Here is a 72,089-nt window from a genome sequence, read left to right on the forward strand (position 1 = left end):
TGTTTTTTTTTTAATTTCTATTTTCTTTGTTACACAACAATTAATATTGGGAGATTTAGAGAGATAGTTAATTGAATATAAACACCTTAACTAATATTAATAAATGTTATAAGTTAATTTGACTTAATTCCTATAAATATATATATATATATATATATATATATATTAAATATGATTTTTAAAAAAAAAACAATGAGTCTTGTATTACTTATATAACCATTGAGCCACATTTTGAGAAGAAAAAAAAATAATGTATTTTTTTTTGTTAAACAAAATAAGGTCATTTTCCGCCCTATTCAGAAGGTCGGCCCGACCCGGCTTTTTCGGCCCTAGCAGATCGGGCTTTTCGAGCTGGTAAGAATTAGCATATTTAAGTCCCGGCCCGACCATAAATTTTATTGACTTTGACTAGACCCGGCCCGACCCTACCCTAAGCCCTAAAATTTAGGGTAGGGCCAGCCCTAACCTGAGATGACCCCTACATACTATCATTATTATGTATTGGATAGACCCAAAAATTACTCTGGCAAGATATCATAAACTGCAAATCAAAGTTCAGTGTAACTAGGAGTGACCCCAACAAAAAGAATGGATAACTCTAGTAAGCTTTTAAAGCTTGGGGATCGAAAAGCAAAGCAAGGTGTAAGAAGGGTCGGGGTGGGAGATCACAGCTAGGAAGGAAGAAAGCTAGGTGCCCAACTCTCATTCTCTGAACCCGAGAAAGGGAGAGAGAGAGGATCCGGCCAAGTCCTGCTTGCTAGTTGTGGGCGTTTAATGGAAGAGTGTTGTTGTTGATGCTGTTTGCCTCGGAAAGGAGCTTCTTCAGAGCAATGCACGTGTAAACCAGTACCCAAATATATTCATGTCTCCCTATCCCAATATATTTCTGATCAAATCTCTCTCTCTAGAACTAAAACTAAAAGAAGGAAAGAAACACACATGGAAACTCTAATAAGCCCATACCTCTTTGCTTCCATCTCTCGCACATACTTAGCTAAGAGACTTTCAAACCCTCGATATCCTTCCAAACCTTGGTCAGCTTATAGACAAAGTAATAATTACTCTATCAGTATTCAGTATATATAGTTATTATTATACCATAATATGATACATATTTATAATAGGTAACAATTAATATCATATGGGATCTCAGAGAATCACATAAATGTAGGTTAACTAGTAGCTAGTTGTGAGAGCTAGCTAGAAACTCAAAATTAGCAGAAAGGAGAAGAAATTGATCAACTCAATCCTCTTGATACAAAATTAAGTACGAAAATGTATAAGAACAAGGGCTTGATCAGCCTTTTTCTTATTCATGGATAGGGAAGACTGGAATGATAAGAAAGAGTCATGTTCCTTCTTCTTGGCTACTGTCCTTTCAGTAAATAACAAACACACAAAATGAAACTCTCACCAAGAATAATAATCCATGAATATACACAGTAGTCTTCAATCAAAGATGTAAAACATATAAATGGTACGTACCTAAATCATCGATCGAATGCTAGCTAAATCAAACTCAAAAAAAAAAAAAATGAAAGAGAAGGAAACACATTAAAACCTGAAAATGCTCGACAACCCAAATTCTGCTAGCTACATAGCTACTAGCTAGCTACATAGTCTTGTGACATCTTGGTAAGATGCAGGTGTGATGAGGAGTGAATGATCATCTTGAACTGGAAAAGCTTCTTCTTCTTCTTGTTCTCCTTCAAGGACATCAATATGGTTAGAATGGAGGGCGGCCAGTAGCCCAGTATGCCGCTTCAGCCGGCAATTGCATGGAGTTTAGGAGATTGGGAGGTAACCCATGAAAAAGAGGCGCATTCGTATTAGCAGCTTCGGCCAAAAGCTGCTGTTGCTGCTGTTGCTGCTGGTGCTGCTGTTGACCAACCGCAGTTGGAGACCCCATACTCCCTCCCGGCATTGGCATCGCACCCTCGTCCTCCTCCAGTGGAAGCCGCTCGTAGGCGGCGTTGCTAAACGAGGCAGCCATGATCACCACCGGACCCGAAGCCAAAAGAGTCCCAACAACACTCCCTCCTACCACCTGCCCTTGCCCGCCTGCCAGATAAATGGTCAACCCAGTCGCGGCAGGTGGGGCTGGAGGTGGTAGGAAGGACCCTGCTAGTGACAAGATCTCAAATCGGCCGTGTAAAGTCACGACCGAGCCCGGGGACGCCGGTTGTCTGAGGGTTACGTTGGTAACCGTCCCCGTGCCGCTCATAATGCAGACTCCTCTCTGGCGCCTGCGAGCAAAGGTGGCAACACTCTCCACTATATCGCACCCATCGGCGATTTCCATGACATGAGTGCGGAGAGCATTAGCACTATCTCGAGTAATGATGATGGGCGGCTTCGGCTTGTTTTTGGATCCGGCGGGCCTGCCTCTAGGTCTTCTTGTCATTTCCGATCCATCCCCGGAAACAGTGATGTTCAGCTCTTTGCTGCCTTCACCACCATTTCCACTGTCGTTGTTGTTGTCGATATCTCGCTCTCTTTTGGTTCCCTTGTTCAGGCCGCTGCTTCCGGTTTGCTCGTCTTCGGAGTTCTGCTGCTGGTGGTGGAACTGGTGGTGCTGGTGCTGATGCTGCTGCTGCTGCTGGTGATGGAGTTGGAAATCTCTAGTGTGGAAAGGAGGGGGAAGAGAATGGGTGTCCATAATTCTATGCTTTTAATTGATTACTCAAATACAAAGAACCTAGCTGTGAGAGAAGTGATCAGAACCCAAGAAATTGAGAATAGAAAATTGAGGGGGAGGTACTACTGCAAACTAGAATACTAGATATATAGCTCAAAAGGTTGTACAGATTTCAAAAGGAAACGAAAGTGGAAGCAAAAGGGAATAAAGATTAAAACAAAGAGGATGAGTAACTAGTACTTCTGGGACTCTGTCTCTTTTTTTGGGCTTTGCTTTCCTGCTTTCCTCACCTTGATTACTGCAACTAGCTTCACCAGAAAGATGGAGAGAATGAGCAGATTTCTGGTGTCACCCACCGGATTGGAGCTGAATTGCCATGTTTCTTCACTCTCAATTTGGTTGGCGAAGCTTTTGTGTGTGTTTGTGGGGGTGTTGTTGAAGATTTAGGGGAGAAGAAGAAGAGATGAGGAGCTAGAAAACAGGTATGGTGTTCATCTTGGGGGGATCATCTTGGTCAGTTGGGGTGTGTAGAAAAGAGGGGGTCAGAGTTGGGTTAGGGTTAGATCGACGGGAGAGAGAGAGAGAGAGAGAGAGAGAGAGAGAGAGAGAGAGAGAGAGAGGTGAGGATGGATATGGGTTTGGTTTGGGTGTGACTACTACTGCGTGCTTATGGGCGGTGGAGTGGTCCCCACCTCTCTCTCTCTCTCTCATTAACACGGGTTTGAATTAAAATGGTCTGATTACGATTTGTTGTTACTATAGCCCTTTTGTAGTCCTTTCAAGTTTTAATTTTACTCGTTTCTCTTTCAATTTCAACGCATTCCAATCTATTACAAAGCTAGAAAAGAAAAAAGTTATACTTCTGTTACTTCGACATAGCGAAATAACAATAAAGATAAAGATAAGTATGAGTATGATAAGTGGCAACTGTATATCTGGTGCAAATCAAAGAAAATGTGATTATTAGTTCACTAAAGTGTACGACGTAGCATGCATTGTATGAACTTGTTCTTACTAAATTATGAATATAGAGCTTAATAATATTTGAATAAACTAGAGAGTTTTTGAGCACGTTGTCAATTAGTGCGATATTTGAGAGGATATTATGTGTCGAAATATGATCTGTTTCTTCATTTCCTATATCAATATTACTCAACCAATTAACCAAATCGAATTTGGCATTAGATGGTAAAGCTTCATCATAAAACAAAAAGGGGACGAACATTAATTGAAAAGTCGAATAGAGTTGGCCAACTTCAACTTTAGGTAAAACATCGGAGAGTCTTGGGTGGACCAAGATCCATATGCACCATGAGTTAATTCCTGGTACTGTTCATTAGATGGTAAAGCTTCATCATAAAACGAAAAGGGGACGAACGTTAATTGAAAAGTCGAATAGAGTTGGCCAACTTCAACTTTAGGTAAAACATCTGAGAGTTTTGGGTGGACCTTGGTTCATACTAAAATTTTCGATAAAATATAACTAGTCACTTTGATGAAAAAATTAAAAATAAATTAATAATAATAATAATAAAATATGGAGCTGGCACATTAAAATTGGGGCGGGCGTGGCTTCAAATTTCCATGACCCACATCCAAATTCTATCTTTATCTCTCAGACGTATAAACCTTAATGTTGGGTCTATTGTCCACTTGCTTTTGTAACCTGCCACGTGTCTACGCCCCCGCTGTTTTTGCGTCCATTTCCTTCAATTTTATTAATGTTCATTTACTAAAATAAGTATAACCATAATGGTTGCCTTTATCAAAATTATTTACCTAGTGATCCTTTAGCTCAAACCCTAGTTTCATAATAAATGAAGTCCATAAAAATTAGAAAATCTCACTTATAATTTATAGAGAGATTATTCAGAGCATAATTTCCAATAATTTATAATGCTTATGTTTTTAAATTAAATGATTGTGGATCAAATGTCAAAATGTTATTTAATTATTTTTTACGATAAACTTTAAATATTAAACTCTAAATTGTAAATACTTGAAGAATAAAGAGAGAATTCTACCAAAAAGAAAAAATATAAAGAGAAAATTAGCTTTCTAGAATTAACTAATTAAAATAAGATCAGCGCAAAAAAAAAAGTTAGTAATAGATTTTTTTTTTTTTGAAAAGTGAATTCATTGAAACTTTAACGATTATAATTGTTTAAAATGGCATCCCGAAAAATCTTGGGAGCAGACACAAGCCATAAATGACTTGAAGCTAGAGCTAAGCTAGAACAAACCAGAAGGTGTACTACACCAATAGGTTGTTCATGTACAATACAATACTGCTCTGAATCACTTATAGAGAAACTAGCAAACAATTGAAGGTAAATTCCCATCCTTCTCAAGATAATTACCAACAATGAGACCATTGCCATGACCTTGAGATTTGGAGACAAAACCATCAGAATTTGCGATCCGGGTATGCAAGAGATCGATAGACCAATAAAAACTATATTCGTCCAAGCACAAGTATCACTGTTCGCCAGGCACGCAATTGTAGTACTCACAGTAATATTATATTGAGAATTCTTATAGAATGTAGAGATGAGCAACCTATCTGCACATAAACACGGTACACCAGAAATAAAATGGATAACCCCATTGAGCAAACAGATACCCAAAAAACCTCTTGAGTCCCAAATCCTTGTAGAACTCAAGCCCAAATGGAGTCCACCATAGGCCCAAAGGGAGCCTAGCCATACCGCCCAGTTTTCTGATCTAGACACCCAAACGCTTGGCACCCAGACATGAGTTACCGCCACCATCACCTCTGCCATCGACCATGGCTACACCTTCGCCATCTCGCCTTCCTGAATCATGGTGCCTAAGAGTGCAGTCCTCCTAACTCGCGCCGTAACCAGCAACCTCTTATCCAAAAGTCGACAACCAAGGCCAAAAAATCTCCCCAGGACGGACATCTAAACCTTCATCGTCAACCTCGCCGTGCCGACTTCTGGTGGCCTACCCTACCACCACAACATATGATCAGCATCAAAACCCATCGAACCCATTCTGTTGGACCAAGTGCAGCAACGGAAACCTAAGGTCGGATATGAACACCAACTCAAATATGCTCCACACCCGCCAATGCAGAACAAGAACACGACCAAAGACGCAAGCAACGTCTTCATCACCACATCTCTGGTACTCTACAAGTCCATGCCCCACGCTGAGGAGTCTCGCCACTTCTAGACCACCGGCGGATTCCCAGAAGAAATCTGCCGCCACTCTCTGCTCAAACCCTAGGGTTTGCACTCTTCACACTTTTGTTGGTCGTTAGTAATTTCGATTTGAAATGTTACCCTTTTTAGTATTATTGTATGAAATGTTAACTTGAAAAAAATTGATGTCAAATTATAGATGTGATCTGTTTTGATTTGGTCATAGTCCTCTTCAACATGTCTTGTATTAATATTAGTGTGTGTACTTCTAAACCCTTGGCTTACTTCTAATGAACAAAATGTATTCTAATATTATCATAAAAAAAAATTATCAGAAACACTTTTGATGCCTTTAAGTTATCCTCAATTTGGTACTTGATGAGCACCTTTCGTGGTTACCTTTTGGTAAGATCCTAATGATTTTAATTGGACCGGGTGTGTAGTTCCATTTGGCTTAGGGTAATATTAACTATATCAAAAGTTTACTAAACTATAAAACAATCAAATCCAAAGAGTTCTTACTTGGATACGTGTTACTCTATAACTTTGAGGTTTGTTGGTGAATCTGTTTTATAAGAAAAGAATAATTGATTGAGATGGTTAGTCGTTATAGTCGAACTTCTCTGTAAATGCAAAGGTTAGGGGCACTAGCAGTAGTCTAACTAATGAGGATCGAAGAAGTTGTAAAAGAATGATGTATAACTCGCACCCGGGCGCATCTAAGAAAAAAGAAATGGCCAGACAAGTTTGATTAACAAGATCGATGGGTCCCCAACTTTCATTTTGTGCATTCACAGATGTTTAATTTCATTGGTGTAGAAGAGGAGTTCAGCAAAACACAATCATAGTCATAAAGAAACAAAGCCTAAAACTGAAAAAGCAACTTTACAGGCACGTACTCGGTACTTCATCATAACATTGTATTTGCTGAGAAGTGACAGAAGAAAGCTAACTAGAATGACCATGCCCGGACAAACATATGATTAGTCATCGTCAAAGACCTAAACCATACACATTCATAGTCTAATTGGAATTTTATTACAATTTGATTAAGCTATTTACTAGTTAGTTAATACTCATATTAAACACGTATAAAACTTCAGTACGCGTATAATTGAAAAAAACTTCAGTACGGTGTATTGAAATTGTAGACTCGGTTTTTTCCGTGTATTATTGAGTTCGACCTTTTAAAACACGTTTTATACACGTATCCATTTTATACTGAGTAAAAATACTTGGAATTTGAAAAAAAATTAAAGCGCTAGTTAATTAAAATGCGTATAAAATATCAGTATGCGTATAATTGAAGAAAAACTTATGTACATTGTATTGTAATTCAAGCCCCTGATTATATTTTACTTGGGTGCCATATCCTTTTTTTCATGTTTTATCACATATCATAAATGATATAAAATAAAAAAAAGAGTTTAGAATAGATTATTAGTTATTTTCTTACAAAAATAGTGTTTTATATATCCGTATTTTTGAACCCGTTTTTTCAACTATTTGCCGAATTATACAAGTATAATTCAAACTTATAAATTTGCCGTATCACGTTTTTTTGACTGAATATTTGACCGTATCGTTAGACTAAATAAACCGAATAATACATGTACGTTTCTTTGCCGAATTATACGCGTCCGTTTTTTACTAATATTTAGGTTAAGCTATCCATTCTTCATATATTAACATACATATCCCTATAATATTATGAGTCTTAGTGATTATGCAATAGATGTAAGATTTCCATTTAGAAAGACGTATTTTAACAATAAATACAATATCAACATAAAGATGCCGACAAATCTTGTTCGACGAGCCAATAAATCTTGATTACAAGCTACTAAGAGAGTGAGCAATGGATTGGGGAGAGTCTTGGGACACACACAGTACACACTCAATCAAATCATTTGATTAGTGTTTTATTACATGACATAAAATATACATAATTCACTAACATGTTTTCCTTGTGGTTTGTCTAGAGAAGTACGCGCGCAATATGTGTGTATAAACAACGTAATCAAAAAAATTCCTGAAGTACATATCTAAGTCCCGCATGATACACTATCTGTTTTGGGAAAAACAGATCCAGAAGTACCAACAAGCATTTGAGAGCTAGCTAGCTACAGTAGCTATAGCTAGAGATCGAGGGAGCACACAAATGATGATGGTGATCGATGAGAGGCATGTATATGCATGTGTAAGTGAATAGTAGCACTAAAAAAGGCCAGCAAAGACAAATTAGTGGGAGAGCGACAGGGTGTGCGTGTATGGTAAGGGTTGGCGGGGAGAAGCTAGCAGGCATGGTTTGACCGCATAATAGATATTCCAGCTAACCCTAGCGTGGGAGTGAGAGCTAAAGACGCGTGGGTGGCGCTGACAATCTCTCTCTACAGACAACGAAAGCGCCACTGCACGAGCGCCGGAGAGTTTGCTGCAAACAAAACAAACTAACCAGTAACCAAACTCGATCTTCTCAAAATTTACTAGCTCTCTCTCTCTCTCTCTCTCTCTCTCTCTCTCTCTCTCTGCAGCATGCAGTAGTCGGCACAAACCTAGCTAGCTAGCTCCCAACATACAAATCGAAAAGACTGTGTACGTACCTTTCTGCTTTCAATCTGATTCAATTCAATTTTCAGTGCAAGTGCTAGCTATTGTGATCTGCTCCTTCCTTCCTTCCTTCTTCGATCTGCTCTTTCGCATGCACCCGTGGGACGCAAACCCATGAACCAAAAGATGCTCTTTGTCGGTCTCTCCTCCCCTATGTGGTCCCCATCCGTTCCCCTTAATTTTCTCTAGCTCAAGCTCACTTCTTCAACGCTCAACCTCTACCCCATTTCAAAGTCCAAAACACCATAGAACTCCCGTAAACCCTAGAGAATATAGACCCTAATGAATTGAATGACAATCAAAAACAAGAAAACAAGAAAACAAAAAAATTGAAATACCCTCCAACACCCTCTGCTCTCTCTCTCCCTTCCCGCACCACACAAACTTAATTCAGGGGCCAAACTTTTTTAAATTTGTCGATTAAATGTCTACTTTAGCTTGTTTGCTACTCACAGAATCATGAGTAATAAAGTACTGATTACATAGAATTAATACTAAAAGGATACTCTCAATTTATACAAGACAATGACAACATATGCAACTGTTGACGATAGGACTAGACATGGCTTAATATATCAAACAACGATGATTTTGGTTAAGTATTTCGGATTATCTCAAGTATTTCATTGAACTTAATCTCTAATTAGATTCATACGATTTAAAAAACAATAGGGTAATTTGGGTCAATACCCTATTTCAGTCATGTTTTTCTTTAATTTGAATTATTTCAGCAACAAAACAGAAACCTATATTTTTATATTCATGACAAACCTATATGTTTGAGTTTTTATAAAGATTAATGAGGTGGTTATCAGGGGACCAATAAAGGATAATACGACAAGCAGATTGGCTGGTTGCTAACTATTTGGGTTTGTTGGTTAGAATTATATGTCATATTGTCTATGAATCTTTTGCAAATTTAGCGCGTTACAACGTATTTTCCTTCACGAGTTGGTAAACTATTCAGTATCCTTTTGTAGCCGTTTTAAGGTTGCTTTGCTTAGACACTTAACATAATTTGTGCGTCAATGCCTCAATGGCCATCGCATCACATCACATCAATCTAACTAACACTCTAACAGCTTCAAGCTGCTGCCAAATTATCACATACAAATTTCATACATAATTAAAGACATAAACGAATCTTCTTCGCCTATTTTATCAAGTTGACCATTCAGATTAATTTCAGTATTAATAAATCAATTGGACAAAGGATAAGGATCGAGCTAGGAGGGCAACCAACGGTCATGTATATAGGACGTCATGTGGATCACATGTGTGATGACAGAAATGGCATGATCAATGGTATGAACATCGTCCTTTGATTTCGACATTCAGAGTTTAGGCAATTATTGAAACCGAATAAGAGTATAAACACGCTGATTAATATAATTAGGAATTCTAACAAAGTCGTCCTATACGCGTATATTGTTGGTGACTACTAATCATTGATATATCTGGATTTTTAGGTCTGGCCATAAAAATGAAAGAGTATAATGTACACATAAAAATGTATAGAGATGGTTTTAAAAGAAAACAAAATCTGTATCATGATGTTATGAGAGTGTTAGTTTAAGGGTTTCGATGAAGCCAAGGAAACCCTAAATAGTGTTGCGGTATTGTATGATAACATGGATGAGGAATTCAAATACAGTAGTCCTCCGTTCTAGTCCATAATCACTTTATCAAGAGCAACGCTGAATCTCCATTAAAGAATAAGAAGAAATTACAGAAGGTTTTGATTCACTAAAGAAGTTTACACAGAGAATCTTGGACGATTAAGATGGAAACTAGAGATCGCAGCTTTATGAATCTTAAATAGCTCAAATTAGGTGAAAGGTAACTATTAATTTTTTATGCTCATTTTACTCGGTCCGGCAAGTAGATTTGGATGAAAATAGACAAACAATTACAACAGTAATCTCCTCCTTGGTTAGCTAAGAGGACCATCAATTCGTTGATCAGTCTTCTGGATTAATTCTACATGCTCCCACAGTGTTATCAACGTACCTTATTCAAATGAAGATTCTGTCTTAGTTTGGACATCAGAAGCTTCCTAGCTATCTACGACCATCACATTTACACTCTAAATCAGGCTTAATTAAATTTTTATTTATTGCTAAAAGGAAATTTTCATGTCTTAATGTCAAGGCTTTCATGCATTGTCATTATGTCTCCTTTCGATGTGATATATTTTAAAAGTTTCGCTTTCATGCAACTATTCATGGTTGTCCTAAATAGAAACGTTAAGTTCACGGGATTTAAATTAAGATAACTGAAAATGATGATGAGATTATTCCTAATTAGACCCTTGTAATATAAAATGACTTTGATCAAATGATCATTGTTTTCTTTCCTTATTCTCTTTGAAGTTTGAATGTGATTTTGCCCAAACCTTTTGTGGTTTCCTAAATCAATGCTAGTATCTATATTAATTTCGGACTCCAGAAGTAAAAAACAGTAGCCTTATCATGTAACATGATGAATGACAGCGCTAATTAATTATAATTCAGTATCTATGTTTTAAGTTCATTTTGTAAAGGTCATTAATCTAATTTTTTTACAATACTTACTATTTAGAAGTCATAAGAAGATTTGTATATTGACTTTAAAAAAAATAAGTTTAACCGTCAGTTGATAATATGATATCAATGACACCACAAAATCATAGCACATGACTACATTTTGACACCGATAAAATCTTTTTACAGCATTCAACATTTCACCACGTGTTGTGGCAACTCTTCCAATTACACCAACACGTACATTGGTACAAACTTTATGATTATAATTCGAGATCCGGGTTTACAGAAGTTGTGTTGTGTCATCATTAAACAGTTAGACTAAAAGACCAAAGTAAAGTACGAAATTGTTACAATTATGAAATAATATATAAAGAGTGCAATGTATATGTTAAGTGTATGGAACATATGGTAGTAAAATTTAACTGATTTAAATGATAAGTCCGGATGAAGGTTGAAGTCTTAGTTTTACCATATTACAGAACCAAATCAACCAATAATAACCTCAAAGGCTTATCAAACAAACAATTAAACTGATAGTTTAAAAAATATAAAAATAAACCTAGCTGTAGAGTGAGCCAAACTTAGAAGCTACCCCTACGTACTATACCATCTATGCTAGTCTTGATCGAGATGGAATTAAGTTGTGGTCTTCAAGAAAGCAGGCTCTTACCTTGAGGGAGAAGTAGTGGATGATGGAGATGTTCAATGAGATAGATGTAAAAAAGTTTAATTAACAACCTAATAATAAATTAAACACTGTAGCAGCCTTGATGCTAGTGACCTAATTATATTTTAAGCTAAATCCCAAGTGTTTTTCAATAGACAAAACCAAAACCCATCACCAGCTTCCTGCAAAAAAAAAAAAAAAAAAATCATATCTAAGAACCAAGTCCATGAAATTGGTGAGAAATAAAGTATTGATTAAAAACCCAAGTCCCATGTGAAAGGCATCAATGAATGCCTCGAATCTGGCTATACTTGGTTTCTGCATGTTTCTGCTAGCTTTCTCTCTCAGAAAGCAAACCCTAAATTTCCGGTTCGAGCTCGCGCGAGGCTGGCTGAGACCCATCTTCTTATTCTCCAGGGAAGACCAACAGAGCTTCACATGTGGATGCGGATTTGTTTAAGTGCTAAAAGGGCGCAGATAGAGATAGAGTTGTTGAAGATGATGATGAACACAACTAATTAATTAATTATCTATTTTTTAATTAGAGAGACTAATTAAGCTTTGCAAACGACAAATTAAGGCAGCCACGTGATGGACGGAAATTTGCTGTAAGGTATCTTTCTGGTCACGCATCGCGTCAACAATGAATTAAGCAGGTTAATTAACCACCATAGTTAAGCATATGGTCAACATATACAGTACACACACTCCTAATTTCAGGCTAAAACCCTAATTTCAAGCTTAATTATATTTATTAGGTATAGGTATGTAATCTTGCATTGATAAATGGGTAGTGATTGAAATCCAAATTCAACCAATGGCATATTCATGTATAAATTACGATATCTTTCGAAATCTACATCGAATTCAAGCTTCATATCTTAGTTACAAAGGTTCAATTGAATATGCAATTAAGTTACTATTCTCTTCAGCTATTGGCAGTTGAAACTACACTGTTGATTCTTACAAACATTGTTTAACAGGATAGATGTTGAAATCATAAACTAATTAGTAAATTGAGCAAATTAAGCTAGAAATAGATTGGACAGTTAATTATCTACAACATCAGATCGATTCAGCGTGCAACGGATTAGTATTTTGGGTTTAAGATTCATTAATGCATGGATAAATTTTTAGTTTTGAGACTCATGTGAAAAGAAAAGAAATTAATTAAAAGGAAGTATCCAAAACAAGAATATTATTTGACATTTTAACTTTAAAGAGACCGAATCCTCATCAACTTACATATTTGTTTGATAACGTTTAAAAGTAGGCAGAGTTAATTAATTGATTGTTGCTGAAAATTAACATTACTGAAAGAACGTGGAAATGTAAAAGCAAATGCATGCAATGACCTAAGTCTTATTGCATGCTTGAAATTAGTCAAGATTCGCCAATAAACCTTTCAAATACGTCTAATTCTTTTAGAATCTTATTAGTATATAAATCCTCCTAGAATTCAGTTCCTAAACAGCTAAACTAGGCTGATATAGGTGATATATTGCTTTCTACAGAATTCTGATAAAGCCACATTTCATAGACAAATAAGGGTGCACGATTTTAGAACAAGAAGTAACTTGGAAATTGAACTATTTATATTTTAGTATTTGGAAGTAAACAGCATATTTAAAAATTCTAAAGCTAAAGTGTGTTTCATTTAACTTGATTGAATAGAGATAGACAGATTTGTCTTCATCAATGTACGGATTGATGATTACTGATCAAATAATGAAAACAAAACTTCTTATAGATAATTTTGTATAGATAATTTTGAGACAATCCTTGTGTATATGGTTCTTAACTCTTAAATTTATATAGTTTTGTAACCTAAAAGTGCTTTACTTTGTTTATTTTTGACTATATATTATTAGCCAGTTGACAATCCAAAAAGATTTACTAGTTTAGCTAGGACACGTATATCAAATCTAGTGTCTAATATAAATATACCTAATGCTATATTTGTATCTTTTTATGATTTCTTCCGGTGTCATCTATGTTGGTATAGAATTTTTAGCATGGATCATTAAAATTATGCAATGGTTTTTGAATTGGAGTTTTTAAATGCGAAACACAAATAAGAATGTACAGATTTAAGTGGTAAACAATATTATCCATATGATCTAAATCAGAACCAATATGATTTTTCAAGTATGTCTTATTTCTTAAGCAACAATTGTTTACAGATTGCTGTTTTGGGAATTAGAAGGATTTAACATATCTAACTGGTCGAACCCACATAAATGTGTAAATAAAATTATATAATCATCTATATATTTGTACGGATAAGTTAATTTAATTTATTTGATTTTCCCAACCATGAAACTCCATGCCTGTAACTATTTTAATTTATAGGAACCAGTTCACATTGATTAGTTGTAGATATATAGTGCATGATCAAGATCATGAAACAGCTGATTGAAGAGAAAATCAATATATGTATTTAAATAGATTGAAAAATTTACCTAATACCGTCAATCTAGTAAGTATATTTCTTATGTATATGAAAACGACTATTTCAAGAAACTTTTTATAAAAACCATTTTACAGTGTGGACTACCGGCAACTGAGATGACATCAATGTAATGCATAATTGCATATGACTTCTTAATGATAATTGACTGATGTAAAATGCTTACATTGTGCTTTTAGGGCAAACACTGAAGAATTGTGCTTTCAGGGCCCATGCGCAAAAGTACAAAAGCCGGGCCTATACTCAGTTTGGCTGTTCTAAGAAGCCCATGCAACTGTTCACTTGCGGTGTTTAATCTGCTGATTTTGCACCTTTATAGGTTTATTTGTTCACTTGTATGCGGTTTGGGATCGATTTGTTCTTCTGAACAGTGTAACTTCAACCAGTTTTGTAGTTTTGTTAGTTGTTTACTTATTGAGAAGTTCATGTTCGTACAATTTGCTCATTAGGGTATACTAGTAACTTGACTCTGAATTTATGATGACTCCAGTTGAAGCTGAATGCAATTTGGTTTCATGCATTGCACCAAGTTTTCGGTAGAATTGACTTGTTCGAAAGTTGACTATGCGAACATATCTTTGCATGTTGCTGGTAGCTAAGAAACCGACCTTAGCCTTAACCTGAAAGAAGATTCATGTACTGTTTCTTTGAAAGGAGAAGCCCTCTGATCTCCTTGAAATGAGGAGGAGTCGGTTGGCTGAAGAGTCCCTTCTCCATCTACTAATTGATAAAGAGAAAGAGAAAATACATAAAAGAATGAGAACATGCATTATCTAACTCAGCTGGAAAGAAGATGGGAGAATCACATATATCCACCCAACTGACCCAAGGTTTAGACAAGCATAGTACTACGAAGTAACACAAAAATTTGAAAAGCTAAATGAAAGCAAAAGGATGAAGTTAATTAATAGCTAAATCCGGAAATAATTTACCTAAAGGTGATTCAATAAAGTTATTCAAAGTCAAGCATGACATATTTTATGCAAGAATCATTAATTACACACTGATCCAAGTCTAATCCCACTCAAGAGCACGTATCAGGGAGGAACTTAATTTTTTTTTTCCTTATCTTACTCAAGCTTGAATCGGGTTAATTATTATAGTTATGAGCCATGAAAGAGTCTTATTTTTCAATTTTTGTGATCGACAAAGCTTGTGTTACAAGCTCGCTCATATTTAAAGTTAGGTCTAGTCCTATTTATTTTTTAAATCATTAAATTAAAGAAAATTGGATAATCAAATTTAGGACCTCTGTCAACACTTTATTTGAGCGAAATGTTTTGACACTAGACTAAACTCACTAAGGGCTAGTTGGCAGCTTGACAATACTAGCTTAAATGAAAGAATTTTTTTTCAATATTAATTAAATTGACTAGTTGGTGGAGCAAATTAACTAAATACTAATAAAATTTCATACATGTATAATTGTGTAACTAATGATGGAAGTAAAACGTTGGCCAAGGGCCCAAGGCTAAGCTATGTGAGCCGAGGTCAAAAAATCACTTGTGCAGAGTCATAATAAAATGATTAAAATCCGAGTCGTGTCAATCAAACCGAAACACGATCATAATTGACTCGTAGTTTATAAGCTGCTCAAGCTTGGACAAATCAAACTTAATATGAACTCAACTTTACAACTCTATCTTTCAATTATATAGATGGGCAGAATGCTGTACTGCAACTAATATATAAGGTCTTGTGATTAGTGTTAATTGAGGAATTACTGTAGCTGTCATATCGCAACCATTGAGTGGGTAACAAGACCCTACAGACATACACCATTCGGTTCCTACTCCAGTCTCAACAAGATCTGGTGAATATAATTTCATATCTCCAAGAGAATCGTATGTTTGGCTGAAAAAAAAACAGAATATTCATGGATTTCTCCTTTCCGAATCATTAGATCGAGCTGTGTGGTAGAGGCCAAAGTGCAATATCTTCTGTTATTTCGATAATGTATAGCTTCTCAAATTAGATGGTGTTCTTTTTCCGCCTGTTATATATTTTTCAAAGCTTGCTGCGGGACGTGTAAGAACTTGGAAAGATAAAACGAACTCATTGCCACCAAGTGAGAAGCTTAGATATTGATTCGCAGTATCTTGAAGACCAACTGCAGTCTTTGGGCTCCCTACATTTTGTAGAATGAAGGGGAGAGAGATTAGACTTCTAGCTTAAAAAAGACACTACATAGCCGATTGTTACCAACAATCAAAATCTTCAGCTGATTAATTTGAGTACAGGAGACCAATTTATATGAGGTCCGGTTATATTGTTAATCAGCTAAAAATTTGGGGAGACCGATCCAAACACCACTTGGGGAGTATCCTTCGTCTCTTGACGTACTGATCTTTCACGTACCCCAACTTTATCACTGTCAGATGATCAGTGCTACTTTGTCAAAAACAGAGTGATGGAATACAAATCATCTAGTACCGTACTGGGAAAATAGTGGAGTATCTGATTAATTAACTCCAAGTGCCTCTCTACGACTCTACCTAGCTAAACCCTAAACCAAATTATTACCCGAAGTCCCTAACCCCCCTTTTTTATTTTTTATTTCTTGTCAAGCATCAGTATCTAATTTTGCAATTATAGAGAGGTTCTATTCATACATCTAAATTTGGTATTTAGACCTCCTCACTTAATAGACCGCTAACATACTTTTAGTAAAAATCAATATGATATCTACACCTTCCAAATTTTTCCATAATGCCAATCCCTAATTTTCTCAGTTGATTTTTGAGATATGTACCCGAATGCTCTTCTTCTCGTGATTTCCCTAAGTTACCATCCATGACCTTACACTTGTGCAAATGGTATATAAATTTTAGGGTATATGTTAGGTGTTGGGTTATGACTGTGTGCGTTGCAATTTTGGTGTTGTAAAACTCAAAGGTATGAGTTTGGAGAGTGTTGTTCAGCTTATTTAGATTGTGGCTTATTTGGAGTTTTGGGGTTAGAATTGTGTCTTGGAATTGAGAGAGACAATTCAAAGCATAAAGCTCTGTAATTTTAAATTCTCGGGGATAGATACATAAACATATATATATATATATATATATATATATATATATATATATTCAGCTCAGCCAAAAGTATAAGAAACCCTCCAAGAAGGAGATTCACGTCATACTTGCAGTGGTCGATGTGGTTTAGGATTGACTTTGTCCATCCAATTTGACCAAGATCTCCTACCACAACAAAAATAATTGAAAATTGAGCTGGGTTCTTAATCTGAAACTCAGATGCTTGTCCTCACAAAGTAATCTGTATCATGTTCAACAGGGTTTTGAGGCCGGATATACTCGGTTGCGATGAGTATGAAGGTTATTGAGATTAATTAAGAACAAAAATGGTAAAATGAGTTTGAATTCCATTATCTTTCCTAAATATTGGAGATTTTTTTTCCTCTCTTTTGTGTTCTATTGATAATTTGACAAGAGTTGACAAAATCAACTATTATTTGGAAAAAAGAAGAGATCCAAATACTAGTTTTGGAGATACGAATAGAAACTCCCATTACAGATATCTCATTCTAGATACCTTCAATATTAATTAAATTCCTGTGCTAGGTTTTACAGAAATTAATATTTACGTAGCATCTACTTTGATTTTAAATATTTATGGTTCTGTTAAAGTTGCATTTTGTCGGATATATTCCTTATCTATTTATTTTTCCTTTGATCCACCAGTACATTCCATTAATTATTCCAAAGAATGTTCGTGAAAATACGGTTATAATATCTATCATCGATCTAGATTTGTTCTAAATTCTTGGTTTCCTCAAAGATTGCATGCACGTAATTCTTCCTGGTAAGATTATATAATTCCTTTTCATATTCCTATGAACTTTACATCACGATCATGGAATATTTCTGGGTAAAGTTGCATGTATTACAGAATATCATCTAACTCGATCTCCTACAAGTAACTAATTTGATCCGAATCAATGAAAATAGGTGCGCACTCGATATTTATTCTTCAACTCTAAAATCTCATGGCACAAACCAAGCTAAGTGGGTTACATGCTATGTGCCATGTACTTTCGAATTACTTTGTGTAAACATTTTTCTCTTTATGTTGTTAAACTGTTAATGAGATATGAGTCACAACCCAATCTACTCCCAAATAGTATCTTTTGGGTATAAGTATTCTCATTAAATATGTGATGTCTGTGCATGTTATGCAATTGTTTATCTTTCATATATACATTATTCAAATAATTGAAAAATATGATTAATAGTTCTAAATCGACATAATACGAGCCAATAGCATGTCCAAATGGTTGGATATTATACGATGAAATTCAATAATCAGAACTGTTTATTTTCTACTATCCAAAAATATAAAAAATTAGAGTAAAAAATCACAGTCCACCGTTAATTCATCTAACTTTGCAAGCACTACATTATAATGCCTAAACAATTTCCAATATGCCTAATTTTATCCATTAATACATTTAACACCTAATAATATATATGGTGGAGAATGGAGGCCTGCCAACTGAAACTTGCGAATTTCTACAATTAAAACTAGCTCCATACATATATAGCTCAATCATATATAGATGATCATATCGATTTAGAAAGGCTTCCACCAATACATAAAATAGACCACATCACTACTTAGTTGGATTTATAAGGTTGATATATATCCATGCTTTTATCAATGGGGAACAAGTGGAAAGCAAAGTAGTGCTCTCAATAAAGAAAGAAAACCAGAATGATGATCGATCAATGAGTGCCTTTCTGACGTACGTACATTATCCTTCTAACAATGTTCTTGTACTCGAATTCCAGCATTATATTGCTTAATTTTATGAGCATGCCCTACCAGTACCAGAACCTAAATTTGAGGTGGGTTTTTATCTAAATGAGAAATTTGTCTCAGAAAAAATGATCAGGATGATGAAGCCATCAATTTCACATTTTCTGGAAGGGAAATTTTTAACAACAATACCCGACAAATTGGTGACTTTGAAGTTCGGTACATTTTCTTTCAAACAAAACAATTGAAGTTCGAAGTCACTAATTTGTCGGGAACAAACAAGATGAATTATTAATAAAATCATAATGTGGTGTCTATATTTTCTAGTGATTAATAATTACTCAGATTCCAAATAACATACAAAGTGATGTTGATGAAAAGTAAATTGTCCAAAAGCGTGCAATCACATTTTGAAAGGCACAGTTGCTTTGTATTTTATTTCTATTCTACAAAGGTGTTTTGTCCAATTACTTTAAAAATTAATAAAATACTAACATCTAGGCAAAGATGAAATGGAAGTGATTCAATAATCAGGTGGCTTTGGAATATAAATGAAAGGAAAAAAGCTTTATAGATTAGGTGGCCATGGTTATCACAATGGATTCTTATAGTTCAGAACCTCCCTAATAGTAGGCCTCAGCATTCACAGTCCGAGTCTTTTCAAATCTAATCTTCCTCTTACTTCCTTTGTTACATAAAAAAGTTCCTCCTCTGAATTTCGGGCGTAAACCACCAGAGCTACGAGGCTGACTGCGCTCACATTCATTTTCATCCTTTTGGAAGTTCATATTCGATCATTTATAAGCACTTTCTGACCGTAACTTATCTGATAGATATTTTGCTAGTACGGTGGTTTTTTTTCACAATTACACTTACTGAAGTTCTTTTCAAATTAGAATGAAATCTTGACTGAAGTATTGTATTTGCTAGTTTAGTGGAAAAAATGTACAAAAGAAGATGTTTCCGATTAAACATTCTTTTTTTGTTTTGTTTAATGTTTTCAAATCCATCGATTCTTACAGTTTATGACAAGCGAGTTTCTTTCTTGATACATGAATCATGAATGTTATCACCTTTTTTTTTTATACATTCTCATTTTATTTTTTATATTTTCTTTATCATATTATTGATTTATTCTGTCATTTTAAAATTAATTAAAAAAAAAACCGTACCGTAAATTATTTAATTATCTAAACTCTAAAGGTTGTCAAATAACCGATGCTTCTGTCAATAGTTGGATTGTCATGCGAATCAACCCAACAGTATGCACCCGTTACTCCTTTCACTAAATGTGTGAGGGTTAGATTGTTACCATAATATTAATTTACCACATGCAACTGGATTTTCTTAGCTTTTCATCAAATTCTCATGGTTTTTTAACTTTTTTTTTTCTTTCTAACAGTCCACCTTCGGCAGTTAATTTGGATTTCTTCTTATCATATTTATCAAGACCAATCACATGCACCAAATCTCATTAGATTACTCGGAGGACTTGTAAGCATTTATGCATGATTTATCCCCTTGCTTTCTCATGTCACTCTATAAAATCCACCACCAACTCTCTCTCTCTTTCGCAATTAATTGGCAGTTACAAAAGGAGCCTATCAATTTGCATCTTTTAGGAGAAGAACACCTTCACGAAATCTATGCACCCATCAATAAACAACCTTATCCCAAGACGGAAACCATAAAAAGAAAACAGGATCCAAAATCTCACATCTCATTTATGTTTGTAACACACCCACCAAATCCTAGCCTTCAACCTATTTTGCTCAAACACACATTATGTCTGTAACAACATCACAAACACAAAACAGTCCAAGAGAGAGTGCCTCTCAACCATGTTCATTCGAACCTCTCAACCAAAAATGGCCGTCCAACTTCCTCAAGATCATGCTTTCAGAGCTCAAAATACAAAGAGGAATAGCTCTGCCTCTGGTGGTTATGAACTTGACATGGTTTGCCAAAATAGCCATCACAACAGCTTTTCTAGGAAGACTCGGAGAGCTTCAACTGGCTGGTGGCACACTTGGTTTCACTTTCGCTAATGTCACCGGCTTCTCCGTCTTGAGTGGTCTCTGTGGTGCCATGGAGCCCGTATGTGGTCAAGCATATGGAGCCAAAAACATTAGGCTTCTCCACAAGACCCTTCTTATGACAACTTTCTTGTTACTTCTTGCAACTCTTCCTATTTCATTTTTGTGGCTCAGTGTTGACAAAATCCTCACCCATTTTGGCCAACAAGAAGATATTTCAACAGTTGCAAAGACCTACCTTTTCTATCTCCTACCAGACTTGGTTATGACCGCACTGCTTTGTCCCCTCAAAGCCTACTTGAACTCACAAAGCATCACGGTTCCTTCCATGTTCTGCTCAGGTCTTGCTCTTGCCTTTCACATACCAATCAACATAGTGCTTGCAAACGCTAAAGGTATTGAGGGAGTTGCAATGTCTGTCTGGATCACTGACCTTATGGTTGTGATTCTACTTGCAATTTATGTGTGTGTGATTGAAGTTAAGGCAAAAGAAGGAAGGTGGAAAGAAGGCGGGTGGCTGGACCAAGGTGTTTGGGATTGGATTAGACTGCTCAAGCTTTGTGGACCTTGCTGCCTTACTACCTGCCTAGAATGGTGGTGCTATGAGATTCTGGTCCTGTTAACTGGCCGGCTTGCCAATGCCAAGCAGGCAGTCGGAGTCTTAGCCATCGTACTAAACTTCGACTACTTGCTGTACTCGGTGATGCTGTCTCTGGCAACATGTGCGTCGACTCGAGTCTCAAATGAGCTCGGAGCAAACAGGGCAGGACCTGCATACCAATCTGCATTTGTGTCTCTGGCAGTGAGTTTGGTCTCTGGTTGTTTAGGTGGATTGGTGATGGTAGCAGCCAGGGGAAGTTGGGGGTCATTGTTTAGCCACGATAAGGGGATTGTAAGAGGTGTGAAGAAGATGATGCTGCTTATGGCTGTGGTGGAGGTTGTGAATTTCCCATTAGCTGTTTGCGGAGGGATTGTTCGAGGAACAGCGAGGCCATGGTTGGCTATGTATGCAAATCTTGGTGGATTCTACCTTCTGGCTTTGCCCTTGGGAGTTGTTTTAGCCTTCAAGGTTAAACTCGGGCTGAGTGGACTATTAGTAGGATTCTTGATTGGGATGGTTGCTTGCTTGATTTTGTTGCTGATCTTTGTTTTAAGAATCAACTGGGATGAAGAAGCGTGCAAAGCACAAAGACTTGCCTCACTTTCCTGTCAAGCACCAGAACTTAACAAACACAAACACCACAAAAGCGTGGGGAGAGTCGATGCCGAAGTCTAAAAGTAACCTTAGAATATCTGCTGCAATGTCCTCCAACTCCAACCCACATCTTCTAGCAAAGTTTTTTCTCGATGCCAATAAATATTTTGGGCTCAAACAAGGGTTACTGTAAGAAAGCAATTTCCAGTCATCTCTGTAGTCTTGGGTTTGTATCTTCCAGATGGGTCCATGTAAGTTAAACAGCGCCTAATTGTTGACATGACAAATAACAGAAAAGTAAATTGTTGAGAGCAGGAGAGTAGAGTCTCCAATTTGTTGATAGTAGATGAGTAGTGGTACAATCTCCACAAAGAAGAGAGCAATAGCTTCAAAATTGAATTAAACACAAAAACATTTCTTGTATTGAATGAACCTAGGACTAGTTCAGAATCAGATTCAAACTAACATTCAGGAACGACAAATGCCATTAAACAACTCCGACCAACATCATTGATCCATGCATTGGTTAAGAAATTTGCATCATAGGTTACAGTGAAAAAAAAAGAAAAAAAAGGGGCAAATATCATCCATCAATGAATCCAGGTTCAGAAATTAAAGACTCCAGCTCTTTCACTTTCTCTTCATTGAAGCCAAGGGAGGCCATTATCTTGTGACCCGGTGAATCCACTTCATACCAAATGCCAAGAAGCAGATGAGATGTTGTAATTTCACCACTACCACCTGCAATTCAGATATCAATAAATCAAAAGGTAAGAACTAAAGTAGAGCAAAAAGAGTTGATAATTATGATTTGTCAAAGAAAAGAGTCAATAATCATGTGCCCTTGGAGCTCAATCCCGCAATTTGACAAGTGGGGTACACTGCACGATAGCAACATGAATCTCCTTTCAAATAGTTCTATTGTCTTACAGTCAAGAACCATAGTAGAATTAAGATTTTAAGTATTTTTGATCATTTATGCAATAATTATATCAGATATCCTTCAGAAGAAAAATATGGAATTTGGAGCTCCACTGAGAATTGTCTTTGGATTCAGATGTAGGATGGAATTGGAAGATACAAATTCAACATTCTCGTCGGAAAGGAGATTATCTCTTAAATAACAAAGGGAAAAGGAACTATGTCAGTTCAAGATTGAACTCTAAAACTGTTCTTGCAGCTGAGGCAGCTCAGATTATTACAATGACCCATTCTCTAGATGCTGGATTTTGTAATTGCAACTCAAACATAATTGTAGCCCTTATACACTATTCACTATAATTAATTCGGTATCTAGTTTGCATATCGAAGATGCTACTTGATTGAGCACTGATGCAATCCCAAGAGCTACTTATATACATAAGTTCTGGGGGACATGTCAGGAACTACTTAAAATACAAAAACGTGAAAAGGCGAATAAAAAAAATTTCTGCACGAGAAATATGTATATAAATGAAACAGCAAAGCAATTTACCAGATTTTATTTTCTTATCAACAGCCCAGTCGAGCACTCTTTGAGCTTCGTCAGTCAATGCAGGATGCTCAGGACTGAAAAAGTACATATCAGCTTTCCCAAGTAACTTGATGGTTTCTTCACGCACCTTGAACAATGTAACTCCATTTGCCCGCAAAATTTTTGAAGCCAAAGTGGTTCCTGCAGCCCAATGCAAAGATGGCTAGGTAAACCACAAAATGTGTTTATCACAGAGACCAGACATAATCATAAGATTTTCTTAACATTATTTCTATTTGTATTTCTGTGGGTGGTGGTGTTAAAAATGGGAAACATTTCACACTCAATTATGATTCTGAGGATTCAAGTTGGTATCATATAAGATTTGCATTCCGAGTTAGCCCTCAGTTACCATTTGTTTTGGATCACAACTTGGAAGTCTTGGACTAAATTTACAACCTAAGCCTTTATGCATAAGGTAGAAGCCAGGAAACAACCGCACAAGCAGCCTTCCAACCAAGCATTCGGGGTGAGAGAACTAATCAACAAGACTATTTGCAATAGAAGGATTACTAACTTTTAACAATAACCATTGCTCTTTTATTAATGAACAATAAGAGCTTAAAAGGCTGGAAAAAACTTACCCTCGATGAGGATACCCATGAGAATTGCTTCAGTCCCAGTGGTTGGGTACTTGAGCTTCCTGGCTTCCAATTCCCCCATGGCAAATGACTTTATAGCCCTGCTAGACCATCTGCATCCACCCAACCAATACCAAAACCTCAATCCCACCAAAATCAACCAACGAAAACATTAAATCCAACGAACATAGTTCAACAAAAGACACTCACTTGGGCACTTCCTCATTGGACGAAACTCTCTCCTTGATTCTGTAATGATAAAATCAGAAGCATCTGAAACAACAGCTCGTCATCTAAAACGTGAAACGAAACGAATAAAAAAAACAGGGGTTCTGGCAATGCGACAGAATTGGGTACTTACGCGGTCGGGAGGCTGAGGCAGATTGTGGAAGAGAAAGGTCGGAGCTTTGGCAGTTGGGCTCTGACTCCGAGACTGTTGGTTCCGAGCCATAGATTCTGTAGACTTGTGGGCTTCAAAGTCGTGGTCAGAGGTAGAGAACACGATTCGGGTTTGGTTGTTTGATTGGGATTGAAGGCAGAGACGAAAGCTGGAAGCTTGGAGAGGGAGTGAGCGGCCATGTTTGGAATAGCCGGGGGCTCTTTCGTGCTGGCTCAAGTGTTTGGAATGTGGATATGTTGGGAAGGAAGGGTCAAGGATTTGGAACCAAAAGTCTGACGGTGAAAGCCGAGAGTAAAACGATAATGAGCCCATTTTTTACGGAGGTGGTAAAAAAAATTACCCTGATGTTTTTTCTGTTTTGTAGGTTTGAAGTCCTAGAACCTCATGGTAAGGAATAGGAATCGTAGTTCCTTATCATTAGGGAGTAATTACTCTAATGCTTACTATGTTTAATAGTCTAGCTAGAGGTGTTAACGTTCGAAAAAGACTAGTAAGCATCGGGACGTCTAATTTTATCGAAATAATCTTAATTTCTTTTTTTAAAATAGACTTGTTCTTATGTTAATTGTTTGATCATTCGGAAAACTAGACTTACTCTCAACTAATAAATAATGCTCATCACTCTTTAGCTCTAAACCATTCCCTCAAAACATGGAAACTTCCTCAAATGCTAGAGATTCATCGATCCTGAGATTTTAATCTAAATTCTGAGACGCTCCTTTCCTGATCGACTCATGCTTTGTTGCAATTATATGACCTTTAATTTCGTTCATTTTGTATTGATGGGGTTAATTAGGGTTCTTAATGATCGAGCACATTCAATGCAACGTTTATTCGATCACCCAAATTATCTAGGTCTTGTAGGGCAGTACAGCACACAGCTCGAGTACTCTAACTAAAGTTTTGAGCAGAGTTTAAAACTTTAAATAAAGACAAACTTCCCTTATATTGTTTTCCTATTTGTTGTAGGTTTTCTTCTTCTTCTTCTTTATTTTATTTTATTTATTTATTTTTAATCTAGAGCAAAACTATGTTTGTTAAGTTGAAATCACGTTTGCTATTCCAATTGGGATTAGGGCTAGGTTTTGATTGCTCTAATATAAAGCCCCAGCTACTACGTACTGAATACTGATGTATTAGACAGTTTAATTCATAACTACTCAAGTGTCGTGACTCGCTCTACTCTACTCCATTTCCGGTTCGAAGTTCCTTGATATCAAACTCGACAACAATGGTGAAGAGCACCGAGCGCGTCTGCTACTACGAGACCTTAGGCCTCGAACCCAACTGCTCAATGGATGATGTCAGACATGCCTACCATGAACTTTCCATAATATACCACCCGGACAAATACAAGTCCAGTTGCGGCATGACAGAAGACGAAGCCGCCGCCAAATTCCTAGAGATCAAAGACGCCTACAACATTCTCAAAGAACCCGATGAGCGGGCCTTCTACGACTCCTACCGCCAGACCTACGCTGTCCCAGAGGCTTTCAACCCCGACCTCAAAGCCGCTTTCGACGTACAACATCAACTTCAATGGCTACTCCGATTCCAACCGCGGTTTCTACAAGGTCTATTCTGACGTTTTCAACAGGATTTACGCCATCGAGCGTGCTTTTCAGGAAAGGAATGACCTACCGTGGGATTCGGTTCACAAGCCTCCGGACATGGGCAATCTCGAGAGCCCGTATCCCGAGGTTGTTAAGTTTTACAACTACTGGCTCAACTTTAGTTCCATAATGGATTTCTGCTGGGAGGACCCGTATGATGAGTATGATCTCAGTAGGGTCATCCGCAGGGGGTATAAGCGGTGGTTGAAAAAGAATATGAAAGCGAGGAAGAAGGCTAAGAAGGAGTACAACAACAAGGTGCGGGATTTGGCACATAATGCGAAGAGGCTGGACAAGAGGGTCATGCAGATGATGGCGAAGAGGGAGGAGGAAAGGAAGAGGGAGATGGAGAAGGAAAGGGAGAGGAGGAAGCGGTTGAAGAAGGAGAAGCTGGCGAAGGCCGCTATGGAGTATGAGGAGCCGGAGTGGACCAAAGTGGTTGAGAGGAAGAGAAAATATGGTGATCCTGAGGATGAGAAGGAAAAGGAGAGAGAGGAATGGGAGTGCGTGGTTTGTAGAAAGGGGTTTAGGAATGAAAAGCAGTGTCGGAATCACGAGCAGTCGAAGAAGCACCTCCGCATGGTTATGGAGTTGCTGAAGTTGAAACATTATGATATGGTTGCGGAGTTGATTGAGGTAGAGAGAAATTATTAAGAACTTAATGAAGAAGAGGTTTTAATGGAGGAAAAAAGGAATGAGGTGGTGGATGATGGGGTTGGAGGGAGTGATAGTAACGAAAATGAATTTTCTGCTTGTGGTAACGAGAATCAGAAGGAAAAAGTCGGTGAAATAGTTGAAGTCGATGAGGTGGAGGTGGAGGAGGAGGAGGATGAGGATGAGATGAATGTTCTTGAAGCAATGGTGGCGAGGCGAAAGGCTATGGAAAAGGTTTGTGACGATGTTCTTGAACCAATGTTTGAGGTCATGGCGACCAATATGCATGTGGAGAATGATGTTAATGAGGCGGCTATAGAGCATCATGATAAGCTAAAGAGCACGAATTTTAAAATTGGAGGGAAGAAACCGAGGAGGAGGAGGAGTGTGGAGTGTACTAGAATTAACGAACACGATAATTCTCCTAATTCAAATTTGATTCCTTCATATCTGATTCTAGTTCACAAGAAAAGGAAAGCAAGGAAGAAAGAGAAGAGGGTGCAAAGAAAGTACTAGACCTAATGGTGAGAGCGAGGATTTTGATGCAAAGGTTTAGGGTTAGTTTGATCACGTCAGAAAGCAGATAGATATGTTTGTTGTTTAGTTAATTTCTTCTTCTTCTTTTTTTTTTCCAAATATTTATTTATTACCATTTGATCTAGACGTATGTCAAGTGGCATAAGTTTTCCTTCATAAGTGGGAGATCCAAAGTACAAATTTCTTTTCTTTTCTCTTTTATCAAAATCCAAAGTACAAATTTCGTAGTTATAATTGTAACAAAATTTGATCGCACCATAAGTATTAAGTAATATTACAATACACTTGGTATATAAGTTCTTCTTTTTTTTTACTTTCTTTTTTCTTGAACTGTTATAGAGTATCTCAATATTTGGCGACTAAATAGTTGGATATCAGCGAAAGGCGTAAACATGAAAAATAATTTTGATAGCCTATACATATGAAACACACAATATGGGAGATGCACAATCTAAAGGCATGTACATGGCTCCTAGAGAGTAACATGCCTTATATTCTAATAACACTTCTACAATCAATTCCTTACTCTCTTTTTTTCCCCTTCCCCCTCTCATTACTGTTCTTCTTTTCTCTTTTTCTTTTTCCTCCTCTCACATCTTCATAGATTTCTTCCACCACTTTTTTTTTTTTCTTGAACTATTATAGAGTATCTCAATAATTTGGTGACTAAGTACGTAGTTGGATGTCATCGAAAGCGTAAACATGAAAAATAATTTTAATAGGCTATACATATAAAACACACAATATGAGAGATGAACAATCTAAAGGCATGTACATGACTCCTAGAAAGAGATGTCTCAACATACATTATATTCTAATAGGGCAATGATATAGGGCCTCAATAAGGCCTAAGATTTGTGGCCTCAATCCTAGGTGTCAAGCCATGTCACCTATACACCTCACTAATTTATCAAATCATGTCATGTCATTCTTGAATAAAAAGACTATTTTATCCTTTTACAATTTAATGGCTCTAAATTATTTTAGTTTTCTTCTAGAAAATATATATTATTATATTTATATATATATATATATAATTCGTCTAAAAAATTTTATATTTATTTATCTGTAATTTGTCAATATATATATATATATATATGTTGTTGAATATATAATGGCTCTAAATTATTTTGACTTTCTTCTAAAAAAAATATTGTTTGGTTTTTTTTCCTTTCTTTCTTTTTCATTATTTTGGATTTTTTTTCATTATACATATTCAAAAAAAAGTATGGGTGTGTGTATATATATATATATATATATAATTCGTTAAAAACAAAGATATATATATAAATATAATTCGTCCAAAAAATTTATATATTTTCGATGGAGAATTAATGTGGTGTATATATATATATTAATATCGTAATTATAATTCATGAAATCTTGTAAATTGAGGTAATATTTAAATCTTTTAATAAATAAATTTAATAAAATTAATGGAAGATTAGTTACCTTACATTAACGTACAAGTTAATTTGAAAAGTGAAAAATTAAATTGGATTCACAAAAATAGAAAGAAAAAGTATTTAAATCGTAATTTTAACTCATAAAATCTGATGATTGAAAACCTAGATATCTAAATTGATTGGGAAGTTGATATCTGAAAAGAAATTGCTTAATATGGAATACAATATATTGCACATGAGGAAATTAATTTTTGAAAGTATACTTGTTTTGTTGATCCCAAATTTTTCAATAGACAATAATGATTTTTAAATGTGAATGATAGCTTCTATTTTACTGTAAATATGTCATTAGAAAAAAGTTCCCAGTGAACTCTACTTGTTCATTATTAGCTACTTAGTACTTTTTTGTTTGTATAAGACATGTTAGTACTTAGCTGACTTTCAATTTCAATGTGAATGATATATGACTTCAATTTTAGTGTGAATATGTTATTAGGGAAAGATTCGCCGTTGAACTTTACTATTGGCTACTTAGTACTTACTTGTTCGTGCAATTCCCCGTTGAACTTTACTATTGGCTACTTAGTACTTACTTGTTCGTGCAAGACACACTAGCTTATTTTAAGTTTCAATGGATGATGGCTTCTATTTTAGTGTGAATATGCCATTCAGGAAAGGTCTCCAGTAAACTTTACTGGCTCATTATTAGCTACTTAGTACTTATTGTTCGTGTAAAACATGCTAGCTAACTTTAAATTTCAGTGTGGATGATGACTTCTATTTTAGTGTAATTATGTCATTAGGAAAAAGTCCCCAATGAACTTTACTAGCTCATTATTGGCTACTTAGTACTTATTTGTTACTGTGAGGCAATGTGGATGATGACTTCTATTTTAGTGTAATTATGCCATTAGGAAAAGATCCTCAGTAAACTTTACTAGCTCATCATTGGCTACTTAATACTTACTTGTTCATGCAAGACATGTTAGCTCTTTCAGTTTCAATATATGATGGCTTCTATTTAAGTGTAAATATGCCATTAGGGAAAAATCCCTAGTAAACGTTACTGGCTCATTATTAGCTACTTATTACTTATTTGTGCGTGTAAGACATGTTAGCTGACTTTAATGTTAATATGGACGATGACTTCTATTTTACATCTTCCTTAATTGCACTTTTTCTTTGATTATTGCTGTGTTATACACCTATTGTTCATTGAATTTCTTCATAGTATTAATAACATTATGATTGTTTTTTCATGTAAAAATAAACGAACAGTTGTATTAATGAAGTCTCACTTGACCTTTAAGGAACACTTCCTAATGTTGTGTTTGGATAAGACAATATTATATTATCGAGAAATTTTGAAATGATGGAATCTAGAATTTTATCAATTCAATTTATTAATGATATTTTCTAACCTCTTCAATTACCAGATTTCATAGGTTTTAATTACGATTTCAATACATTTTCTTTCCATTTTTGTGGATCCAATTTAATTTTTGACTTTTCTAATTAACTTGTTAGTGTAAGGTAAACTAATCTTCCATTAATTTTATTAAATTCATTTATTAAAAGAGTTGAATATTACTTCAATTTACCAAATTTGATGGGTTATAATTAAGATATTAATATATTTTCTTTTCATTTTTGTAGAATCAATTTTAAATTTGACTTTTTTTTAAATTTTGTGGGTTAGAATTATGACATTAATATATATATATATACCATATTAATTCTACATCGAATATATATATAAATTTCTGTACGAATTATATATATACATATATAATTATATATATATATATGTTTGTGAATATATATATATATATATATTTATACACACAAACACATATTTGTATATAATTTTTTTTTACGAATTATATATATATATATATAATTAAAAAAAAGAAAAAGGAAAAAAATGAAAATAATATATTTTATTTTTAGATGAAAACCAAAATAATTTAGAACTATTAAATTTTGGAAGGATAAGATAGTCTTTTTACTCAAGAATTATATGGCATGATTTGACAAATAGGTGATGTGTGTAGGTGACAAGGCATGACACCTAGAATTGAGGCCACAAATCTTAGGCCTCATTGAGGCCACAAATCATTTTCCTATTCTAATAATACTTCTACAATTTCTACAATCAATTCTTTACTTTTTTTTTCCCTTCCCCCTCTCATTACTATTCTCCTTTTTTCTTTTTCTTTTTTCTCCTCTCACATCTTCATAGATTTCTTCCACCACCTTGCAACAATAACTGCAACAACCATTGTGTTATGCACAAATAAGATAAATTTTCTCTGGTCAAGTCTATAGCACAAATAAGTAAAAGTGCAATACACTTGGTATTTTTTTTTAAAACTTTTTTTTATATTATTGTAGAATATCTCAATTTTTTGGTGACTAAATATCTTATTTCGGAGTAAATTAGTTTCTTGATTTTGCGGTTAATAAAGATAAGTTGGTGTGTTAGTGTTATGCGAAATAGTATACTCGTATGAGGGGTGTGCTAGCGTTGTGTACTCTATGTAATGGCTTCTACTGACGGCCCTTTGGATAACTCATTATTGTACTGCTAGCTAAAATAAATAATTAATAGATTGACCTTTTCAACTCAACCAAAAAAAACAAATTTCACTTTGGTTTTTGAATTTTGATTTCTATATGAGGTCAACCCTTTGAATTTCATGATTGTAGGAAAATAATTTAGAGATTGAAATTTTTCAGACACCGTTGTTTCAAGAGTAGATTGTTGAATGTTAGGAATAAACTTAATAGCTAATTTGCTACACTAGATTTCACTTAATTTGGTGTCAATTTGGTACCCTATGTTTTATTTCAGCCAATTTGCTACCCTAGATTTTCACAATTAGCCAATTTGTGACCCCAATGACCTTAACAACCACAGTAGCTATTTGTTACCAGAACAACCTTTCTTCCACCATTTTAATTAATCACCTCACGTGCATTAGACCCTTTCATTTCCAATTTATATGTGTTAATTTTACTCAGATGTGACTGAGTCTGCATACAACAGTAGAGAATTGATCCTGAAGCTGACAATGCATTTTGTTGACTTTAAGTTGACCTTCACAAGTTTTAGCCTCGGCTCCATTTGCTTCAGCCTCAGTTCCATATTTTAACACTCCTCAACATTTGATGCTTGAACTATGGACCCTACATCCTAAAGGTTTGATCTACCATCGATGGATGGTTACTCCATCTGTTTCTACCTCTCAAGCTCGGTCCCACTTTTTGTTTCACAAACTCACATTAACGTTAACGACCAGCTTACAATAACAAAAAATGAAAGGCCATCATTGCTGGGGACCCACTCAGCGAGAGATCAACGGTAGATTGCCCCAGGGCCAGGCTGAAATCCACCCCCGGTAGATAGCAGAAATCTCCTACTTGGACCGTGATTCTGATTTTGTAGATTGGCTCTCAGAGAGAATTGTCATATCACTCATGCATACGCATGCCAGATTTTTTTTTGTTTTGTTTTTTTGGAATGCATGTTCTATTTCACATGGGTTGATCTTCTAACTTGTTTCAGTTTTTTTTTTTTTCTTTTTTCTTTTTCTTTTTTTGGAATACATGCCAGATTTCACGTGGGTTGATCTTATAAACTTGTTTCAGCTGAAACCGAAGTCATTTCTAAACATAAGAAAAAGGAAACATACGTTGCCATGAAAATGATCTATCAATTGCTTTCTTTACTTTTGCAGGCCATGAACCAATTCACCTACAACTTTAAAGACCGCAGACCAGCCATGCCATGAAAATGATCTATCAATTGCTTTGTTTACTTTTGCAGGCCATAAACCAATTCACCTACAACTTTAAAGACGGAAGACCAGCCATGCCATGAAAATGATCTACCAATTGCTTTCTTTACTTTTGCAGGCCATAAACCAATTCATCTACAACTAAAGACCAAAGACCAGCCATATATGCCATAAAAATGATCTACCAATTTAATAAAATAAAAAAATGATCTACCAATTGCTTTCTTTACTTTTGCAGGCCATAAACCAATTCACCTACAGCTTTAAAGACCAAAGGCCAGACATGCATTAACGTATCTGCTTTACCCAACCCCCCTACATTCTCTACAGTTCTAGCTGGTTAGGTTTCTTCAATCGGGACAATGTCATAAGTTGATAGAATGACGGAATCACGGATAATAATCTTTTTAATTCGAAAAATATTCAAGATCATACACTAAATTATCAAAACTCTAGTTTAACTTGGTTTTTGTACACAGCAGTCATGATGGCATTCTCAAACAAAGAACAACTTTTTTCTTCAAGGTCTCATGATTACATAACAGACACGTAGTAGGCTGAATTATAGATTAACACATTAATCTAATACAAATAGATGAGGCCCAGTTTTTACTGATTTTAGTGTCCTTGAGTGTCTCAGTTTTTGAAATCAGTACTTGTAATCAGCAGAAATATAGAACATAAGAGCATGCTTGTGGATGAGGTCTCGATCACAGAAAGATGAAGTCAATAACTCTCATTCACCTCTCTACTACACGATTCGGCTCGGCTCAATGGTCTGTGCCCTTGTATGGTGCCGTCAGAACCACATGCATTGCAGGTCTTGATCGTGACATCTCGCGATGCTTCCCAGCACGCATTCAATTTCTGTTTTAGATTCACAAATCACAAGGGGGTAAAAATTTGTGGACCAGCGAACAATGCAAACGTTTAAATGTCTCACTCACATTAAAGTGAACTCAGTAGGAGTAGCACGTTACCAGCCCAGATAATCACATGCCCATCAATGTGATACAAAAACAAGGACATGAAACATGATTAAACGAATGCCAACAGTACAACATTAATTAAACTAAACAAACCAAAAACACATAACTGAAAACAGATGCAAGAGGAGGAGGCTTCTCATTCATTCAAATAAAAATCAGTTTTTTTTTTTCTTCAAGAAATGACAAACAAAAGATAAGGAAAAAAAAAACCCAACCGTTGACAGTATTTTGCTGCCTTCAAATTTTTTCTTTTCGTTTAATTTGCTTAAAGTTTTTATTTTTAAATTTTTTTCTATAAAGTAAATTGGCAAGCCAGAGTGCATTCTACGAGGCCAGTCTAAATTAAACAAGACACTGACGCATACTAAAAGCTCCCACCACACTGACACATACTAAAAGCTCCCACCATAGTATTTGAATTTTATTATGATACATAGCTCAGTCTAGGGCTCTAGGCTACTCTTAAACTCTTAAGGTATTCCATCTCAAAAATTTTAACAAATTACAAACTAAAAAACTCCTCACTCTTAAGGTATTGGCCTGGGAGCAAATTAATTCGAAGTAGCCTTCCGTGTATGATTATTATGCTTGCTTCTGTAAGCCTCTCTAATCATGATTATTAAGTTTGCTGCTATACATGATCATATTGTTTATGGGGATTATCATTTACGGATATGGTTGGAAACCACTAAGCGTCTACTGAACTTTAGTTTCTTGCCACTAGGCTCTTGAGTTTATGCTTGAGAGAATCTTCGGTACGAGTCAGGGTCCGATGGAGTTGATGCCAGGTTTAGAAGTTCCACTTAATAACAAGCTATGAACCAGCCTCATTCAGAGGAAAAATCAGAGTTAGGAGATGTTTGGGGTTAATTGTTCTGTTTGGATAAATCATGAATGCGATTTCATGATCCAACTCTCATCAATTAATACCAAGTGGAGGACAAATTGAATCAGCTCAATGTAAATTATTCTCATTTTGATGTTAATTATCACCAAACCAGTGGTTTAAACTAAAACAATGAACAAAAGAAATTAGAAGAACATGAACATGAATATTAACATTAAGGATCCTCTTGATTAGACAAAACATTACAAAACATGATTAAAACAGAAAATTACATAACATTAATTACCACAACTAAAAACACACGACGTACAACAACTAAAAACACACGAGACAAACACCGCACTGAGGGATCCGGATCCGAAGCACTATAGGCCACCACACTAACGTCCCCCATGACCCCCATGACCTATGGTATTCTTTCCAGACCTTACCGGAGGATTAGTACTTCCGCCGGGGTTTTGAGTAATCGGCCCTGTATGGGCCGGTTCTTTCCCATGGCAACCCTGTTTTGGTTGTGGACGTGGTGGTCGTGGAGGAGAAGCCTGGTTGGCCCTTCCTGCATTGCCTGCGTTGCCTGCTGCGTTGCCGCCGTCCATGATGGGAGTGATCAAGTAAAAAGTAAAGTTTATCAGAGTGGAGAGTTGAGAGTAGAGAGCAAGGAAGAGAGCAAGGCAGCTTTTATAGGAAAATCTGAGGACTTGTAAGGAAACACCCGTTAAAAACGGTTGGACCAAAGCCAAGGGAATTTGGGTCTGACCAATCTCGAATCCAAAATTGTTGCTCGAGCCCAAAATCAACGTTGCTCGAGCCCAAAATCAACTCCAACAGAAGAAAAAAGGGTAAAAGAGGAAGTAACAAGGGGGTGGTCAAACGGAAGGCGGGTGAAAACTGAGAACTGTCACTCTGAGCTAAAAAATAATTCAATAATTTAGAATTCTTAACCTGTATCAAGTAGAACAACATTAAAGTTCAGATGAATTGAAAATAATTACTTTGGTTTATAAAGAGGTAAAATTTATGGACTGCATACAAGACAATACAAGGTCTCTCCTGCTCACCTAGAACTTTCAGATGAGACAAGATCTACAAAGCCTTTCAAATTGCATTGAAAAGTAATGATCAAGTGAGCATGAATGCACTGCTCAATGGCACAAGATCTAGAAAGCCCTTCAAATTGCATTCATAAGTAAAAAAGGGGATAAAAAAATATGGACAATATAAAATAATCACGACAAATAAACAAAAACAACCGCATGACGAGTGGTTCATAGGGTTTAGGGTGTAATATTGTATGATCTAGAAAAGGCGGAGGCGGAGGACTTGGGAAAAATAGAAATAGAAAAAAGAGATCTTCCGCTTTCCTTCTCTTCTTCTCCATTGAATGGTATAGCTAATGCCGAAAATCAAGTGGACCAGCTATTCCTTTGGTTGCCGGCTGAATCAAGACTGATGCATAGATCCGCGCAGAAAACTGAGTGGGAGGATCTCTCTCTGTCTTTCATTCTTCGATCTATCTCACTATAACCTAACTGAAACATAGTTAGTTCCATGGTAGTGAGAATATGGAAGTTCAGATCTGAGGAGAGGAGGGGAGAGGACGGTAGGGGAGAAGCGAAGAAGATAGGAGGTGGCTAAAAGTTTTTTAGGGTTGAGAGCGTCTTATCTCATCTTTCTCGGCTTTACCACATATAGCCTCTTTGTGGAGTTCTACTTGATTAGCAAGACTTTATATTTTCAGAAATATTAAGGCTACGTGTCGCCATCTGCTACGTGTCGATAGCTAATTTGCTGTACCAAATTAAAATTTAAAAGCAATGGGGTATCGGATAAACTAGAAAGAGCACCCGCGCTATGCTGCGGGACTTATCATCGGTAACAATTTTGTGTGTAACTGTTGATGTGAATGATTGAGAGAAGTATAATTATAGATACATGGTTGAGATTTTCTTAAGAAATGAAAGGTCATTTCAAGCATCATATTCACAGGTATCATATTTAGTTGCTCACTGCTAGTAGCAATGCAGTTCTCATCGTATATTCCCATTGCCATTTGTTTTGTTTATTATAAAATATCAGTTGTTTGGTTGATAAGCAGTTTCTCAACTCACAGCAAATGATTGTGATTGATATCTTCCATATCTAACATCTTTCTTATTCTCCATCTCGCCATAACATGGCACCATTCCACATGGAGTTTAAGGAATCTAGGAGTTTAATTTGTTCCAGTAAGACAATCAGAACCAACACAAAAAAGCAAGCATTATCATCAAAAATGGAATCACCAGAACACTAATCTTTGTAAGAGTAAGAGCTCACTATTATTACAGATTATGGCGATTGTTCAAGAGAGTAATTTCTTGTATAGGCATTAATAATATTGATACAAACCAATCTTGAAGACCAATTGTTTTTGTTGTGGAAGATAATCAAGAAAGCAGGTTTTCAAAATTTATGTCGGGCGAAGCTCCAGCGTGTAAACTATTGTTGCTTCTATAGTATGCAGCCATTTGCGTTGATAGAAGTTCCAGGATGTAAACTATTGTTCCTTCTGAATCTAAGAATCTAAGAATTTATTAGGCATGGATATATGAATTTAGGCATATATCATAGCCAAGAAAGCAAAAATGAAATAGATTAAATATGATATATGAATTTCAGAGAAATCAACACAGTATGAATCTTTAACAATTCAAAAGACAAAGAAGCTGCCTCACAAAAGTAACTAAACATAGAAAATAGAAATGAGAATTTCAAGATCAATTTTTTTTATTCAAATCTCTATCTGCCAGTGATCTTTGTGCTTGGTGAACTCATACATATATGCAAATGGTCAGCACAATTGATGCATCACTTGAAACTGAAAAGTGGGTGATCAAGTTGTGGCAAAGAAAAAAAGGAAACGAAGGACACTTGTTGAAAGCCTGAAAGTGAATTCAATTTATTCAGTGTAAAAATGCAGAAGGAATGTGAATTAGCTTAAAAATTGCAGGTAACTGAATCATATCTATTAAGTGGATAAGAAATGATCTAGATAACAAAGATAAACCGAGAACATATTTGTGTGAGAGCAAATTTATATATTCTCACCTGGACATCCTTGTGTGAGAGGAACTTTGCCATGTTATGGATTATCAGTCTCATATCTTCAACCTAGAAATAAAAGAAAAACCACTTAAATTTATGTATTGATGTCACAAAACAAATGTATATATAGAAGAATCTCAAAGCCTGTTTTAGATAGAAAAACAACAATATTCAAGGTTGTCATAAGTTCATTGATATTTCATCAGATACCTGAGAATATACTTGCAGTAATGTCTCTGTCTGATAATAAATGTTATCAACAGTCTCTTAATGCCAACTTCCACAATTTCTTGCATGTATCAACTTTCATTCATTCCAGCAATCTCATTGTGATAGCAGTCTTGGTACAGTCCTGATGATTATCAATTCTTAAAGAGCACAATACTGTTAAACATCTTGAAATAAAACACTTTCATCATTTTCAAACATCAGAAAGCAAAAAAGATGTAAGGTGGAGATCAGAAGTGTAAAAAGTAGTTTGAATGAATAAAGTGGTACTGCATTCATATTTTAGAGTCCAAGTGAAGTAGCATATTTGCACAAATGTTTTTTTTACATCCATCTCAATTTATATAGCTTTGAATTCTCAGAACAACAAATGGAGATAAGCAATATAGTTGCTTAAACGTTGACAATGGATATGAAAATATTTGTAAGAAACTAGAAAAAGAATAGTCCTATTCTCCAAACAAAGCAAACCCATTTGTTCTGAAACTATCCAATAGTCTATGTTTTTGTCTAACAAACAAAGTTCAAATCTTTTCACAACAAAAGCTTATAAACTACACAAAAATGCCCATAAATTCATTCTACACAATTAACAGTAAACTAATCAAATGCGTACAAAAATCAGAATCATGAACAGAGAAAAGAAAAATAAAAAATAAAAAATAAAAAACCTTCCCAAAAGAAGTAGAACTAACCTTCCAAGCTGCCCATCTTTCCGATCTCAGGAGGAATCTCTCCACCTAGATTATTAACATTCAAATAAAAGTCAGTGAGCCAAGTTAAGTTGGCAATCTCTCTAGTTCCTAATTTAATGACAAACCATAGCACTGAGCATAAATTAAAAATGAACAAATTTGCTTCCTATAAGTTCACCTACAGGCATAATAACATTAGGACTGATGCAGTTTGATTTGGATCTTACCGCTATATATTCTTTTTGGATTTCTTTAGGTGACTGGCTTTTTTAGCGCTTTTTGAAGCTGTTTACATTAGCAAGGGTCATTTCATTAAATTTAGCCACCTAGTCCATAGAAAACAGTTTCAAGCATTCCTCTGCATCCTCTATCTCAGACTTTTGTATCACCTACAAACATGTGAGATAATTCTTTTCATCAACATTTCTAAGATCTAGTTAAATTTTCTGTTTTGGTCCATACACGTGAGATGAATTGAACTTACAGATGAATAGCTTGAGATGCGATGATCAAGATTTCGAAGCAAAGCTGCCGTTGCCCTTGAAACTGAAAGCATAAAAATTGCATTAGGAAAGAAAAATTTAAGTAAAAGGAGTAGCTTATTGGCTTGAGTTTTTGGGTATGGGACTAAAAGTTCATTGCAAAATGTTTTATGTCAATTTTGTGCCAAAGCAATCAAACCCAGTATATGTCCTTTTCAAAACCTTTGATTGTTTCAAATTTAAATAACAGTTGAATATGGTAAATAATCTCTTCTACATAAATGATCCAAGGTTAGCTTGCAAATTGAGGTCACAATACAGTCAATACTTGCGCATAAAATTCAAGTCATCCTAGATGATGCTTTTATCTTATACCCCTATCATTTATGGATGGGCAATTCTAAATGGACTCTCTAAAGCTCAGGATTCAGTAATTGAATATACATTATTGTAGTGCTCACACTTACCTACCCTACCAAATCCTCAAATCCAGTATCTATTTCAATAAGAAATCACCAATGCTCAAACACAAAGACATGTAGAGTTCCAATTCAAGGGCTAAAACAGAAAATTGTGAGGCAAAATAGAAATAGGTGAAGTTTTGTGCAGGAAAAAAAAAAGAAAAAAGACTCACCTTGAACCTCCTCCAATCAATCACTCAAATCCCAAACTGAAGTACGAACAGTACCCCTACAAAATCGAAACTCAAGTCAATTGAAAACCAACCACAGCAAAAAAAAAAAAAAAAAAAAAACCAATGAAAACTACAAACCAAAGACACAAATAAAAAACCCAACCCAAAAGGTACTCAACAGAATTATCCAAAACGCAGAATACCAAAACAGATTGTCAATGCTACTTTACTCAAATGATTCTATAATTGACAAATATTAGATTGCTCTGTCGACTTTCATAGCATAAAAAACAATGGAGAAACAGCAGAAAGCAGAGAACTTTATTCTCAGAAATAAGTCAATAACTCAGCTCTAAAAGGGCTTTCCAACAGTAAAAGTAAATCTCAGAACGCCACTAAAATTCTCACCTTTTTGACCCAACGAAAAAAAAAAAACCCAAAAATCATCAAAACCCTTACAAACGGTTTTTCTTTCTCACACCCAAAACCAAGAATTCCAACACTGACACAACTTCAAAAACCAAAACCAAACAAAGCCAACAAAACTCAACCAATCAAAACGCAGCCGGGATCAATAAGAAGACTTGGGTCCAAATTGAACACAAATTTAATAACCCACTGATCATTTCGATGTCACTGAAATTTAGTTTTCTTTTAAAGAGAAAATTTCTGAGTACGTATGTTAACGTTAGAGATTGAGCGGGATCTCTTTGTTAGCTTTAGAGAGAGAGAGAGAGAGTGACACGAGATGTATAGTGGTTCGTCTCCCGCCTTAGCGGGAAACTACGTCCATTTGAATGTGTACTAGTGTGTCGAGCCTTGCGGCCTAACGAGATTACAAGAGATGTAATGAATGTGTTGAGTTGTGGGAGGAGGCATTCCTTTTATAGATGAAGGAATGCTTCTCATTTACTTGTTCTTCGATGTGGGACAAGCAAAGTTACTATTCTAGTCTATTTAACATGTAGAAAGCTATGTTATGGGGGCATCTTGGCAAGGGCGGAAAGGTGGCTTCCCGGTGGCGGATTTGCGACTTCCGGATACCGCCGCGTAGCCTGAACATAGGGCTACACGATGCATGTCTCGGTTGGGCCTTGCCATGTCTTGTGGATGTCCCAAAGTAGGTGTTACTTATGCTTGGTGATGTAGTAAATACTCCATATTATTGGAGGTATGTACAAGTCCCTGAAGTCCCTGAGTAAGAGTAGCTTCTTGGTTGGGGAGTTCAAATCATGAAGTCATCAAGCATAAGTAACCGGGCGGTACGGAGCCCCTACAAGTCCCCGAACTCCGTAAGCAAGAAGGGACTCGTTAACCTGCACAACAAAGACAAAAAACAGGCATATGTAGAATGCTCGTTGCATTGGGCAACAAATGTAAGTTGCATTGATATGCGTTGGCATATACGAACGTACGAGGTGCATGATACATGTTGATGTATACACTGGAATGGCGCCGAGTACGATCGCTTATGACGTACGAACTCGAGAACGCGTATGGTCGTGTGAGCATATGGATTGCATATGATAAATGTAAGTTGCATGAGCATTGCGGAGGTACGCGTTTGTAATTCGTGAGTGTTGAATGCTTGAACGCTTGTGTTAGTTTGGTTGTCGCTCGTATTAATGGAACGTGAAAAGAATTCGATTTGTCACAAGCGACAAATGGTAGAAGAATTCAATGTTCCATTAACGTGTGGTATGTCGAGTAGACATGAGTGTAAAGCTCGAGGATTGCCGGGCAGGCATGAGCGAAACACTCGGGATTGCCCGGAAGGCATGAGCGGGAAGCTCGTGGGTTGCCGGGTTCCGCTCGTGGGTGCCGGGAAGGCATGAGCGGGAAGCTCGGGGGTGCCGGGAAGGCATGAGCGGAAGCTCGTGGTGCCGGGAAGGCATGAGCGGAAGCTCGGGGGTGCCGGGAAGGCATGAGCGGGAAGCTCGGGGGTGCCGGGAAGGCATGAGCGGAAAGCTCGTAGGTTGCCGGGAAGGCATGAGCGGAAGCTCGTGGGTGCCGGGAAGGCATGAGCGGGAAGCTCGGGGGTGCCGGGAAGGCATGAGCGGAAAGCTCGTAGGTTGCCGGGAAGGCATGAGCGGAAGCTCGTGGGTGCCGGGAAGGCATGAGCTGAAGCTTGGGGGTGCCGGGAAGGCATGAGCGGAAAGCTCGTAGGTTGCCGGGAAGGCATGAGCGGAAGCTCGTGGGTGCCGGGAAGGCATGAACGGAAGCTCGTGGGTGCCGGGAAGGCATGAGCGGTAAGCTCGTGAGCGGAAGCTCAAGGGTGCCGCGAAGGGGTGAGCGGGGAGCTCATGAGCGGAAGCTCAAGGGTGCCGCAAAGGCGTGAGCGGGAAGCTCCTGAGCGGAAGCTCGGGGGTGCCGCGAAGGTACTAGGGCGAAAGCTCGGCGGTGTCGCTGAGGCACGAGCGCGAAAGCCTGGCGGTGCCGCTGAGGCACGAGCGCGAGAGTCTGGCGGTGCCGCTGAGGCACATGAGCAGACGCGGAAGCCTGGCGGGGCGGCTGGGGCACGTTCGCGGAAGCCTGTCGTTGCCATGAGGCATTAACGGGTAGCTCGATGGTGATGCCCTGGGGCATGAGCGTGGGCGTTGCTAATTATGCTGGGCTGTATGTACAAGTCCCCGAAGTCCCCAGTCAAGGAGGGTGTTCTTGCGGGTTGATACCAAAGCGTAGCTTTGTGCCATATATGAAGCATAATTAGTGCGAGTGCGTCGTCCATCTAGAATTGGTTGGAGCGAACGCTTTTGCCCTTTCGGGTGGGCCCCTGCTAGGCCCTGCGAGGAGTCCCCCACTCCTGGCTATAGACCTCCGGATGGTCGGAAAATTGTTTGATGAGGGGAGCTGCGCGGAGCAGAGGGTGTTGGGTAGCGAACCCAATCTTTGGTACCCAAGCGTCGGGGTTAACTGCCGGATCAATGGCTGCCGTGGGCTGTGTTAACTAGTCCCTTGCTGTTTTCTCGAAGGAGAAAAGCTTGACTGCAATGCCGCGTAGCGGTCATTGTCATTATGAGGCGTTGCCTTACCGCCTGGCGGTTGGTTTGAAAAATGATAAACACATAGAGCAAGTAATAAAATTTTGTTTGAGTGTCCCATACTTATTTAATTTTGCAATTAAAATAGAAGCATGGCATATGTGTATAGCATGTACTTGTAATGTGGATGCTAATATCATTTTTGCATTTTTGTAGATATGCTAATGGATCATTGAGATCGGTACGTGAAGTATGGCATATCTAGCATGTGAGACCTAGAAAGTGTTGCCAAATCTACGAAACGCTGTGGGCATGCTCAAAAGTTTATGGAAGCATGTAAAAGATATATCAAGTGTGATATTCTATAAGCATGCTTAGAAGTAGTAAAAGCATGTGATTGGCATTAGCTCAAAATTGAAAGAGCGTAAGAGATAAGATGTAGTGACTTATCTTATGCCGATTTGGAGCGAGTTAGAGTTGGAATCGATATATGTACCCAAATCATGTTGGAGTTGCCCAAGCATGAAGCTCCCTTGCTTTGGCGAAGCATCCTAGTAGAATGATGATGACTTCGTTAATTGTGGAGGTGATCGGTAATTATGCCTCCTTCACATAAGATAAAGTAAGTGATTAGTACTAAATTGATTATGTGCCATATGTGCACATATTTGAGAATGTCACGGTGGTGACCCCAGTGATATTACTGCTTTGCAAGAGGTGCAGTGTCATTACTTGTAAAGTAACCCATTGTGGCCTAGTAGCACATGGCATGGGTGAAGTGGTTATAAAATCATGGCAGCAAGCTTTAAAAAATAGTAAACTTGAGATATGGCCTATGTGCATTATAGAGTCAAGATGACGTTAACAAGTGAGACATGTGAATTTGATAATTTTGCACAAGCAAATAAGCCAAACACATGTTGATCCTTGTGACCTTGCAATGCTCAGAAGATATATGTAGTTATTTACAATGTGCAAGGTGCATGCATATAATAATTGCTGAGAGAGTAACTGATGTGTCTAGTAGATGGTTCTTCACTACTACAAAAAGTTAATCACACAACACTAATCACACAACGGAACAGAAATCATCTGTTGTGTGTTTAAGTAAACTTTATTGCACAACGGTATTTGTTATATTCTGTTGTGTGAATGCCAACAAAGTGAAATTTTTTTTATCAAAACTACATTGCACAACGGAAATGAAGTAATGTCTGTCGTCTGAGTCTTAAAAAATTTAGCGGCAGATTTCCCTCCACTTTGGAGCCTTGGTTGGCTCTTGAAACACTGAAAGTTGGGCTACTAGGACAACGGGTTTTACTATTTCCGTTGTGTGATTGAAAAACTAGGCATCAAAATTTGAGGAAGCTTGCTTGAATGTCTTCCCCTAGATAAGCCTAGTGCAAGCTGTTGTAATTGTACAACAGATTTAAGATTTTCTGTTGTGTGAAGATGGAACTGGGCGGCAATATTTTGAGCTAAAATGCTGAAAGCGCCATGTTTCCCTCCATGATTTCACATTTTGATTTTTAGTGCTGCACTCAGACGACGGTTGGTGAGGTTTCTGTTGTGTGAATAACTTTGAATTTTTTGCTAGGTTTAATTGCCATGCCACATCGTGTCCAAAAGGGAAAAGAAAGAAAACAAAACCTAGCTAGCCTCTCGACAGAAAACATCTCGACCTCAGAGTTTTTGAACCCTCTCGACCCTCTCTCTCTCTCAATTAGATTTAGATTGTTGTCCTTCACCATCCTCCTCCGCCTAAAATGTTTGCGGTGCCTGTAATTCACTTTTTCTGTCTGAAAATTTGGGGTGCCTAGTGACACGCTCTCAAATACTCGGCTCAGATGCTCTTAAAGCTCCGAATCTCCAGGCTCTCTCCCTCACTCTTCTGTTCTGTTCGCGAGTCATGGTGGGTCGAGCCCTGAATTCCGACCACCTTGGACAGCCCATACGAGCCGGTGACCGTGTCACTAGACCTCAATTTGCTGGACAGAGATCCCAGAGTTAGCCGCTGTGGTATGGGCTTCGAGCCGAGCAAATTACGATTCAGTTTCGATATCCTGGATTAATCCCTCGCCCTCTCCCTCGCCCTCTCCCTCGCCCTCTCAGTGTCTCTCTCTGTTGCGGCCACCAAGATGAAGGCTTTTCTCTGTTCGATCTAACCTCCTTCGTTTGTGTTTTGCACTTCAACATCGCCAACCTCACCACCGGTTGCCAGAAGAAGTTGGAGATCGATGACGACCATAAACTGTAATGTTTTTATCGATTTCGGTTTTGCGTGAAATGGCTTTCTTGTTTACCTCATTCATTTCCAGTATTAATTTTAGTTTTCTGTAGCCATTGTGTTTATAGTTTCAAGAGGCTTTTGTGTTTGGCTAAGTGATACGGTCACCTGGAAAGTGTGAGGGTTAGGCTGATTGCCAAGGATATTATTGATGCGTTGAAGAGAGGGTTGAGGCATGATCAGGAGTGGACTGACATGGGGGATGCATCAGAGGAGGTCGACTGGAATTCGAAGGTCGGGGGAGTAAGACTGTGCAGTCATTGATGGAGGGTGAGAAGGGGAAAATGGAGGGGAATTGGTCACGTGAGGATGAGATTCTTGATGATAAGTGGATTGAGCATAGTAGGAAGAAGGGTAAGGATAGTGGTGTTAAGGATGCTACTTCGCATTTGGTTGATTTGGATTGGAGCCGAATGTCAGTGTGCTTTGCTTGCCGGGTGGGAAAATTGTGGTCTTCATAGGGTTGCTCAAGCATTTTAGAAGTGATATATGCCGATATAGCTATGATAATTGGTCATGAGGTATGATGAGTTATTGTTTAGTTTTTTGGTTCTGGGTAGGTGTTAGTTATATGTTGGGGATTCGATAAAACTTGTCCTTTGTGTTGTGATTGAAAACTAGGTTGGGCATGCCGTAGCTTGACACTATCAAGAGGGCATCACAAAGAGCCTGTGGGTTGCAATCCTGCAACTGGTTCTTTATCAGCTTATTTCACCTGACTATGCCATTGTATCTATGCCTGTGGGTTGTATATATGCCATTGTATCTATGTTTTCACAGGGGTAGGGTCTTTACCTTCTGACTTTGATTTCGATGCAATATACCTCTTTGTTAATTTACAGATTTGTTGTTTTGTAGGGACCTTTGGGCTTCATCCCAAAATTTGGAAGGCTAGGATCTTGGAATGTGATCATGTTTCTAACCTTTGAGCAGATACATGTCTCAAAACCTTTGTATATCTCTTCAGCCGTTTGTGTTTTCTGGTCTGTGCACTGCTTTTCCAATTTCACATCAGTAGCAGCCTGTATTGCAGCTTAGAAATTATATTATGTGATGGAATCAGAAAATCTCTATAAATAATTAGCCACTTCTGATGAAATCTTTATGGAAATTTATCTTTGAAGCTCCGTGTGTGTGTGAGTGTGTTTTTTTTCTTCATATAAACCTGGAAAATTTGCCTTTTGTAATGGCATTCTCGTCTCTTAAAGTAACTTGAATTGCTTTTCTCATCTCTTATTCTTCAGGCAGGCTAAGAAGTTCATGAAAAGTATAGAGTCAAAATGAGAAGTGAATCCAAGAGAGTGGATTTAGTTTGCAGGGGTAGCATCTAGAGCAAACAGTAGTTGTTTTAGAGAATAATAAGGATCTCGACAAACCTTTTTCTCCCATATTTCAGCTAGCTGAGGAGAAGAATCCTCTTAAGGAAAACTGCTTATTGGAAACTCAAAATTTAAGAAATAATTAGCATTCGTTTTCTGGATTACATATCTTTCGTTGTCATCATATTGATGAGTTGTGATAATTATATTTGTCTATCAAGGCTTTAATTGAAGTAACCCAGTCCATCTTGGATGGCACCCTAAGCTAACCCATGGGTGCTGATCAATTAATTGCTGAAACACCTCCAGTAGTCCCGAGTTGTTTTGGTTGAATAGTAATTTCCTCTCTGATTTTAGACAGTAAGTCTTATATATCACAATACTCTTGTTTTGAGCTCTTCGAATTGTAGGGGACTCACTGGACACTCTGGAGTGTGCCATGTTGCCAACAACTAGGTATTACGGTGATCACTTTCTAACTTTGATCATTTGCAGAACGGCAAGAACAAGTATCAAAGTGTCTTTCCAGGGCAGCAGACTTTCAGGTCTCTCTACATCAGCTTTGTTTCAGTAATGATGCTTAATAAATAACACCACTCCATAATATGTTTGCTCGGTAGAGATAATTATCATTGACTTGTAACTGCAACTGTGAATCTGTGATGTTTTTTATTTATTTATTTATTGGTCTGATGCAACTCTGATGCTTAATAAATTAGTAAAATTATAGTTGACAATTTCGGGTTTCTGGTTTTGTGGTTGCTGTGCAGACAAGTGTCCAATTGGGAATGTAGTGGATGTTGGGTGTGGGATTGGAGGGAGCTCCAGATATCTGGCTAGCAAATACGGGGCCAATTGCAAAGGGAATAGACTCAGAGGGCCAATGGTCTTGCTGCTGCTCAAGGCCTAGCCAATAAGGTATTGATATTTGTTTTGCATGGGACCTACTACTCACTAGAAATGTGATCAGTCTATATAAGATGAGCATGTGTGATCAGTCTAGTCCATACGTCTTTTACACGGATCATTACTCCATTCCATTTTCCAAAGTGTACACTCTTAGTGTGTTCTATACTGCTAACTGCTGAGTCAAAATTAATTCACTACATGCGATACACTGTAAATAGCGACTTATTTACCAACTCACGATTTGAAAATTTCATTTTTTCAGAATACTGTAAATTTTTTTGGTAAGTTTCTTCTTTTACATTAGTAGATTGATCACATTCTAGAGGCTTCAAGATTCATTATGTGTTTCTAAAGAGTCAACTTCATTTTTGTTTTTCATTCTCCTATATTATGGCTTGTATTTCAAACTAATTGTTTATGGTGTGTATATGGAATGATGTCATACATATCAAATTTGGTCTACCGCATCTACTGATGACATATCTAATAGAGAAAAAATATCTCCATGTGAGTGTACTTGCGAAAAAGAAAGAAAATGTATGTTTTACTGTGTGAATCTGATCTCTATTGTTAGTGTACTTGTCAGTAAAATTATTAGCTGACAATTTCGGGTTGCCACAGAAAATCCAGAAACCCGTCAGCTGGATGATTTGCATTTGATTCTGTTTTGACAGCTGGATGATTTGCATCAGACCAATATGTTTCTTTGCTAAACCTTTGATTCTGTTTTGACAGCTGGATGATTTGCATTTGAAGAAGTTGAAAGTCACTGAAGGTAAAGTTGGAAGAGGAAGAAGAAGAGAGAAATGGCAAGCCAGGCAGCTAGGTCTTTTAACGGTAACATGAAGGTGATATTGCCTTGTTGATATACTGACTAATCTTATTTTCATGGTTTTAGTGGTTGATTGTCTGGTCCAAACCAGTGCTCATAGAAATTACCGAGTATCATAAAAAGTCTAATCTTTGTGGTGTGTGAATGGACAATTTGTGTTTAACTTGCATGCTTAATATTTAACAAAGCTGTGGATGATTGTATGTTTGTGTACGCATCTGTGTATAGTTAGCTATATACACTCACTCGCACTCAATGAAACTCTGTAAGGTAAGGGTGATGCCCATTACTTATAAAGATTAGATACAGAAAGCCAGAACTGTTACTATCTCTAAACTGTTGGTACTCTTTTGAATCTTTCTAGAACTGCATTTCTCATTGTAGTCACTGAAGTGTTATACTCTTGCATGCTTATTGAATGTAATGCTTGTTGCAAGAGTTGCTTCAATTGTAAATCAATGTTTGACGCCAAATTCCAGATGAGGATGAGCATGGAGAGACACTATGTGGGTCTTGTGGAGAGAACTATGCATCTGATGAATTTTGGATTTGCTGCGATGTCTGTGAGAAGTGGTTCCATGGCAAGTGTGTGAAGAATGAAAGGGTATGAGAATGAAAGGGTATGACCAACCCCTGTTAGGCTATTTAGAATGTATTAATGTTATAGATTTTGGCTTGGTTGGTATCACTTGGTAAGGTTAGTTACTCTAACAAAATTCAAAGAAGACCAAAATATGTTTGATAAATGTTGTGAGTTGTGCAAGTTGAGTAGTGAGATTGTTGATCGCCTATTTTTTCTATTCCTCTGGCTTTAAGCTTATTGCACGGAAGTAGTAGCTGGTAATTCTGGAGGATTGTGCAGCCTTGTTAATGAGGCTAGAGTTGGCTGGGGTTGGTCAAAAATTTTGGTTGGTTTCTTCTTGGCTGTTCTATGGATGTTGTAGTGGCAGAGAGCAGAACGGCTTTAGAGGGATTGGAAGGGACAGTGTGGGGAGATGGGAAATGATTAGATTCTGGTCTTTTGTTTGATTTTGTAAGGGTTCGAGCTATGTTAGACTTTCTTGGTTTTAGTTCAACTGGCAAATGGCTGGTCCTTTTATTGTGCTCAGTATGTTTTTTTTTTCTTTATTTATCTATTTATTTTTCTAATCTTTCTTGTTAGAAGTTAGAACATCCAAACCAATTTTTTTCTGCTGTCCTGGTTATACTTGGGTTATTTTATCTATAACTGGATATGGTATTATAACTGGTTGTTTATATAATTATTTGCTTTATTTATTTAGGTTGTGGATCTTGCTTGAAGTCTTGATACTTGCAATTTTAATCATTTCCTCTTTCCTCAGTCACATAAATATATATGTACACACACACACACAAACACACATTTCTTGTATCAGAATACTTGGGAGCTTTATGATAATGGTTACTGTATATCATTTTTCTTTGCAGGTGTTTGAGATTGCAAAGGCTATGGCTTGGGTTCCAGTTGGAGCAGACAGGAATAAGACATATCTTCATCTTAACCAATGGATACCAGATGAACTTAAATTTGATCTGAACTGCCTTCTGTATACACATGGTAAGCTCTACCGCAAGTGCATCAAGAAAGGAGGTAGCACTGGTAAGCAGCAAGAAAAGGAATACGAGGATATCAATTCCAACTTCATGTATGCAATCTGCAATGAAGTCGTGTAATCAACACTAGTACATAATGGACTAGTTATTAGCCATGATGCAGTTTTCTCTGCGTCTACAACTTTGATTTCCATTTGAATGGGTAGAATTAGAAACAGTTCTGTTATCTCAGTGAATTACGGAGGCCAATCGACTTTTATATATGTTAATATTTGCTTACAGCATCAATTATTGAATTGTATTTGCATTGTGTTTAAAAGTAATGCTCAGATATCTAACAACCAACAACATAAACCAATGCTAGCTGTTGTGTGAACTAACAACCAACAACAAAAGAATACAAAATTATGTTGTGTGAGATTCATAACACACAACAGAAATAACATTATCTCTGTTGTCTGAATAATCAACAGACAAGGGTGATAATTTCACTTCAGTTGTGTGAGATTCATAACACACAACAAAAATAACATTATCTCTGTTGTCTGAATAATCAACAGACAAGGGTGATAATTTCACTTCAGTTGTGTGTTACTTACCTCAGACAACAAATATTAAGTTATATCCGTTGTCTGTTAGTAGTCTCAGACAACAAATAATGAGTTATATCCGTTGTGTGTTATGAATCTCAGACAACAAAGAATAAGTCATACCTGTTGTGTGTTATGAATCTCAGACAACGGCAAAATTTCATCTTCTGTTGTCTGAATGTGCCGAGGCATCGCCGCGCATGCCATGCCAGGCACATGCTGCGCAGAACTCACACAACGGAAATAGGTATTTCTGTTGAGCAAACTATTATCACACAACGGTAAAATCACCGTTGTCTGATTTTTCAATCACACAACACTCACTTAGACCACGGTGAGCTTGGTCATCACACAACACAAATTCACCGTCGTCTGATGACCTTTTTGTAGTAGTGCTTGTCTTGGTGGGCACATGGAACAAATGATTAAGAGTGTGTGGGTAACAATAATTAATCACTTGTGCCCTATGTAAATGACACGTGCAGACACATGTATGAATGTCCCAAAGGCATGATGAGTACCCATTTCTGATAGAGCCTGGACATAGGTATATGTATGTATATGTTATGTAGGCATAGGAACATTCCAATTATGCTATTCAAGTAGGACTGAATGCATGGGTCCTATCAGGCCATCACATAGGCCCATGTATGTATATGCTACGTAACTGACCAAAGACATGCATGCATGCCAGACCGCGTCCCTAATACATAGGCATATATGTGTAATTTAGGATAAAGGACTTAGCTTTTCTGCAGCGGCACCGCGTTGCAGGTCAAGCTATGCGACATTGGTGTTGGCGGGAGACGATGATTTTTTGGGAGGTCCCCCAAAGATTGGGTAGCTGCCGGGAGACGAGTCACCGGAAGGGTGGGTCATCGAGATGGTTGGCGCTGATTATGCTTGCCAGCGGATCAGCGTGCCATGGAGGTGAGCGGAGAGCTTTGGCTCGCTATGGTGGCCAGCGGTGGTTGCTTGGCGGAGAGCGGTGATGATGGAGCTTTGGGACATCAGCGAAGCCTGGATGGCAGAATCTTTTGGCCGACGGAGTCCTTGTCCAGCGGAGCGGAGCTCTTGGGTAGCGGAGTTCCTGGCCAGCGGAGCCTTTGTTCCGTGGGGTGGCTAGCGGAAGAAGCTCGGGTCGGCATTTTGTTGGCGGGGGTTGGGCAGCGGAGCGGAGCCTTGATGCCTAGTGAAGACTTGGCGGAGGAATTCACCGCTGATGGTACTTAGAGGAAGGGAATGGCTAGCGGTTGCCGCTAAAGGTTTCGCCGCTGATGGTTGACCAACGGCCTTGCCGCCGTTGGCGGTGTGTTGATGTTGCTGGATTACCGCTGGGTGCTGGCAGCGGGGCTGGGTCGCTGACCGCTAGCGGGAGATGGCCGCTGGGTTAGCCTTGCTAGCAGAGGAGATGATTCTTGGCGGAGCCTTTTGGTGCTCAGCTGTAGAGCCTGCACGCGGTAGACTCGTGATGGTGTAACGAGCTGAGTTATGAAGCTTGGCGGCGCTCTGTTCAGCGGAGGAATTGCTAGCGGAAGAACCTTGCTGGCGGAAGACTCGCCGGCGGAAGGCTCGCTGGCGGACGGACATGGGTTCTTGGCGGAGCGGGTTGGTTCCGCTGGCGCTCAAGAGTCCGGCGGAGACTCAAGAGTCCGGCGGAGGAAGTTGGGCGGAGCTGCAGTTGGGCGGTGGCCTGCAGTAGGCAGAGCTGTGCCTAGCAGAGGATGACGCCCGTCGGTTTATCGCTGCCAAGAGAAACGCCGGCGGTGATTTGTCTGGCGGATGTTGCGTTCACCAGGAGCCTGGCGGAGACCACGGAGCTCAGTGGGGAACTGGAGCTCGGCGGAGACTCGCTTGGCGGAGGCTTGCAGGCGGAGTGTAGTCCTGGAACTCAGCGGAATCATGCCCAGCGGTTGCCGGAGCCAGTGTTATCACCGGTGTAGCCTGCCCAGTTGTGACAGCTCCGCAAACAAACTTGCAGTGGTTTGAGCCAGCGGAAATGTTGCGCGGCGGAGGCTCTGGCAGTGGTTTGGCGGAGATGGTGCCACTGATGGGCGGAGCTGCTCGGCGGAGCGGAGCGGAGGTGATGCATGCGAATGGAATGGGTGCCCAGAGGAGATCTCTGGGTGTCCAGAGAAGTTTGGCGGCAATTTTTCAATTTTTTTTTTTTTTTTTTTTGAAGTTCAGCGTTGACTAACTATGGTCATCGTTGACCAAAAGTTGACCAAGCACTGCTCGGCGTTGACCTTTGTGAGTTGGGCGTTGACCGACCCCGCCGGGCGTTGACCGGCCCCAATTTGATGTTGAATGAGCGTCGACTCGACATTTTCGGGTCAAAGTTCGTGGTAGGTGACGAAGCTCTTGTGTTGGCTTCCCACAGACGGCGCCAATGTTAATGCTTGGATCCGTTGGGGGATCTAATTAACGATAAGTAAAGAGAGAGAGAAAGAACAACACAAGAAGTATAGTGGTTCGCCTCCGCATGAGCGGGAGACTACGTCCACTTGAAAGCTATACTAGTGTGTCGAGCCTTGCGGCCTAACGAGATTACAAGAGATGTAATGAATGTGTTGAGTTGTGGGAGGAGGCATTCCTTTTATAGATGAAGGAATGCTTCTCATTTACTTGTTCTTCGATGTGGGACAAACAAAGTTACTATTCTAGTCTATTTAACATGTAGAAAGCTATGTTATGGGGGCATCTTGGCAAGGGCGGAAATGTGGCTTCCCGGTGGCGGATTTGCGACTTCCGGATACCGTCGCGTAGCCTGAACATAGGGCTACACGATGCATGTCTCGGTTGGGCCTTGCCATGTCTTGTGGATGTCCCAAAGTAGGTGTTACTTATGCTTGGTGATGTAGTAAATACTCCATATTATTGGAGGTATGTACAACGTATGAGCAACAACGATTCAGAAAAACAAAAACAACTTCATACCTCAGTCCCTTTAATTTGATAATGCGTTGCTCCTCCTTAAAAATTCTGTAGAAAATTATTTACAGATTCGTTCAAAATCAATAACAATCTCAGCCAGGTCTTCATCACCAACAAAACCAAGTATTGACTGAGTTAAAATTCAGAAAACAATAGAGATTAAGGAGTTTACAACCTCCAATACTCTAATGATTCTCTAACCCATAATTTAACACAACTGAAACACCAAACATACCTCAGTCAATTTGTTTCCACACTGCCCTCATCTCCTTTCAAAATCCAAAATTTTCAAAATGAATAACAATCTCAGCAACGCCTGCATCACCCAAACCGAAATCAGTGACATGCAAATATTCAGAATGAATTTGAAGAAATTCTTAAAAAAAAAAATGTATTGTACTCTCCTTCTGGGAAGCAAACCTGTCTCAACCCATCTCTCTCTGTGTTTCTGCAGATCAAAGAAAGAAATAGATGGTGGCTCAGGGATTCAAACGTTAACAGCAGAAGAACAAAACCCAGATAAAAAATAAAATGTCAAACCTTGGGATTCAACAGTGAACCAAACAACCCAACAAATCTTTCACGAAAAAGACTCATCAAACCTACCTGAGTCCCTGGTAGGATTGGGATCAACGATTTGGGTATTTGGGTGTAACAGGAGATGTCAGTGTAAACAGATGCTTCCTGAAGAAAAAGATACAGTCGAAGGTTGAAGTCGGTGTAAATAGTAACATACCACAGGAAGTTCTTCCCTCTTTCCAGAAACTACTTGCTTACTGCTGAATCCCTTCTTCTTCCTCTAGTCTCTTCGCTCTCTATCTCTCTCTTTGTGCGGAGGAAAGAAGCAGACCCTGTATCTCACCATCGCTGTTTACCTCTCTATATTTATGCAGAGCAAGGACGCGCAGCCACGCCAACACTCATCGGTGGCAGAAGAAGCAAACAGCTTGCGGCGACTCGGTGCCATAGAAAACGCACATGTGTTGGGGCAATTTTGTAATAGATGGATAAAAAAGGGCAAAACAGTCATTACGCACGCTTATGAACAGTAGATGTGAACAGTATGAACAGTGGATTGACGTTTAGTATTTGTTAAATGTATAAAGACAACCAAAACAATCTTTTTCAAATAAATGTAGAAATTTATTCCGGACCAAAAAAACAAAAAATATAATATAGGGCATCAGTTTACTCTTATGAATTAATCCACACCAAGAATGTATAGGGTTATGTAATTGTATTTGCATGCAAATATCCTTGCCTTCGTAATAGCTCGTCAAACTAATGGTAATCAAGATAATGATTTGTCAAATTATCAAATTTTATACACATGCAACTACACTACCTCATTCTAATTTCTAAGTAATGCTATGAGATTAGAATTGATATTCCACAACAGTTTTATTCTCTGGACAATTCCGAGAGGGCACTTCACACCTTCAAAACCTAACTTGGTAGCAAATGTAATTATTAATATGTGAATCTATAGTTGTAACAATGTCACGCATCTAAGTACCATATATTATGTTTTACTTATTTGATGCATTTAATTGAAGATATGTAAAAGTAACTTTCCTTACTCAGTTACTCGCATATTAACTAGTAGTGAGTACGGACTACATGACGATACAAAATTGAAATTAAAAAAAATTAACTTAGTGAATATCTCACAATTATATTTATAACTTATAACTTTGTTTTAATAACCAATATTCCCCAAATTAAGGAAGAAATATTTATACTTCAATTTAAATGGAGGAGGAGATAATTAAAGAACGATTATATCTTTGGTCAGTCTTTGGAGATATTTCTAAAGGGAAAGCATGGATTTTATCATTTAATTTGGTCAAATTATGTGGAACCAAAATAATCAAAGTTTGAGAAATTCAAGATTGAATGAATTGATGAAACACTTCTCAACAGCTAGCTGGGTTCTTGAATTGACTGATCTTGTCCATAATCTTAGTAGCCAGTCGCACCATAAGCGAAGAATTCAATTAACCCGATATGATAGACGAGCTAGCTTGAGTATATATGATTTTTCATTCCGCTACTTATTTGCAACAAGTGATTGAACGTACTGGTGCTTGGGGTATCGTGGAAGAAACAAACTCATGCTTGGGGTATGAAATCATTACATGTAAAAGAAGTTTAAAACAAACAAAAAAGTGTCTCTTCCCTTATGCCCGAAAAGCCTTTGTATTTTTCCCAACTGCCCAACACTCTTGTATTACACTATTACTTTAGAAAAAGACTAATAGGGATAGGTCTTTTCAGAAAAATGTCTTTTGTATCCTATGTTGACCCTTTAGTTTTAACATTGTTATTCGACACAAAAAAACTTTGCTTTAAAAGACAAAAACAAGGACAAGACTAGCCTTCAACATGTCTAAGTTTTTCACCTAACGGCCTCCTGCCTAACAGTTACTTTAACAGACAGAATCACTGCTGCTTGTTTAGATTTTTGGTTTTAAAACTGATTTTTTCCAGGTGAATAATACGATTAGAACTTTTGGATTTCTATAGGATGCATGCATCTAGATAGTGAAACATAATGCAATATAAGGATGACTAAGATTAAAGAAATGACAAATATATTTGAACAAGTGGGTGAGCAACCACCTGAATTTATTTATTCAAATATACATACATGTTAGACATTCAGAGCCTCATTCTCAGGTAAACAGCAAAAGCCTGTTTAGCTATCCATAAGAATGAGAACAGATACTTACTTGTAATGAAAGCACACTACTTCACACTTAGACAAGAAGGGAAGCACACTGCTATCCTATTTGAGAGAAGACTCTTCTGCTTAATTTTCTAATTTTGTTTTTCGAATCTAGAACTGATCTGGAGATTTTCGAATGCCTCACAACTGAAACTAAGGCTCTCTATATAGGGAGCGGAACTCAAATTAGAATTCAAAATATAAAATGTACAGAACAACTCCGTGACCTTCTGCTTTCCTGAGTGCTCCTGATGGTGGAGGTCGTATAGGGAAAAGTAAAAAGCTTTTTTAGGTGAGAGGTGAAATGTTTTTTACTTGCCTTTTGAAAAAGCAAAAGTAGCTTTTAGAAAAGTTTAAAGGTCTACAGTTGCAAGTTTGGTGCTGATTCTTCACCTGTAGCTTCACATGTTCTCATCAGTCTCCAAGTTGTGGCCAAAGACAAAGGAGCTGTTGTCTGCCTGGGCCATTCTAACAGTTGTAGCGTTATATTCGACATCTGTATCAACATACATCTTGTAGTGGTTGTCTCTTTCAAGCTTTTCTATCTACTGTAAGCATGCCAGTGTCGAATCTATCTCTTTTCTGGTGAGAGATAGGAATAGGTCACTGCTGACTACATCAGGATGATCGTAAGCAGTGATACTAGTTTTCTCTCCTGCTGCCAGGAAGGTATTGTTGATATATTCAGAGATGATCTTTTTGATATATTCTAAGGCCATGGCTTTCATCCATGGGATGCTTGAGTTTGGCTGGCCATTGTGTCCAACACAGGCGGGTTGAAGATATTTTCTTTGAATAATTCTCACATAATGATATGGAGCAATATACTCAACCTCACCGTTTGCCTTCTGAATCCATTCTGGAGGAGTGGATCTGAACTTTAGACGAAGCATGCAGTCATTTTTTCTAATGTTCTTGACTATCTTGACAATAATGGGAGGCAAACCCTTTAGATCATCATTTGTTTTAGTCCACAGATTATGGACAAAACCATTTTCAACAAGCCAAAGCTTGTGTTCTTGAGGATGTTCACTTTGAACATTGACTAAGTATCTTCCAACATATGGTCCTGCAATGATAAAGAAGGTTGGAGGAACTCGGTCTTCTGAATTGTGACTTCTTATCAGACTGTGGAATTCATGCCAATCTGATTCATTGAGTGCCATGATAGGGACCCTAGCACTTTCTGGATTTTCAAGGAAGTTAATTTTTTCTTTTCTTACAGCACTCTGCTGTATATGAATTTCTTCAAACTGTGGTCTACCATTTTCATAGAGTTCCTCAGCAAGTGCAAAGAGTGTTGGAAACATCAAACCACTGCTTCTTTCTTGAAAAGCAAATAGGAGATTATCCAGAATTGCTTTCTGGTGGTAGGCTAGTCTCCTGCCAGTTCTGAACACAGGAGTGTCAAACGTTTGAAGTTCATAGTTAAAAACATTTATTACTCCAGTTGGAGTAGGTTTGCTTTTTGGCAAAGCAACAGCCTTCAACGGTCTTGATGAGCCTTTACCGTCTGCCGTTTGAGACGGGCTAGCCAATCCTTTACCCTGGGATTGATCAGTTGGGGCTAGTCCTTTTGGACTTAGCAGAAACCTTTTGAGGAGTTTTTCTTTGGTTTCCATGGGATCCTCTTCAGGTTCATGTTCTTTCCCTGTTCTTCTGCTTCTGGGATTACGACTTTCGTTGTCATCTTTTCAGCTGAACATTGCCATTTCTCTGGTTAAGGCGTCTGGAAGATAGTTCTTGTTTCCTGCAAGTAATTCAACAACATAATCATATTGGTTAAGAAATAATTGCCAGTTAGCTAATGTTCCTCTATCAGCAGCTTTATCAAGTTTAAATTTTTGAAATTCTTTACTCTAGCACAATCGGTGCGGACAGTAAAAGGTTTTCCAAGAAAAGTTGGAGAATTTAAAATTGTTTTTTTGACAGCCAAAATTTCTTTTTCCCCTGTGGGATAATTCAGTTCTGCAAGGATGAACTTGCTACTACAAAATTTGCAGATCAGGAATGAAGTCTATCTGGGATGAAGTATATCCGAGATTTTGGGGATGAAGTCTCTCCCATAATTTATGACACCTAGGAATCTCTCTAGACTCTTGGTATCAGGGGTTCTATCTGGGAATTTCTAGATCTTCTCAAGGATATGAGGTTGGAGTTTTATTACTCCATTCTTGATGTTTATTCCTAGGAAATCAACTTCATCGAGGATAAAGAAGATTTTCTTTTCTCCTAGAATAATTACATGCTGAACTATCAGCTTTACAACCTCATAAAGGTGTTTCATGTGTTCTTCTCTGGTTTTGGAGAAGACAAGAATGTCATCAATGTAGACAACGCAGAACTCCGTAACATATTTGAAGATGTTGTCCATTTTTCTTTGGAAAATTGAGGGAGCTTGCTTTAGACCAAAAGGCATTACCAACCACTCGTAATGACCTTGTGGTGTTCCAAATGTAGTGAGAGGCACACTCTCAGGATGCATCTTGACTTGCCAGAAACCTGACTTTGCATCGAATTTTGAAAAGACTTTGGCTCCTCTGAGCTGGTTGATCAGTAATCTTACTTGGGCAATTTGGTAACCATCTTTGACAGTCTTTTTGTTGACATCTCTGTAGTCAATTACCATTCTAGCTTTTCCTCTAAGATTTTCTGCATGATTTCTCACGTAGAATGCTGGAGCATGATGAGGGCTAGTGGAAGGTTGAATTAATCTCTTGTTCAGGAGATCTTCAATATCTTTTCTGAATTCTTTTTTATCTTCCTTTTTGTACTGAGGAATGGCTTTGACATGACAGATAGCATTCATGTCGTGCATTCTTAATTCACAAACCACTGGGTCTTTTTCCCAAAACTTCTAGGGGTCTACATCGATATTCAGTTCGAGTAGTTTCTTGATTTTATCAAGAGTGGGAATTTTCTGAGACTCAAGCTTATTCTGAAAATGCTTGAGATTATGCTCATGGATGAAACTAGTTTCTTCATCTTCACTAGTTTCTTCTTCTTCTTCAGAAGATTCTTCAATAAATAGTTCTTCTTGTTGCTTGATTTGGAGTATAGGCTCGAATTTGGGTTTGTAGGGGGTAAGATCACCACTCTGATATTGAGTAGTAAAATCGGGACCTACTACACTTTTTGCTTGTGTAAGTCGGTCTGCCCAGAACACCCGTTCTCCTTTTCTGAAGCCTATCGCTTCTTCATCCTGAATGAATCTCTGTTGGAGAATAAAATCATTTCCCAACAAGAAATTTGAGCCTTGACCTTCAGATTGCCAGGCATTGTGGATGATAAATGTTCCTCCACCAATGGTGATATGAACATTTTTTGCTACTTTATTCATGGTGAGGTGACTTCCGTCAAATGTCACACCAGTAGCTGTCATTTTCTTATCTTCTTTCCAGAGTTCTTCTGGAATTGCAAATCTCTTTGCAACAGTAAATCCTGATCCATTGTCTACAAAAGCATGTAGATGATATTTTTTGTGATAAGGGAATTTGAGTCCAATCTCTATGTAGTTGCTGTATCTACTAGTAGAGACGACTTTCGATTGTTGAAGCTCATTTTCTTGAGCTTGTTCGTTTGGGATGAATGGTTTACATTCTTCTGGAACAATTTCTGGTGTTTCAACCAGTTCAATATCTTCATTGACTTTTTCTTCATCGATGATTTCTTCCTTTGTTTTTGAGGAAGATGGTTCTAAGATTTCTTGGAACAAGGCTTCTACCTTTTTCTCTTTTTGTTCAGAGAAATATTCTTCATATTCTTGTTCTACCAATTGGCTGACAAGGCCATTCTTGGTTTTTCTTCTTGCTTCAGCTATGAAGCATTCTTTGTGATAAGTCTTTTTTGACTCTTCACAGAACATACGGAGACCATCCTTTTCGTGACATAGGCAGTAGTCACAAACGAATGTACCAGGGTTCACCTGATAAGCATACACAATTGCTTCTGTCTTGCTTTCTTCCCAGTTTTTGACTTCAGAACATTCATCTGTCTGGATTTGAAGTACTCTACTTCAGAATCTGTCTCAGAGTCAGATGATTCTTCTTCTTCTGACCAGGCAGAGTATACTGACCTATCATCTTCTTCATCAGAATAGGCTATTTCATAGCCTTTCATGTTTGCTGTTTCTACTATCTGTTCATATTCTTCGAAGAGAGGTTTAGTAGTTCTTTTACCCTTTTTTGGGCATTCATGGCATAGTGCCTTTTCTGGGCTTGGTTAGTTTATGCTGATGAGTATTCTTCTTTTTCTTGAAGAATTTCTTTTTAGGATCTTCATCCTACTATTTCTTGTAATTGGAATTTTTCTTGAATTTCCAATTTTTTCTCTGATTACTCTTTTTGAATTTTTTAGAGTAATATTTTCCTTTATTCTTTCTGTGGAATTTGGATTCATGACATTCCCAATTGGTAGGCATATCCAGTATTCCATAACAGAAATTTTCAACTATTTGAGTTGTTTCTTGGCCATCTTAGCTCTAAGATTGGCTTTGCATATTGTTCTTTTAATAATTGCCTGATTCTGTCGGCAATTCCTCCAACTGAAAATCTTTCAATCGGTTTTTCAGCTATGCTTTCTCTCACAGCTGTTCTCCATGGTTCAAGGAGTTTTCTGTGCAACAGGTTGACTAGATCAGTATTCTCTAGTTCACCAATCGTACAGTAATATTCTTGAAATTCATTCAAGTATTCTTCAAAATATCTCATGTCACAGATTTTGAGAGCATACATATTTGATTTGGCCGTTTCTTTGGCCTTTTCACTCAAATTTGAGAGATCTCCACATAACTGATCGTACATGGGTACTGCAAAATCATACGGAGACTTCGAAGTTTTGATTTCTTCTAGCCATTCTTTTCCTCTGGCAGTTTCTTTGAAAGAGAAGTAATACTTTTTTGCTACTCCGACGAGAGTAGTTTCAAAGTACATTTGAAGATCAGGAGCTTCAAATTTTCCAAGGGTAAGAGCAGAGGCCATCATCAGGCTATCTACCCATTGGTCAAGAGTTTTTCTCTTGTCTAGAGCTTTATCTAGATCTAGCCAAATTCCATAGTTGGAAATTGGTACTCTGGGTATCTTGTCCTCTGGGACAAATCTTTGAGAATTTCTTTCTCCATTTCTGCCCGTAGGGGCCTTCTATACAGGGAGTTTAAGCTTTCCCTTTTCTCTAACTATGGAAGTTTTGGAGCTTTCTCCTTCTTCCATTTCAATATCCTAGTAGGGAAGGAGTTTTCTTTCCTTTCTTGGATTGAATTTTTTTGATTTCTTCGATTAGTTTTTCTAATCGTTCAGGATTTTCACAATTCTCAGCTTCTTCATAAAGATCATAGAGCTTTTGTGCTCTAAGCATGTTTACTGGTCTGTTTAGATCAGCTTCTGATTCTTCTTCAGTGATAGACTCTGATGGTTCTACAAAGTTTTTTGTACCACTAACACTAGCTTCTTCTCTAGTGCTGTAACTTCTTTTGAGAAGATTTTTGTTTATCATGATGTTTTCAGGACAGACATCACTTTTCCTGTGATTGTCAAAATTTAGACTGATTTCTCCGGTCTTTATACTTTCATAAATTTTAGCTTTTGGCACTCTCTGCTGGTAGCTTCGAACCAGATAATTTCCATTCAATAGGAAAAGTTACTTCATTCCAAGTAACCTTGTGAATCTGTTGTGAATGGTTCTTCTGACTGGTGAGGAATCCAGTAGTGAGACCGGAAATGTTTGATATCCGTGTCTTTGGCTCTACTGTGGTGCTCATCAGTTTGTAGTATATTCTGTATACTATCGCCAATTCTTGCATATCATTTTTCATTGATATGCCATCTGTCTTGACTCTCAGTCGGAGATAGTGGGCTGCATCCTTCAAGTTGGTTGAGAAATTTGGGAAGCAATTGAAATAAGCCACTTGATTGCATAGGGATGCTTCAAGTGTTCCCGACAGGCTAGCTTGAAAGTCTGTTAGTCTATTGTCCTGTAGGACACATAGAACTGAACAGTTTATGCCTTCTCTTGCCAGAAGGTTTATGCCTACTTGGACTGCTCCAATGTGCATAAATTGATACTTCTTTGCTTGTGCTCTAGAGACTTCAGCAGGAGTAATCATCAAGAGATATGTTTCTCCTATTGTAGAGGGGGTTGTGAATTCAAGCAATTTGAAATGATGGCTATCCATCAGGTTAAATGTTCCCCTTTTGTAGATATGTTTGAAATCTAGCTTTGGAATTGAGGCATTTTTCACCTCATGCTCGATTTCATTATATTCGAATTCTTCAGCATTTAGGAGTTATACTCCTTTCTTTCTTCCGAAGATGCTCATCATTTTAACATCTCGAGTTTCCTACGGATTTTCATACCGAATACTAGTAGAACTAGTTGATGGATCCAGAAAAATCATGTTTGGAACATGATTCTTGTCTGGTCTTTCTAATGGTTTAAATCCATTAGCTTTCTTTTTTACTGTAGGCACTTTCTTGTCCTTCAGTATATTCTTCATAGAATCCAGCATTTTTTGCTGTTCATTGATTTTTCTGCTAACACTCGTTAGCTTTTCTTCTTCCGTTTTTGGAAGTTCCTTGATATAATCCAGTTTGTTTTCCAATTTTTCTAATTGGTGGATTATAGCAGGTATTTTTTCTAGTTGATTTTGAAATCTAGTCAATTCTTTCTGCAGAATCTGATATTTTTCATCAGAAGATTTTAATAGACAATTCAGTCTCTCTATTATTAAATTAGATATTGTCCCCATTGGGGATTCCCCTGCTGAGCTCTTTACAAGCTCTGATACCAATAATTTGCTGATCTAACTAATGCTCAAATAATCAAGAGGTTTTTGTTCCTCTTCCAGAACATATAAGAGATTATCAATATCTTGTTCTAATTTATAGATTCTGGTTTGAAGTCTATAGATGATATCCCAGTAGTTGGGGGTTTCTCTATTAAGACTTTCTCTATAATCTTTCAATTTTCTCAATTTTTCTCTCTCCTTTTGCAATTCTTTGCTAGTATTTTTACAGATAGCAATCAACTCAAGTCTGTCAACGATCGAAATTATGAATAGTAAAACGTACTGTTTACCTTTGAAGAATAGAGGATGACTGTACAACATTAGTAGTACTCAAAGGATAACTAGTACGATGACTTTCAGCTAAGACACATGACTAGCTTACTCATAGTGCAACACACATGACTCATAGTGCAACTTAGACTCATCAATGCCCAGAAACCAGGATGGCATAGATTTCTTCATGACACTGAAGGAAGGATGTCTCAATCTCCGATGCCATAGCCATAATTCGATCTTCAACTTGATTAGTAACCCCAGTCGAAATCAAAGCTGTTTGGACTGCCTTCTCCAGCTTCACTCCGGCAAACATGCAATCCAGATGAAATAGTCGACCCTCAGATAACCCTACCGATTATTTCCCTGGTGAGGAGGTCCTGAAAAATCACATACAACGGAAAAAATGTTACAGAACACCTAGATTGAGTATTAAGCTGAGGCACAGATATAAGATGATGAGAGAGATCAGGGACATAAAAAACATCATGTAGTGTCAAAGAAGGGGTGAGATGAATAGACCCTATTCCTAAAACAGGAAAAGAATCACCATTGGCATTGACAACAGAGGAAATAGAGGGTGGATTGAGAAAAAGAAAGAAACTACGATCATAGGTCATATGGTCAGATGCTCCAGAATCAATTATCCAAGTATTGCCACCAGTAAAGCTAGAAATTTTTAAAGCAGCTCCAACCTTACCATTACCACCGCGACTTACAGATGCGATATCCTTACAAGCAAAGTTGGTGTGATCTGGTTTTGTCACCGCAGAGTAATCTTGGTCTTGAACAAGATGAACAACAACCTTTTCCTTAGGTTTGGTGTCCTGACGTCGGGGCCTATCAAAGTAGCCTGCTGGAAAACCAACTAACCTGTAACAATTTGCTTTGATGTGGCCTAGATTCTTGCCGTAGTTGCAAGTCAGATTTGAGGAGAACCTGGGAGAAACGTCTTGATCTTTCACCATGGTGAATACGCAGCGGAAGGAAAAAAACAACAACTTGGAAATATAAGAAGGCAACGGTGATGAAAGGATCAAAGGACAAGGAACAAATTCAAGCACAAAGAGCAAGGGTCAAGGATCAAAGAACAATGAGTCAGAATTCAGGATCGGATCTCTGTTGTGATACTAAGTCAAATATAATGAAAAGCAAGAGATAATTTTGATTGAATAACTCAGATATCTCATTCACTTTACAAGAAGGAATTATATACAAATTACAATTGCGCCTAATAAGACAAGTATTACTCCTAAGGTAAGTAGTAAACCTAATAATACTACAGATATTACATAATATTATAGATCACGGAATATTACAGAATATCTACACAAATAAGGTAAGTATGACTCACGCCAACAGAGTCTGCAGGTAGAAACAGAGTCCTACTTTCATGTTGATCATTGGAATTTTGACTATAGTTCTAATCGATTTCCCAAGTTAGAGACTTTGCACAGCTGACTTGCTAAAACTCCTTATGTTCTGTTTTTTTTTTTTCACATTAATCCTGGTTGAATCATACTTGAAGCTTATTCAAATGAGTCGGTCTTGTCATACATTGCTGATGTTCTTTTAAAAAAACATGGAAATTGAAATTTTATGTTGTGCTGTTTTGGCAATTTGCTGCTTACAGACTTGGAACAATACAAAATGGTTGAAATGAAACTTCAAGCTCAACAAAAGGAATTTCTGGTATTTTTCAGCAAAGCCCTTTCTTTGGATCATGCACTGGGTTTTCGTAGGACCTTTTATTATCTGATGTTGTGGTGTTGGTAGACAGTTGAGACCTCGATTTGTATATTTTCCTTTATAAGAAACCTGGAAATTGAAAGAAAGCCATTGCATCGGTTTGGTTGGATTAACTAAATGTGTATTAGAAGATTGGAGAAAATAGGCAAATATTGTGACTTTATACTCAAAAATGTCTTCTACTGCCCTTTTGTTCTCTAATCTTTATACTACTAGAGTTTGATTGAGTTTCTGCTTTCATCCTAATGTCATGTTCCTAGACAATAATGAATGATGTATTTACAAGAGCTTTTACTTTGCTTTGTTGAAGCATATAGATTGTGTCCCATGTGGTGGACGATATTCAGGAACCCCCTCAAGAGGAGCCTCAACTGCACTCTACAGAGGAAGGGGATGCTATCCCTGTGCAACCAGAGCAAAGGGGATGCTTTCTCTGTGCAATAAGAGAAAACAGATACTCTCCCTGTTCACCAAGAGCAAGGTGATGCTTCCTCTGGGCTTTAGGGTTGTGCAGACTGCTCAAATTTTGACTACACTTCTGGGTCACAAGGCTTTTGTTAATTGCACTCTATGGCTTCCAATTAATAAGTTCGCATTCAAAGGTAAGATAGCTACGTATAAGTTTGCATTCAAAGTTCAATGTTCAGAATCATTGTTCAAGCTAATAGCTTTACCTTCATCAACAGCTAAAGGTTACCAACATTATTTGCTCTCTGGAGTTGCAGGGGGAGCCATTATTTTGTGGGAGTATTCTGTTCCTGAAGGAAAGGTAAAGCTCTTGATTTGTTTTGTTTTTTGGTTTGGGGGTTTCTTTTGGAGTTTTGATAATGAGTTTCTTCTATGTCAACCAAGATGGTACACAGTTTAATGTTTAGGGTTTAGGTACAAAGTTTAATGGTACAAAGTTTCTATGTCAACCAAGTTTAATGTTCAGAATCAATGTTCAAGCTAACAGCTTTAACTTCATCAACAGCTAAAGGTTTCGACCGACATTATTTGCTCTCTGGTGTTGCGGGTGGAGCCATTATTTTGTGGGAGTATTCTGTTCCTGAAGGAAAGGTAAAGCTCTTCATTTGTTTTGTTTTTTGGTTTGATAATGAGTTTCTTCTATGTCAACCAATTAAGATGGCACAAAACTACAAACCAACAAAATAACCATGTAAGATCTCATCCATAATAATTTAAAGACGATGGAAGTCATGGAACTTTGATTCTGTAGCTGTCTTTAAGTTTTAACTAATTATTTTTCCGTTTTATAAGATGTTTTCCCACACAACTTTCAAAATGTATGAATGACTGCTAGCTACGCATGTTTCATTCACAGCCATGAAGTCTGAAAATGAGGCTATCATGCATGGAATGGAGGTTCCTAATAATAAGGTCCGTTGAATATGCCTATCTTATGTTGTGCTAATGATTTATGTAATGCGAATATTTGTACGTACGTCATGCTGTGTTTCTGCTAGTCTAAGCGCTTTCATTGAAGAATTCAATCATTTTCTGCTATTTTCTGGGAGAATATTTGTGTTTGTTTTGTATATTTTATGTGTACCAGTGGCTGTGGATTTCGTTGACATTGATATTAGGATTGCAGGAAATTTAAGGCTTGACAGTAATGGTGTCTGCTAATGACTCAATCTTTTTGTGTATAAGGATGAATAGTTGTGTACACTGTGATTCTTCTTTTTATTTCATAGAGCTAATATTATGATCATTTTACTTGGTTTTGCTTCAGGTGCAAAGAAAGATGGAAGTAGCTTCCATTTATTTCATAAAACATGAAATGCATATTCTACGGGTCAGCAGAAGCGTAGCAAGATTGGCGAGAGCATGGCTCAAAGAACAGGCTATTCGTTGGCATAAGACCGGCAAGATCAAAGCTATAAAAAGTGGAGTTCATCCAGGTGTGAGAAGATCATGGTTCTATGCTACATATTATTGGGTCTGCTTCTTTAGATTTGAAACACCAATGGGTAAGTAGTGAGTAATTAACAAACATAGAAACCAATGAAAATGCTACATGTTATTGGGATCGGCCTCGAAAAACACTGTTATGGCGGCATCACCGGTACCGCATCATTATACTACATGTGTTCGACTGATTTGTTTCAGACATATGACCTTCGTTCATATTTTATCCATGGGGTTGGATGTTGGGGTATATAGAAAATAGAATATTTAAGGGAGATATATTTATAGATATAGAAAAATGGAGAAATGGAAAATAGAAGAATAACTTTGAGGTACGACTTGAGTCGTTTCCTTAAAGTGTTATTTGTCCCCACTCAATGAGTTTGCTAAAGGGTTCTTGGCAAATCACTTCCAAGATACAACAAAGTTTGGAATCTGCGATAAACAAAATCAAAGAATTCCCTTAGAGACTACTAGAAGGAAATTATATGATTATAAGAGAAGAAGAGGGAGAAGAGAGGAGTTAATTGCAGAATGATTTGATGATGAAAATTGGTGGCATGTACTACTCTTTATATAGAGATCAAGAGGTGCCAAAGACACCCTTTCAATTTAAACATAATTGTTCAATATAAAGTATGTATCTCTTCATAATTTTATCTTGTCTTTTCTCTATAATCATAATCATAAATCTGATTATATATATTTTCAACCATCATACCTCTTCAATTAATTATGTAATATATTTTATATATATAACTGAAATTTCCAACAATCCTCCCCAATTTCAATATATATATATATATATATATATATATATATATATATAATATGAAATTGACATAATTCTCTCAGTTCAACTCTTCTTATAGTCATACATATATGATCAAGCATACAAGAAAGGTGTCTTTCGAATTAAACCTTCAATTAGTGTAAGTAAGTCAAAGTATGAATGAAAACCTTGGTGGTCGCAACTTAAACCAAGTCCTCTTATGTTAATACCGGATTTACCACACACATGATCATATTAAATTTCCTTAAAGCAAATTCTGCACCAATTAAGCACTATTATGGCATTGTGCTTCATCTCGGTTTCATGAACATTTACAAGATAAAACCCAACTCTTGGTAGAAGTGGCACCACTTCTTATGTTCATCTAGGTGAGGTTTCTTCTCATGTTCCTGCTACTATAGACATAAACTATGAACCTCATTAAGAGAAATTATCTCATCCTCCTCAACGTAGCAGTTTTGCACTGATCATCCTGGAATAGGCTCTGTAATTAATTTTCAGTGCTTCTACAATCACATACAGTAACTTGTTATTACCCATTGAACTTTTAACTAGTGATGTTCTAGAGAAAGTTGGGTTACCATTACTGGTGACTTAATTTGGTAAAGGTTTTATCCCCATTCCACTAGATGTTTTAACTACTAAATCTCTCGAGAGTGCTTTTGTAAACGGATCAGCCAAATTATTAATCGACTTAGTATAGGTAATATTGATGATTCCATTTGTTATCAATTGTTGGACATACTCATGTCTCAAGCTAATATGTCCAGACTTTCCATTGTATACCTTACTATATGCTCTAGACAATGTAGACTCACTATCGCAGTATAAAGTAATGGATGACATCGGTTGTGGCCACAACACTATTTCCAATAACAAATCTCTAAGCCATTCCGCTTCTTTACCTGCAGCAGCTAAAGCTATAAATTCAGATTCCATAGTTGAATGTGCTATACATGTTTGCTTCTTAGAAGCCCAAGAAATCGCTCCTCCAGCGATTGTAAAAATCCATCCCGATGTAGATTTATTATCATTATCACTTGTTATCCAACTTGCATCTGAATATTCTTCCAGCACTGCTGGGAATTCAGAATAAGATACACCTAACTTTATGGTTCTTTTCAAATAACCAAAAATTCTATTGATTGCTTTCCAATGAGCAACACCAGGGTTACTAGTGTATCTAGAAAGTCGGCAAACTGAAAATGCAATATCTGACCTTGTACAGTGTGTAACATACATTAAACTTCCCACTGCACTGGCATACTCAAGTTGTGTAACTGATCTACCAGAGTTACTAAGTATAGTGTCATTAGGCTCATAAGGGGTTGTTGCTTCTTTAATTTGTAAATGATTAAATTTAAGAAATAGTTTCTCTATATAATGTGACTGACACAATGCATAACCCCCATTATGCTTCTTTATCTTAATTCCTAAGATAGTATCTACTTCATTCAAGTCTTTCATCTTGAACTTTGATTTTAAGTACTCCTTAGTATCAGTTACACTTTTCATATTTGTTCCAAATATGAGTAGGTCATCAACATATAAGCATATAATGACACCATAGTCATTTGTGAACTTAGAATATATGCACTTAATTATCAGCATTATTATGTCTAAGTCCAAATGACAAAATGACAAAATGACAAAATCAAATTTTTCATGCCATATATTGTTTTGGTGCTTGTTTCAAACCATATAATGACTTAACTAACTTAAATACTTTCTTTTCACGTCCAGGAAGAACAAATCCTTCTGGTTGTTCCATGTATACTTCTTCATCCAAATCACCATTCAAAAATGCAGTTTTCACATCCATTTGATGTACATGTAAATGATATAATGATGCCATCGCAAACAATACTCTAATGGATGTAATTCTAGCGACTGGTGCATAAATGTCGAAGTAATATATTCCCTTTTTCTGCTTAAAGCCCTTGGCCACTAGCCTAGCTTTAAAGGTCTGAATAGATCCATCTGTATTATACTTTAAAGGTCTGAATAGATCCATCTGTATTATACTTTCTTCTAAATACCCACTTACAACTTATTGATTTTGATTCTTGTGGTAAGTCCACTAAAACCCATGTCTGATTTGAAATTAATGAATGCATTTCATCATCAATAGCCTCTTTCCAGAAGGCTGCATCTCTTGAAGCCAATGCTTTACTTAGATTTTTAGGATCATCTTCTACATTGAAAATTATAGCTATTTTCTTCTTAATTTTATTTCTGTTTCCTTCTACTAAAAATACAATAGACTGAGATGAAATAAAATCTGGGTCTAGAGTTTTTTCTTTTCTAACTCTTTGACTTTTTCTAGGTTCAATGACAGTTTCAGGTTGTTTTCTTTTCTCACTTTGAGAAGAACTCGGATTTACATTAGGCAAACGTGCTTCATTATAGTCTATATCAGTGCCATAATCGTTGCATAATTTATTTTCTATAAATTCTACATCTCTAGACTCAACTATTGTATTAGAGTCCAAATTTAGCAACCTATATGCCTTTGAATTTTCTGCATATCCCACAAATATGCTTTTAATCCCTCTTAGACCCAGTTTAGATCTCTTGGGATCAAGTGCCATATAAAAGGCTAAACATCCCCATACTCTTAAGTATGACAAATCTGGTTTTCTACCTTTCCAGATTTCGTAGGGTGAAACACGTGTTTTTCTAGATGTAATTCTATTGTGAATATAGCATGCAGTAAATAATGCTTCGCCCCATAAGTGTAAAGGAACTTTGGCATTTATCATCATAGAATTGATCATTTCAGTAAGTGTCCTATTTTTTCTTTCGGCTAATCCATTTTGTTGTGAAGTGTATGGTGCTATTTTCTGATGTACAATCCCATGCTCTTTCTTCTTTGTGGTGTATTTGTGCTCAAGAGCTTTCCATATTTCTCTTGGAGATTTGATGCATGTGTGTGTACAGATCATACAAGCGGTCTGTCAAGGTACGCAAGATGTGTCCTCTACAAACCAATTCATCTTCCTCGCGTTTCTTTCGATCAGCAATTATTTGTTCAGTGTCTTTATCACTTGGTTTAGGCAGGGGAGGCAACTTTGGATCCAATACATATAGGACATTTAGAACAGTAAGCATGAATCGTATCTTGTCCTTCTATTGAGTGAAATTTGTTCCATCAAATTTGTCTAACTTGTAGACATCTTGGTTGATAATGCTCATAGACATGTTTCCAGACTTGTTCTCCATAATGAAAATAACACTTTAAGAATGTTGGGGTATATTTGAAAATAGAATATTTAAGGGAGATATATTTATGGATATAGAAAAATGGAGAAAGGGAAAATAGAAGAATAACTTTGAGGTACGACTTGAGTCGTTTCCTTAAAGTGTTATTTGCCCCTACTCAATGAGTTTGCTAAAGGGTTCTTGGCAAATCACTTCCAGGATACAACAAAGTTGGAATCTGCGATAAGCAAAATTGAAGAATTCCCTTAGAGACTACTAGAAGGAAATTATATGATTATAAGAGAAGAAGAGGGAGAAGAGAGGAGTTAATTGCAGAATGATTTGATGATGAAAACTGGTGGCATGTACTGCTCTTTATATAGAGATCAAGAGATGCCAAAGACACCCTTTCAATTTAAACATAATTGTTCAATATAAAGTATGTACCTCTTCATAATTTTATCTTGTCTTTTCTCTATAATCATAATCATAAATCTGATTATATATATTTTCAACCATCATACCTCTTCAATTAATTATGTAATATATTTTATATATATAACTGAAATTTCCAACATTAGAGGCAACATAAAAACAACTGAGCATTATATATGGATTAGCATTGTTGATCAGAATCAGTGCAAACATACGAGAACTCAGTGAAAAAATGTACCACAGTTCAAAGGTTTAGGACCTCAAAAGTCAAAACTGTTTGTGTTGTAGAGAAACTGAAATTGAGAGGAATTTGTTGTGTCTTCTCATCGATAATAGAGGTCTCTTTATATAGAGGATTACAATGCATAGAATCTCAATCATACAAGGAAAGTAATCGTACATTGAATTGGAATCTAGATCCTTCTAATTTAACCCTATTACCACTAGGTCAAGTAACCTAGAGTTTGGGCTAAATACAAATTAGGGTTTACTTGAATACTCCCCCTTGTGTTGCCCAAACGTGGTGCTTCTCTCGTTGCCTCGTTAAAAATCTTGCTGAGTAACAAAAATCCAGTGGGACAAAAATAACCTCGGTCGAAGGGGAAAAAGAGCACAACACACCCTTCACGTTTCGAGACCATACATGTAGACATCTCCCCCTGATGTCTGCATCTCCCCCTGATGACAACGGTCATGGGAGTTCGGATAACTTCCGCAAAGGATGCTACCAACATGTTTCTTAAAAGTGGAATTTAGGCAATGACTTAGTGAGTAAGTTTGCGGACGAAAGCGCATCTTAGAGAATCTTATGTGTCAATCTAGTGGACTTTATGTCACTACAATTTGACTAATTGAATCCAATAATGTCATAAGAGAAGATCTCTTGGATTCAGACACATATTGGCTTTGACATGACCGACTAGGGCATCCTGGTCTTGATATGATGCTCCGTATACTAAAGACTTCACACGGACATCCATTCTTCAAAGTGAGAAGAAGCAAGAATCGAAAATTGATTCTTGGAGTTAGCAAGACCGCAACAATTGCAGCTTCTGGCGCTGCAGCCGTCTTGGGGCGCCATAGGGTTGCCCAAGTCCCATGTGATGACGCCATCAATGGCGCCAACCATGAGCATGATGCCATGGTTGCCTCTCCTAGTAGCCATGACGCCACACACACTAATTTTCATGGCTCTAATGCCATGATAGGAGATGTAGTCACACATTTTGCTTCTAATAGCGCTACAGACGCTC

At 37.4% G+C, this 72,089-nt stretch overlaps 5 protein-coding genes across 5 annotated transcripts; 3 read left to right on the forward strand and 2 right to left on the reverse strand.

Moving 5' to 3' along the window:
• Positions 1–1,416: 1,416 nt before the first annotated feature.
• LOC112175542 (AT-hook motif nuclear-localized protein 26) lies at positions 1,417–3,259 on the reverse strand. Its single transcript, XM_040510492.1, has 2 exons — positions 2,929–3,259; positions 1,417–2,702 (listed from the first exon to the last, which is right to left on the reverse strand). Exon 2 carries the CDS (start codon positions 2,657–2,659, stop codon positions 1,727–1,729), a length of 933 nt encoding a protein of 310 aa, XP_040366426.1. The 5' UTR covers positions 2,660–2,702; positions 2,929–3,259; the 3' UTR covers positions 1,417–1,726.
• A 17,173-nt stretch (positions 3,260–20,432) lies between these two features.
• LOC112180356 (protein DETOXIFICATION 56) lies at positions 20,433–22,384 on the forward strand. The gene has a single exon (XM_024318889.2). The coding sequence runs from the start codon at positions 20,630–20,632 to the stop codon at positions 22,154–22,156; it is 1,527 nt and encodes a 508-aa protein (XP_024174657.1). The 5' UTR covers positions 20,433–20,629; the 3' UTR covers positions 22,157–22,384.
• Positions 22,385–22,474: 90 nt separating this feature from the next.
• Positions 22,475–24,809, reverse strand: LOC112180357 (ATP-dependent Clp protease ATP-binding subunit CLPT2, chloroplastic). The gene is made up of 5 exons (XM_024318890.2): positions 24,531–24,809; positions 24,380–24,418; positions 24,173–24,282; positions 23,550–23,729; positions 22,475–22,816 (listed from the first exon to the last, which is right to left on the reverse strand). The coding sequence occupies exons 1-5, from the start codon at positions 24,746–24,748 to the stop codon at positions 22,659–22,661; spliced, it is 705 nt and encodes a 234-aa protein (XP_024174658.1). The 5' UTR covers positions 24,749–24,809; the 3' UTR covers positions 22,475–22,658.
• Positions 24,810–25,800: 991 nt separating this feature from the next.
• On the forward strand, positions 25,801–26,836 carry LOC112177526 (DNAJ protein JJJ1 homolog). Its single transcript, XM_024315815.1, has 2 exons — positions 25,801–26,091; positions 26,195–26,836. The coding sequence occupies exons 1-2, from the start codon at positions 25,801–25,803 to the stop codon at positions 26,834–26,836; spliced, it is 933 nt and encodes a 310-aa protein (XP_024171583.1).
• Positions 26,837–47,801: 20,965 nt separating this feature from the next.
• On the forward strand, positions 47,802–49,760 carry LOC112180656 (putative DNA glycosylase At3g47830). Its single transcript, XM_024319218.2, has 2 exons — positions 47,802–48,486; positions 49,316–49,760. The coding sequence occupies exons 1-2, from the start codon at positions 48,463–48,465 to the stop codon at positions 49,559–49,561; spliced, it is 270 nt and encodes an 89-aa protein (XP_024174986.1). The 5' UTR covers positions 47,802–48,462; the 3' UTR covers positions 49,562–49,760.
• The last annotated feature ends 22,329 nt before the right edge of the window (positions 49,761–72,089 follow it).

Source organism: Rosa chinensis, chromosome 7, assembly GCF_002994745.2.
Source record: "Rosa chinensis cultivar Old Blush chromosome 7, RchiOBHm-V2, whole genome shotgun sequence".
NCBI classification, from domain to species: Eukaryota; Viridiplantae; Streptophyta; class Magnoliopsida; order Rosales; family Rosaceae; genus Rosa; species Rosa chinensis.

What these genes read in the sequence shown, in the direction of transcription:
- LOC112177526 (XM_024315815.1), top strand. Translation starts at nt 25,801, where the DNA reads ATGGTGAAGAGCACCGAGCGCGTCTGCTACTACGAGACCTTAGGCCTC. An exon ending in ACCTCAAAGCCGCTTTCGAC is followed by an intron (nt 26,092 to 26,194) that starts GTACAACATCAA and finishes CGTGCTTTTCAG; the next exon opens with GAAAGGAATGACCTACCGTG.
- LOC112175542 (XM_040510492.1), bottom strand. Translation starts at nt 2,659, where the DNA reads ATGGACACCCATTCTCTTCCCCCTCCTTTCCACACTAGAGATTTCCAA.
- LOC112180656 (XM_024319218.2), top strand. Translation starts at nt 48,463, where the DNA reads ATGAAAGGGTATGAGAATGAAAGG. An exon ending in AAGGGTATGAGAATGAAAGG is followed by an intron (nt 48,487 to 49,315) that starts GTATGACCAACC and finishes TTTTCTTTGCAG; the next exon opens with GTGTTTGAGATTGCAAAGGC.
- LOC112180357 (XM_024318890.2), bottom strand. Translation starts at nt 24,748, where the DNA reads ATGGCCGCTCACTCCCTCTCCAAGCTTCCAGCTTTCGTCTCTGCCTTC. An exon ending in TGCCTCAGCCTCCCGACCGC is followed by an intron (nt 24,419 to 24,530) that starts GTAAGTACCCAA and finishes TTATCATTACAG; the next exon opens with AATCAAGGAGAGAGTTTCGT. An exon ending in TGATAAGAAAATAAAATCTG is followed by an intron (nt 22,817 to 23,549) that starts GTAAATTGCTTT and finishes TCTGAATTGCAG; the next exon opens with GTGGTAGTGGTGAAATTACA.
- LOC112180356 (XM_024318889.2), top strand. Translation starts at nt 20,630, where the DNA reads ATGTCTGTAACAACATCACAAACACAAAACAGTCCAAGAGAGAGTGCC.